At 46.2% G+C, this 71,663-nt stretch overlaps 3 protein-coding genes and 1 long non-coding RNA gene across 4 annotated transcripts in view; 3 read left to right on the top strand and 1 right to left on the bottom strand.

Annotated features, from left to right (window-relative positions):
* LOC130108467 (uncharacterized) overlaps positions 1-1,499 on the top strand; it is a 6,509-nt gene extending 5,010 nt beyond the window's left edge. The window contains exon 3 of the long non-coding RNA XR_008809882.1: positions 695-1,499. This is a non-coding gene — a long non-coding RNA (uncharacterized LOC130108467). The remainder of the gene's footprint in view (positions 1-694) is intronic.
* A 1,551-nt stretch (positions 1,500-3,050) lies between these two features.
* Positions 3,051-11,315, top strand: gpr157 (G protein-coupled receptor 157). Its single transcript, XM_056274206.1, has 4 exons — positions 3,051-3,778; positions 8,748-8,961; positions 9,301-9,495; positions 9,902-11,315. The coding sequence occupies exons 1-4, from the start codon at positions 3,402-3,404 to the stop codon at positions 10,112-10,114; spliced, it is 999 nt and encodes a 332-aa protein (XP_056130181.1). The 5' UTR covers positions 3,051-3,401; the 3' UTR covers positions 10,115-11,315.
* A 22,065-nt stretch (positions 11,316-33,380) lies between these two features.
* LOC130106870 (solute carrier family 2, facilitated glucose transporter member 5-like) lies at positions 33,381-39,171 on the top strand. Its single transcript, XM_056273157.1, has 12 exons — positions 33,381-33,416; positions 34,635-34,733; positions 34,917-35,077; positions 35,177-35,301; positions 35,409-35,561; positions 35,804-35,929; positions 36,408-36,595; positions 36,987-37,097; positions 37,239-37,340; positions 37,783-37,858; positions 38,069-38,196; positions 38,952-39,171. The coding sequence occupies exons 1-12, from the start codon at positions 33,381-33,383 to the stop codon at positions 39,165-39,167; spliced, it is 1,521 nt and encodes a 506-aa protein (XP_056129132.1). The 3' UTR covers positions 39,168-39,171.
* A 2-nt stretch (positions 39,172-39,173) lies between these two features.
* LOC130106871 (carbonic anhydrase 6-like) lies at positions 39,174-55,518 on the bottom strand. Its single transcript, XM_056273158.1, has 10 exons — positions 55,384-55,518; positions 44,827-45,006; positions 44,550-44,698; positions 43,203-43,298; positions 41,965-42,031; positions 41,501-41,658; positions 40,429-40,555; positions 40,185-40,268; positions 39,910-39,942; positions 39,174-39,775 (listed from the first exon to the last, which is right to left on the bottom strand). The coding sequence occupies exons 1-10, from the start codon at positions 55,496-55,498 to the stop codon at positions 39,696-39,698; spliced, it is 1,089 nt and encodes a 362-aa protein (XP_056129133.1). The 5' UTR covers positions 55,499-55,518; the 3' UTR covers positions 39,174-39,695.
* Positions 55,519-71,663: the final 16,145 nt, after the last annotated feature.

Here is a 71,663-nt window from a genome sequence, read left to right on the forward strand (position 1 = left end):
TGTGTGTGTGTGTGTGTGTGTGTGTGTGTGTGTGTGTGTGTGTGTGTGTGTGTGTGTGTGTGTGTGTGTGTGTGTGTGTGTGTGTGTGTGTGTGTGTGTGTTGGCTCTGTGATGGCCTGGTAGCCTGTCCAGGGTGTCTCCCCGCCTGCTGCCCAATAACTGCTGGGATAGGCTCCAGCATCCCTGCAACCCTGAGCAGGATAAGTGGTTAATGGATGGATGGAAGAAAAATGCCTTTACGTAGGATAAGGGAGTGTGTGGACTTCCAAATACAAATCCTGGTCAAGGTAAAGGCCAGGTTTATGTACATACAAGTGTAGGTAATGGGCTGATGGGCTCAGTACCCAGGTAGTTGGGTAAAGGGGTGAGGGGGTGAGGGTTTGGGGGCAATACCAGCCCTGGTTCAGGCAAAGGACGAGTGTATCTCTGTGTGTAAGGGTTGACAGTCAATGGTGGTGTAGGGAAGGAGCCCGTGTGTGTGTGTGTGTGTGTGTGTGTGTGTGTGTGTGTGTGTGTGTGTGTGTGTGTGTGTGTGTGTGTGTGTGTGTGTGTGTGTGTGTGTGTGTGTGTGTGTGTGTAATGCAGGAGAGAATCATTACAGCCGGCAGTGAAATCAAACAGATTTTTAAAAAAGAAAATGAAAAGGACGGAGATGAGAAAAAAGATCAACCCAAAACTTCTGCTTCTCTTTCAGAAAATCCCTGGCGTGGGACTTCACCAACCATCCCACTCTAAGTGAGAGAGGTCTTGGGCCGGGATAAAAACAACCACCAAATCCAGGCATGAAAGGGTGAACAGCCATACTCGCATGACTCACAGGTGGGGAAACTCAGATCAAACGCTCCAGCATGTTGCTCCCGCTCTGGAGAGAGGGAATGGGAGAAGAAAGAGAGAGCCCGCTGTAGTGTGTGTGCCTGCTGTGGGTGTTTCTCTGGCAGTGTCTTAGCTGGTTGTTGTGAGGAGTGAGAACGAAGCAATCAGCAAGTATACTGCCGCAGAAACTCTTCGCACTGAGAGGCCCCGGGGTCCAACCCATCAGAGGAAGTCCAGACAAGAGAAGCGTGGAAAAGAGGAAGCCCAAGGATGGGAGGGAAAAGGTGCGCACACGTGTATGAGCAATATATCACGTACGCGCATGTGCATACGTGAGATACATGTGGGAAAGGTCATTCACGGTGGAAGACGTTATTGTGAATAAAGTGGTTGGAGCTCTGAGAGAGTGGCCTCTTGTTTACAGTTCATACAATCATATAAAACAAGATCAAACTTTTGTGACATGACTTGTGTCGTTACAGTCGTCTGCTGCCATCTTGTGGCCAAAAGGCAGTTGTACGTGTGTCAAACACTGCAGCAATTTTAGGTTCGTTCATAAAGCCTACTTAGGCCTTCAGTCAGACGACTTGGTCTGCCAGATCCCCACCCCCCTCCGCCATGTGACTCGTAATCATTGATTCATCAATAATCACACTAATTGATTACGACAAATAATTGTGTCTACACATTCTGTCGTCTAATTCTCGACACAGAGATCTCTCCTAATTACTTTCTAATTTCCAGGGCTAATATAGTACCTTGAAGTAGACGACGATGTTGTGTCTCAAAATGTATAATTATCTGTGACAAAACATGAGGAAATAAAAGTCATTAGTGGATTCTTTAAAGTCTTGTTTTTTTTCCTCCCATATTGCACACATTTGTCTACAGTTTCATAACTAGTGTGTTCTGTTGAAATATGAAACGTGGAATCCTTTCAAGAAATGTCCTTAGAGCTGGCGGGGTCCGCATGCGTCTGATTGTCTGCACACATGAATTAAGACTGAAAGGTTTACGAGAAACGCATGAATAAAATATATTTTCATATAGCTGACCTGCTAGACGCAAGACGGGCTTAGTGATGAGAGGCTCCAGCTGCATCTCTTGCCCGCATACTAACAGTCTGAGGGTGATTTGTGACGGACACCGGATGGACATTTCAGTCTAGTGCAACATTGATTTTGGGCGATAATGCCGATGATAATGATGCAGATGTGCTACTGCGGACTAGGGGGAAACGAAACACTGCGGTTCATGGTGAAGCACTACAATACTGCATTGCTGCAAATGGGGGGGGGGGTGCAGTTTTCCCAGAGTGCAGCAGCACAGCAGCAATAAAGTCTGGCTCTCATGCAAGGTCAGTGACTTAAAATACCGTTTGACATCTTGCTAGTCAGATAGTCAGAAGGCAGGCTTTGGCAATCTATAATTACAACAAAAACAACAACAACAACAACAACAAAGAAATAAAGAAGGATAAGCAGCTCATGCTAGGGCACTCAATGTTATTGACTCGTTGGAAATGTCACAAAATAATTTTGGTCAAGAGAGAGCAGATGACTCCCTGACAACACTAACGGCATACTGTGGTTTTTCGGGAATGAAATGTAATGAATTTTAATATATTTATCATCTTATCATTATTAATTCACATATGAGCTCTCTTTATGCTACACACACATTAAACTGGTTGCAGAGGGCAGAGGGGGCAGGAAGCCTTCGTGCAGAAGTGGCAACACAATTTATTCCTGTCAAATGCGTTTTGACTCACTATACCAAATGAGCTGCCTGAGAGAAGTCTACTGTGCGTATTCTTAATTCATTTCCAAATTAAAGTGGCCTTGTTGGCTCAATTCTTGGAGACGTCGCCTGAAAAGACTTTTAATATTAATTCAGTAATTTGTGTTTCTGTACATTGCTGTGTTATGATGATTAGGGATAGACACTTGGTGGTTCTGTTCCGAGTAGATCGAAGCTGTATAAACGTTGTGTCCCGTGTGTTGCGCAATCCTGCGAAGGAAGAGTGGCGCGACCAGGTCGTAATTACACAATCCTGTTTTGACTGGAGAAATGATATCATCCTGAACTCTCTTGTGGGTTTCTCTTTTGGGGGGGGGGGGTTAAATGACATGCCCTCAGAGGTCATAAACATCTTGGGGACTCGCTACAGAGACCAGTAGAACATAGACCACGTGGCTTGCCTACTGTACCAGCTGACTGCGACTTCTGCTTCGGGTTCCGGGTAAACGTCTCAAAACAAGTCTGCGAGACAGGGAGGGGTTAAACACCGGGAGAAAGTTCCGTCTGGCAGGCCAACTCCGCGGAACAAAACAGTAGACAAAAAGTTTGTAAAAGCTCTTTTTATTATTATTATTATTATTATTAACCGAAGCGACATCCTGCTTCCGATCTTACCCGGCTTGAAAAGAAAATAATGAATTTGAAGGATCTGAGTACAACCAGAAAACTTCTACTATGGAATTCATACACAGGTGCGGAAGACTGGGAATTTTCTCCCATCTGTCAAAGTAGACTGATAATATTATAATAAGAAGAACAATAACACGCGCGCCGGATCAAATCAGAGTATGGCGAGTGGAAACCAGACGACTGTGTACGTCTCGGAGCAGGTGGTGGTCTTGTTGTCGTGTGCCCTGTCGTTGGCGGGGTCTTCCCTGATCATCGTGACCCACGTCGCCTGGTCAGATCTGAGGACAACTCCGCGCAAACTGCTGCTGTACCTGTCGGTAGCCGACCTGTTGTCCGCGGTCTCTTACTCGTACGGCGCGCTGAGGGCGTTTGGAGCGGACTCGGCGGACTGCGTGGCCCAGGGAGGGCTGTCCACCTTCGCCAACACCAGCTCCTTCTTCTGGACGGTGGCCGTCGCCGCGTACCTTTACGTCTGCATCGTGAGGTCGGACCACGCACTCGCCGACAGCTTGGTGCCGTTTTTCCACATCGTCAGGTAAATAACGCGTCCGCTTCCAGGTGTTCTTTGTCGTTACCCCCCCCCCCCCAGTGATTTTCCAACGTGACGTGTGTCTGCTTAAAGGGTAATTTCGGTACTTTTAGACCCGTCGTCTTGGGGTCTAAATGACTAACGGGGACAATTTGTTGTGTAATTTGTCCAGTACTGAGCGAGAACGCTTGAGCCGGCAGCCGCGAAACGGACTACAATGTGGTCACAGGGGGCAATCGCGCCCGTCAAACTACGACCACTATAGCCGCTGTTTCTGCCACTGGCCGGCCCGGAGCGTTGTCATTACTGTCTGACCACATTACGGAAAGGATTGCTGCTGCGAGCGGGGGCGTGGCTTCGGATGTTGACAAAACAAGTCATGCGGAATCTTATCAGAACTGACCGTTCATTCGAGGTAGCGTCCAGATTTAAAAATACCGGAATTACCCTTCAGTGTTTCTGCGTGATTAAAGAGTGGAATTCTGGACTAATGAATAAGACATCAATGAAGTATTAGTATATATATTAGTTTGGTTTAGTTTATTGTTTATTTGACAGGGACAACGCACAATTCTACAATTGCACCAGAGTTAGCCGGCAGTATATTTGCATCTGCAGTTCCCTGTGCAGGCAAACAAACAACAATTATTACAGAAGTAAAAACATAACAATACATAAGAAAACTATTGAACAGGCAGAAAAAGAACAATCAAGACAAAATAAAAACATGACAATACATCAGAAAACCAATCTCAAAAGTTATAAGTACAATCTGATCTATTTAAAACAGTGGATATAAATAGCAATCTGGCCTATATGATAACAACATATTGTAGCATGTCTGTGAATGTTCTCATTCATCCAGGTCATGGTTATCCAAAGGAATTGAATCAAGTGCAACTGGACTTGGTATATATCCGTGAAGACGTTTCGCCTCTCATACCAAGTCCAGTTGCACTTGATTCAATTCCTTTGGATAACCATGACCTGGATGAATGAGAACATTCACAGACATGTTGCGGAACAATTTGGGTCTGACACCCTTAAAATGGTGAGGGAATATGAAAGGATGGCTCGGAAGATTGCAGACTACAGAAACCACTTGTGATTCAATCTGAGATGCATACAACACAGGCTCTTACCCACTAGCCTGTGCCTGTGTACCACAATGACAGGACATAGAGCAGACAGAATCATAGAGAAGGCACAGAATCAACTCCTGAATGAAAGAGTGAGACAGGTCCATTTCACTATTGAAGGGCTGAAGGAGAAATCTGACCAACTACTCCAGCAACTAACATCCCACTTGCCTGGTGCAGTCTTGGAGAGGATCACTGATTTCACCAAGAAAGCCCAACTATCTCAACACCACAAAACCAAAGAAAGGCAGATAAGGAAGTTTCAAAACTTACAGCGACAAACCAACAACACTAGCCAAGCAGATATCCTTACCTGGAGACAAAAGACAGAACATCCCACACAAAACGGAACGCAGAACAGATGGATCAAGAGTCTGTCGGACAAGGTACTTACCCAATCAGAGAAGGAGGTCTTAGCCAAAGGACTGAACTTCACCATGACACCCAAACAACTACCTATATTTGACCTCATCACATCCACAGAATCAGCTATAGCGAAAAACAATATAACGGAAACTGAGGTGGAACAGCTTAAGTTAAAGGTATCAGCAGCTCTGTCCAATGCGAAACTCCCTCCTCCCAACCTAATCATGGAGGAAAGGAAAGCCGTGACAGCCCTGAGCATGGATGAAAACATCACTATCCTTCCAGCAGATAAGGGGAGATGCACAGTTATCTTCAACACAACAGACTACCACGCCAAGATCAAGTCATTACTCAGTGACACCAACACCTATGAACCTCTGAGATGCGATCAAACTAGTGGTTACAAGAGGAGAATAATAGAATTCCTACAGAAACAACAGAAAGGCGAAACCATTGATCGGATACTATACCATTGTCTCTACCCACAAGATAACATTCCATGCATATATGGACTCCCTAAGATCCATAAAGATGGAACCCCCCTCAGGCCCATCGTCATCAGCATAAACTCGGTCACGTACAACATTGCCAAACATATAGCCAATATCTTGACCCCTTTAGTGGGCGAAACACCTCACCATATCCAAAACTCCATTGACTTTGTGAACAAGGTCCAAGGCGTAAAACTGGAACCGAATGAAACCATGGTATCATAAGAAGTGACCTCGTTATTCACCTGCATCCCAACCATGGAGGCTTTGGAAACTGTGAGGCAACGTTTGCTAGGGGACGACACCCTCCACGATAGGACCAACCTCAGCCCAGACCAGATTTGCCAACTACTGGACCTTTGCCTGAACACTACATATTTCCAATTCAGGGGCCAGTTTTACAGACAGAAACACGGCTGTGCAATGGGCTCACCAGTATGTCCCATTGTGGCCAATTTATATATGGAAGAGTTAGAACACGGCCCTGAACTCCTTCAGAGGAACACCTCCGAGCCACTGGTTCAGATATGTGGACGACACATGGGTCAAAATCCAAACACAAGAGGTGTAAGTGTTTACCAAACACATCAGCTCAGTGGACAAGAACATTAAGTTCACAAGGGAAGACGTAAAGAACAACAGTTTGCACTTCTTGGACTGTGACGTCCACATTGGGGAAGACAGGAGCCTCCACATTGGGGTTTACAGGAAACCTACACACACAGACCAATATCTACTTTTCAACTCACACCACCCTCTGGAACACAAACTGGGCATCATCAGAGCTCTGCAACACAGAGCTGACAATGTGCCCAGCAGCGCTCAGGCCCAACGAGAAGAACACAAACACCTGAGGGGAGCTTTAAAAACCTGCGGCTACCCCAGTTGGACCTTTGTGAAAACTGCAACACGTTCCAAAAAGGCCAACCGGGTGAGTGATGAGGAGAAAAGGAGCAGAAGGAATAACATACTCATCCCATATGTTTCTGGGGTCTCCGAGAGACTCAGGAGAATTTTCAACAAACACTGCATATATAGATATAAACTACTTGATCAGAGACACATTAATCGCCTCCCTTACAATGTGTAGTTCCATAGTTTTGTCAAAACCCTTAACTGGGAATATCCCTAATAACTTGAACATTTTTTACTTTGTGCCATTTTGCGTGGGCTGCTGAACACAAATGTGCTGTCGCTACTGATAAAAAAGGCTATGCTGTAGTTGTCCTATTGTACTATTGTTCTTTCTTCTTTTTTTGGGGGGGTGCAGTTTGTTCTTCCCCTTTGGCAGAATGTTTGTTGCCATTCCTACTAATTTTGTTCTGTCAATTCTAAGTGGCCTATTGAACTGAAAGCACACAAGAGAGCCATTCATTGAGGATTGTCTACATAACACCCAACTTGGATTTGAACCCCGTGTTGTCATGAACGATCCAGTGGTAAATTATGCCCGTGAAATTGCAATTGACTCAACAGTTTAGATGAGAGGGGGGCTAATGGTTGAATTGACAATGTAAATAAATGTTACTCCCCATAGCGCTAAAGTGATTTTGTGTGGCCCACCCTATGCAGACCCCCAAGGCCCGTAGAAACTTCATATGTACACACAAATAGGGGTGAGACTTCTTTAACATGTTAGTGTGTTAGATATATATTATTTATATTGAAGCGAATTCGGGGGGCAGTCCGGGAACCGTCGCCACAGCCGGGACGCGAACCTGTGGTTTCCACACCGCGAGCGACAACGTTAACCAGTCGACTAAAGGGTCTAACTCGTTAGTCAAGGACCAACGTGTCTACTTATCCATGCACGTTACACTACCCCCCCCTCCTCCTTCGGGAAGCGCGTCCCCACGCTTAAGCATATCAGCTCCTTCACGCCTCTGGGCGCACGCGCCTCCGATGACCTCACGGTCTCACCACCCCACTTCTGACACCAATGTAGTGAATTCGGGGGGCAGTCCGGGAACCGTCGCCACAGCCGGGACGCGAACCCGTGGCTCCCACACCACAAGCGACAATGTTAACCAGTCGACTAAAGGGTCCGACCCGTTAGTCAAGGGCTACCGAGCCTATTCACCTGTGATCGTTACAATATATTATGTTTTTGTTGGAGAATTATTAGCGTCAGTGATGTAATATCTAGTGAACGCTTAAAGACCAAAGCGCTGAGAATCAGTGTTTCATACATAGTGTGACAAAACTAAATAGGAGACCAAAGAAAGGTGAATCAGTTCATCTGGATATAACGTTTATTGACAGATACGTTTCATCACTCATCTAAGTGACCTCTTCAGTCTCAACTGGCTGCAGGTATCCCCACCCCTTATAAATAATACAGTTGCATAACAACCGAAACCAACGATCAGTTTCATATGCAAATATGGGCATGACCATTAACTAGAGTCTCAATGGCCATGTGTACTATTCAGAGGATTTAGGAATGGTTGCAATCCCAGCATTGTATGATGATGACAGATGTACTCTCAGCCCCCCCCCCCAGTGAAAGAGTGGCCACTGGCCTGTAGATGGGTGTAGACTGTGAAGTCCTGGCCTGACACGTTAGCTCTCCTGTGTTGTGCCATCCTCTTGGCCAGTGTCAGTTTAGTTCCCCCAACGTACATGGCAATCCTCCTGGCAAATATCTATGAAAGGTCCAATATTTTTTTTTGTTCTACAAGGTAAGGGACCTCCACACCCCAAAATATCCAACCTCCCTCTCCCCATCAATGTGGTTGTGTAATTCATTTAAGCACAAAAACAGTTAAAACATACAGAAGACAGAAGTGTGTATGTAATGATAAACCACATACACTCAGCACTTGTGTAACGATTGTGTCTATTCAGCTTATCATATATATTTAGAGCCAGTTTTGGTGAGTTGTTAGGAAATGAGAATTTTACTTTTGAAGGAGTCATAAGTCAAGGTTGGGAGGCATTTGTTGATAATTAACCCTTAACCTGATTTGTATGGTCCAGCTGGGGTATTCCTTTTGCCATTACTGTGACAGCCCTGTGCCTGGACAAGATTGGCTATGATGCCTCAGAGGTGTCAGTAGGCTGGTGCTGGGTCAGGATCCAGGCTCCTGACCACATTCTGTGGATGCTGCTGACGGGCAAAATTTGGGAAATCCTGGCATATTTCATCCTCCCTGTCCTCTACATCCTGATCAAGAGGCACATCCACAGGGCGGTAAGAATCACTTCCCATGTTTTGTTCAATGTCATTTTATTTCATTTTTTATGCGCTGAATGATTTTGATAACACTATGAGACAAAGAAATATTATGGTTTGATTACATGGACATCAGTTGTGAATTGACAATGATTTTGATTGCAAATCAAATTTTCTACTTTGTGAAAGATACAAACTTTAGTGGCTGAGTATGTTAGCATGTTATCGCCTGTAATTGCTTTGCAGGGTTTTGCTTTTGCAAGTTTTATTTTTTTAATTTTACCCCGTGTGTGTGTGTGTGTGTGTGTGTGTGTGTGTGTGTGTGTGTGTGTGTGTGTGTGTGTGTGTGTGATGCAGCATGCTGCCCTGTCTGAGTATCGACCCATCTTGGCAAGCAGGTCTTCATCTCAGTCTTTCTCCACCATGGCTGACAGGAAGCTTACCCTCATCCCCATCATCTTCATCACCTTGCGCATTTGGAGCACAGTCCGCTTCCTGCTGCTGCTAGCTGGCTCCCCAGCTAGGCAGAACCCAGTGCTAGTCACTTTGCATGTGAGTTCAGCTAAGGTTGGCTGTACACAGGAGGTCGAGTGTACAGGATACACAATTATCTTCCATAATCCTCAATTCCCTTAGAAGTTGAATACTGCATCACCTGATGGTTTGTTTTGCTGTGTGTGTGTTTTTGTGTGTGCTTGCTAGTGCAACTGTGTGTGGAGTTATGAATGTGGCCCTGTGCATGCATGTGTGTATATGTATTTGTGAACCTGTATCAATTTGTGTGTGAGCCTGTTTTTCCATGTGTGCATGCCATAACCTCCGTCTTTGCAGATGTGATTCTGATTCTGCTTTTGCATTGTATAATCACACAAATTAAAATTGCAATGTCCCGATTGGTAACTGTTACACACACATGCCGCAACAAACACAATACGTTTTTCTCATCCTAATCCACCAGGGTATTGGCAACACGTTCCAGGGAGCAGCCAACTGCATCATGTTTGTCCTGTTCACCGAGCCCATTCGAGCTCGCCTCTCCTCTGTATTCTGCTGCTGCTGTTGTTCCAAGCCCCAAGCTGGAGCCACCCATTCAAGCGACCCCTCCCACAAGCCACTGCTTGGTTGGGGTAATCCTGCCCAGGGAGAGGCTGGGCAGATTGATGATTCTTAATGCCAGGGATGAGAGGATGATAAAGGAAAAAGATGGAGAAGTAGGTGAGGGGGGATAAGACTCCATTTTGCACAGTATTCATTATGGCATGTGCCTGCAAAGAGATAAGAGAATTCTGCAGGTGTTCATTACATATCAGACACACATGCACTTTGGCTGATGAGAATCGCTTATTGAAGCCGGACCCCTCTGCTTAATCGTCCACCAACGTTTGGCGACACATTTCTGAGCGTTTCACATTGAAATGGATTGCACATGCATGTTATGTGCTTGTTTTTTTTTCCTCAGATACATCAGAGATCTGGAAACTTACAGTGAAATGCTATTGAACATGCACTTTTTCCTCTTTCTTCTTCTCTATTAAAAAGAAACACCTTTTGAAAGTGATGACTTTATTTATCATATACTGTATGTATTCATGTATATTCTGGGCTGAACTTTGTGAACTGGGTTTGACTAATGACTCTTAGTGCTTACATCCATGGTCAGTGCGTATTTATAAAAATACTCTTATTTTATCATAGTTTTCTATTGTATGGCTATTCCAAAGATTAAATAAACATGGGTGTCCAGGTAGCGTAGTGGTCTATTCCATTGCCTACCAGCACGGGGATTGCCGGTTCAAATCCCCATGTTACCTCCAGCTTGGTCAGGCGTCCTTACAGACACAATTGTCCGTGTCTGCGGGTAGGAAGTCGGATGTGGGTATGTGTCCTGGTCGCTGCACTAGCGCCTCCTCTGGTCGCTTGGGACGCCTGTTTGGGGGGAAGGGGGAACTGGGGGGAATAGCGTGATCCTCCCATGTGCTACGCCCCCGTGGTGAAACTCCTCGCTGTCAGGTGAAAAGAAGCGGCTGGCGACTCCACATGTCTCAGAGGAGGCATGTGGTAGTCTGCAGCCCTCCCCGGATTGGCAGAGGGGGTGGAGCAGCGACAGGGACCGCTCGGAAGAGTGGGGTAATTGGCCAGATACAATTGGGGAGAAAAAGGGGGAAAATTAAAAGAAAAAAATATGATGAAAATAATATATTCGGTGTTCATTATGTGAAAGAGCCCAGTCTCTCAACCCCTAAAACCTAATTTTGCCCTGCTAGCATACACATGCAGTGGTATATGCAATGATATATGTACAGATTGTGGACAGTGGAAAGATTGTATAAAAAAAGATTTGTTTTTTCTTAAAAGAAATAAAACAAATGAGCACACCAAAATTCAGTATTTTGTCGCCATTCTGATTTTGGCTGAGAATCAACAATTTACAAGTTTTTCTTATCCAAGTTTTTTTTCCCCTTTGGCCCTGATTACTCCGGCATAGATTTATTCACCCCCTTACTCCTGCATGACTCCACAAACCATGACTAAATATATTTGTTCCCTTTTCTTTCCACACATCAGGATGTCGGAGAAAATAAGTGCTGTGTCTTCTGCCGTGAAAATAATTTTGTATTTCATGTTTGGCTTGGTTGCAGCCTTAAGCACAAAACCTTTATGAAGAAGGCCGCCCGTCTCATTTAAAACAGTGAATGGAGTGATGCTGTAGGTGTTATTGTGCATGGTTTTCCGGCTGCACTGTATGTGCACAGATGTTCAAATCACTTAATCAAATACAAGGGGTTACATTAATACGCAGAATTCAAGCATCCTTGTGTCAGATATTGATTTTCATAATGTTTTTTTTTACCACTCCACATTTTACACAAGGAACCATTTTTTGAATAGCTGCAGAATTGCAAGCTTTATTCCCTGCAGAGCAGATACCCATCAGCTTCCACCTTAACATCAAAAGGAATATTTACACCATCTACTGATGTTGTGGTTGGGACTTGGGATGTGTACATGTTGCCACAAAGATTGGTGTCCTACCTCATTCTACCTCACCCTCGCAGCTCCCTCGACCCCTTCAAAACTTGTGTAAGATGAAAAAAAAATTGTAATAAGCTCGCCTTTATGCTGAAGAGCCACAGTCGGTAAGATTCATTACTGTGTCGGTAAGAAGTTCACCGTGCTGCATTGCAGGGTCAACTTTCATTCATCGCTCAGTGATTATTGTTTACTTGACCCTCTCAGAGGTTGACTGTTCATTTTGCAAGTACCTTATGGCAGCTACTTTAAGTGGATTTATAGATTTTCTATGGCCTCTGTTTTTGATTAATTAAACCATGCATGAATGTATGACGTTGAGAAAACCCAGGCTACTAAAATGCTTTGCTTGCAGAAAATGCAGGGGGGGGATCATCTCAGACTTTATTATAGTGCATCAACATTGTATTGTGTACGGCATGAAAATAACTGGTCATATGTAAACACTGTCATATTTCCAGGACTTGACGGTAACCAGTGAACTCCCTTGCATGTTTGTACAGTTTAAAAACAGGGAAACCTATACTCGGTACTTGTTTATTTATGTAACAATTTAAAATAGTTTCTTTTTCTTATTTCAGTAAATATAATTTTGTTGGAAGTCCAATTTTTTTATCTGGTAGTAGTGCTTACTCCAGATACTCTGTTCCTATGAAGACTTGTAAGAGCGAGGTAACACTGAATACCATGTCTCATATTATGCCGTTGATGTCAAAACACCAGTAAGAAAAATGTTTTTTTCGTCCTTGAGACACCAGAGATCATTCAGTGCAATGACATGCTGCAGCCCTAACTCAACGACTTAATCCATTGAATTGGTTTGGATGCTTGGCTGACATTGCAGCAACTTCATCCTATGGAAAAACGCATAGGATGGTGACTGTGCTCTCTGCCCTTCCCGTTGGCTCTCTGCCTGCTTAATTCATTAACTCCTAAATTCAAGAGGAGCTACGCGGCATGGGGCTGAACATTCACTATCCACGTTAATGGAAATCTATTCACAACAGATACTGTCTATTCAGCTTTTTGTTGGAAAACACTTAAACCATACAACGTGAAGGGGAATTGTTCAGAGCTTGGGACATGAAACCTTATAATTGGCAATCGGGTGCAGCGATAGCACAATGCTTATGTAACGGGGGCAGTCCTATGCTGTTCTATGCTGGTCAGCCTGCTGCACGCCCGTCACTCTCATCATTAGCTCTGCGTTGTGTTCTATTTTGGGTGGGGCCCCAGGTGTTGTGGGGGGCACTCAGTCTCTCATCATCATCATCATCATCATGATCAAGGAAGGAGGGGGGACACACAGGACTCTATTTGGCCCACCTTGCCATTTATTTTGGTTTCAAACCCTTCGACAAACGTCCAGTCCTCCAGCTGGAGCGGTGTTTCTTACGGACGTGGGGGTCAAAGCTCAACCACTGCCCGGACTTCACTCGTGTGCGTTAGAAGGAGAAACCGTCCACGGGACTCCGATGTAAGAAAGGATAGACAAGTATTTTATCCCACAGCTTGCAGTATCTTCTTACAGGGATACTCAAGGTTACGTTCTCCTCAACCAGCAAAACTGTGCTACGGTAAGAAACACGCGTGGCTCGGCTCGATTGCTGCTTGAGACTCCTCCCACAAAACAAAAATGGCCTCTCCAGCGTTCCCTCTTCCGTGTACCCACAAGACCTCTCTCTTAAAGCGACAGTACATGTATATGACGGTCGTTGGAAAACATACATAAAAGTAAATAATGACATAAAATAAAATGTAGTAAACACAAATAACAGCACACAGACAGGATTTGGTGATATTTCATACTCAAACAAAATAAAATAAAAACATTAATTTTAACCTGGTTACATTCACCCCCCCTGAAATTCACCAACATCCTGACAGCAGGATAAAAAGAGAAAGAGGAAAGGAAAAGCCCATCACTGACTACTGGCACAAGTGAAAAGAAGGACCTAGTCCTCTAGTCAACTTAGGAGCTACCTCGGTTACGAGGTCCAGAAAATAATGAGGTTGATCAAGTCTCAGAATTCCCTTAGATCAATGTGACGCCTGATACGCCACACCATGCACTTGGCCCAAAACAACCCTGTCTGATAGACACCTAATAACTCACATTAAACTAGTTTGAATGACTCCAACCTCCATCAAAGTTCAAACCCTCACACTCCGTAGAAATGGCATCTGAGCCATATATTCTATTAACCTGTTCACTGACCTTACCACCCTCCCTGTAAGTTTCCTAACCCGACCATCGCTCTCTACTTGTGTGCGTGAGACAGTGCGAGCTGCAACATCTGTATCGAGTGAGGGTGGTGCCCCTGTGTGCGAATCAGTGTGAGATATGACACCTACATCGAGTGAGTGTGATGCCTCTATGTGTGGTGCATGTGTGTTGTGTGGTGTGTGTGTGTTGGGTGGAGACTGAGCAGTGGCCCAAGTGATGAGACTGCTAGCCCCACTGCATCCCCTGAGACCGTCAGGCCATCTGCACTGTCCTCCTCATCGGACTCAGCGCAGTCAAGCAACTGACTGGTTGTACTGGACTCCTCACCCTGATCTAATTCAGGAAGGGGCAAGAAGTTGACCTCCAACAAACGGTTCCTGTGCACCACCCTGGTGTGCCCCTCTGCATCCTGAATCTTGTAGATGTGGATATTGGGGTTGACACCGACAACCGTGTACACTCCGTTCTCCCATTTGTCAGCCAACTTTCTCTTCCCTCGCTCACTCTGGTTCGCAACCAAAACACGATCCCCGACAGACAGGACAGTGCCCTTGGCGTGTCTGTTGTACTGTCGCGCCTGATGCTGCTGCTCAGCCGTGGAGTGCTTCTGAGCAATCTCCATTGCACTCCTTAGACAGGAAAGCAGAGACTGAGCATAAGAGTCATAGTCAACAACGTGAGGGTCATGCAAAACCTGTCTGAACATAACATCCACCAGCAGTCTTGGGACACGCCCATACATCAGGAAGAAAGGCGCGTAACCCGTGGTCTCGTGAACAGTGGCATTGTACGCGAGCGTGAGAGAATGGATCTGCTGAGGCCACTGTTGCTTCTGCTGAAGCGGAAGGGAACGGAGCATATTCCCCATCGTGCGATTAAACCGCTCTGTCCCGCCATTACCCATAGGATGGTAGGCCGTCGTGTGGGACTTCGCTACACCCGCCAACCTGAGAAGCTCTGCAATCAGGTTGCTCTCAAAGTTTGTGCCCTGGTCAGAATGTATTCTCTCCGGAAACCCGTAAACACAGAATACATGATCCCAGAGTTTCTTGGCGACCTGCTTCGCTGTCTGATTGGCGCAGGGGAACGCGTGAGTAAGCTTAGTGAAGTGGTCAGTAACCACTAGGACATCGACCGACCGCTGCTTACTGTCCTCAGCGGACCAGAAATCCATACACACAAGCTGCATCGGTGCGGAGGTTTTAATGCTCTCCAGGGGCGCGCAAGCAGCTGGCTCTGGGGTCTTCCCAAACACACATCTCCGACAGCATCTGACATATGCTCTGATATCCCTCTCCATGTCAGGCCAATAAAAACGCTGCCTTGCAAGAGAGAGAGTACGGTCCTGGCCCTGATGACCAGCGTGATCATGGATGCCAGACAGTGCCTTGTCTTTCAGACTCAGAGGTAAAACATACTGAGACCTCCTCTGCTTGGACACTGGGTCCTTTGTCACCCTGTACAAGACACCATCATTGACTTCCAACTTCTCCCACTGTTTCAACAGCCTGAGGACCTTCTGGTCAGCACCATGCCTCTCACGTCTCGATGGCCGCTTCCGAACAGCGACAAAGGGCAACACCTTGGAGATGCAGGGGTCCTGCTCCTGACTCAACCTGAGCTCCTCGGTGGATAACATTGGCAGTGTATCCTGACCAACCGACAGATGCCGAACGTGCTGGACCAAACTGAGTGCTGTGAATACTGATGCATCAGGCCAGTCACATTTGGCTTGACAAAAAGCCCTGACCTCAGCTGCATCACAAGCAAACCCAGATCGCACACTACTCACTGTTTGGGATTGGCAACTGAGTCTGAAAACATCCTGCACAGAGTCCCCCTCAACCCCGTCGGCTTCCTGAACAAGGGCCGGGTAGGGTTCCCTAAGTAGCCTCTGACTGACGGGCTTGGAAAAAGGGTCGCGACTCAAGGCATCCGCCACCACGTTTTTCTTCCCTTGCAGGTGTTTGAGATCGAAGGTGTAAGACGCCAACTTAGACACCCAGCGGATCTCACACGCGTCAAGCTTCGGCTTCGTTAGGAGATAAGTCAGCGGATTATTATCTGTCCAAACGGTGAAGCTTTGGCCCTTCAGCCAGTGGCTGAACTTTTCACAAACACTCCACTTCAGCGCCATGAACTCCAGTCTATGAGCTGGATACTTCCGCTGTGAGGCACTGAGGGACTTGCTTGCAAAACCAACAGGTCTGGCCTTGGACTCTCCTCGGGGCACTTGAGACAGCACCGCGCCGAGTCCGTCCAAAGACGCATCGACCGACAAAATGAAAGGCACCTCAAAGTCTGGATGGGCAAGCACCACACACTCCAGTAACATCGTCTTCAACAGATCAAATGCTTCCCCACATTCCACCGTCCAGTCTGCGGAGGTAAGCTTACGGAAGCTGCCATGGGGCTTCTTATCCTTAGCTGACCTCCCCCTCCTCTTTTGTCCAGCTGTAAGGGCGAACAGGGGCTTAGCCACGGAGGAGCAGTTCGGGAGGAAAGCTGGTAGTAAAATACCATACCAAGGAAAGATTTGATCCTACGAACAGAAGGCGTGCACCCATCACCTTCCATGAGATCCTGCACTGTCATGCTGGAGATGACCTCTACTTTGGAGGGATCGACAGACACACCTCCGCCATCAACCACGTGGCCCAAAAACCGCACCCGCTTCTGCAGCAGATGACACTTTTTTGGAGCCAGTTTCAAGTTGTTCTCCCTCAACCTCTGAAACACAGTGCGGAGCCTCGACAGAGCCTCAACCTCTGACGGCGCGAAGACGAGAAGATCATCAAGATAGCACAAAAGCTTCGTGAAGTTCAGATCCCCAAAGATCCCAATCATCATTCTCATGAAGGCTGCAGGGCTATTACAAAGGCCCTGTGGCATGCGATTGTATTCATGCAACCCAAGGGGAGTCGAGAAAGCAGTGTACTTCTTGTCATCTTCATGCATTGGGATGTTGAAGAAGCCAGAGGTGAGGCCCATCGTACTAAAGAGGCAGTTACCACCCAGTGCGGCAAGACAGTCCGACTGGTGTGGCAAGGGATGAGCGTCTTTCAAGGTCCGAGCATTCAGCCATCTGAAATCAGTGCAGATCCGAAGCCCGCCATCCTTCTTCCATACCATAACCTGCGGTGAAGCGTATGCGCTTGAGGACTTCCGGATAATCTTTTTCTCCTCCATATCAGTGAGAACCTGTCTCAACTTCTGATAGTGGGCTGGGGGAACCCTCCTGTAGGGCAAGCGAAAGGGGCGCTCATCCACCAGATGGATGCGATGTGTGTATCCTGTGACCTCGCCACAGTCCAGAGAGTCCCTGGAGAAGATGTCATGGTACTCGGTGAGCAGCTGAGTGAGCTGGGACTTGCATGCCTCACTAACCTGACAGGAGCTGAGGTCAATGTCACTGAGTCCGAGCTCTGACAAACTCCTAGCCGGCTGGACAGGGGGACAGGCACTATCTGTGGCGTTGGACTCATGCCTCCCTGCAACTGATTGCAGTCCCTGGAAAACATTAAAGTCCTCAATCGCCAAGCATGGAAACACATCAGCCAACTTGCAGTTCCTTTTCAGCGTGATGGCTTTGTCAGATGGATTGACAACAGTCATGGGTACCCACCTATCACCCCAGAGCGGTGTGACAAGTCGACCTACGAGGACACTGCGTGGCATGGCCTTGGAGTCTGTCGGCTCCACAACAACAGTGCTTCCAGCTGACATAGGCACCTTAGCAGGAAGTCTGCCCCAGACTAAGTGCTCGTGCCTCGGTAAGAGTGTCACGGCCTGGGTGTGCTTAACAGTACCTATCTTCTCAGGAACTGCACCACCCTTCCAGCGCTCTACATTCGTGAACATGGACAAGAACTGTTCAACGTCAGGACTAGACGGATGTTCCTGTCTGGACGCGATGTCCCAGTACTCAGTACCACTCTTGAGTACATGGGCCACATGTTTAATGACGTTTGTGCCGACTATCAGATCATCATGCTGACCGGGCACGACCAGAGTGGGTATGACAAAGGAAACACCATAAAGCTGCATGTTGAGGTCATAAAAACCATCAGGCCTAGTCTCCAGACCACCGCAGCCAATCAAGACAATGTTCTCTTCAGGCTGCTGCTTCTCAGGTAAAACACCCCCAGAGCGGAGCTTCTCTACTGCATTTTCACTGATACTGCATGACATAGAGCCAGTATCCAACATGCCATTAAGCTGCACACTCTGGTTGACAAGAACAGGAGCATAGAATAAGTAACTGAAAGCCTGAATCCTCTGTGTCGCCTGAATGACCATACGCGAACCCTGAGGTGCTTTGGCACACTTGTCTTCATACAAGTGAGCCAGGTCGGAGACATCAGTGAGGGATACATCTACTTTACCCACACCATCCCTCTCTAGGTGTGGGTTTAGTAGTTTAACGGACGAGACTGATGACCAGCTCTTCCACCAGGCTGAGAACGGAGCTGGTTGGGCGGCTGAAGGTGAGGACAGTCCCTCTTCCAATGACCAGGAGACAAACAGTTTATACATCGGTTCTCCCGGCTGCAGTGGGAAAATGTGGAGTGATCCAGAGACTTACAAACCCTGCACAACCGCTGCGGTGCATCTGGCACCTGCCCTGCGGTGCTAGCTGGCGGTTGAGTGTGCGTCGGTGTCCGGACTGCAGCGCTAACTGGAACCTGAGTCTGCATTGTGACCAAACGGTCTAGCAAGCTTACCAAACTCCTCATATAGTCATCACCGCCAGAGACAGGTGAGGAGACGGTGTAGGAGACCTTGCACAAAATGGTGTAGGAGATGACGCATGAGCCGGGACGGGAGATGGCACCACCGGCATGGTCGTGTTCAAGTCGGGAGCCATGTCGACTACAGGGACATGAACCTGTGAATGGAACCTACGCTCTACCGCGCCTGCTTCACGTTGTCCACCTGCAGCAACACGGGACTTCCTCTCCAGCATGCGCTCATCAAGCCTCTCCTGGATCTCGCTAGCAGACCATTTCCCTGAGGACTTGAACTTAAAAACATTGGCAAGAGACTGATCTGGACAGTGTTTGATAAACATCATGCTTACCTCGTGGCTTGGCTCTTCAATACTACGGCCCTGCCACTTCAAGCATTCGTCAGCCACCTCCAATCTTATTAAGCCTAATCCAATACTCCATAGCGTCCTCACCTGGCTTGGGCAGCGTACTGTAAAAGTCCGCCAGGGGCATGCTCGAGTATGTGAGGTCACTAAAGTGTTGCTTCAGTACATCAAAAATAATGTGGGGGTTCGCTATGTGGTCGACAGATGTGTTGCGCAGCTTTATCCTCACCACGTCCCCTGCTTTCCCCATAAGCTTAGCTAGAATCTCATGTGACTGCTCACTAACTGGAATGGCTCGCTTCCTCAAATACAAAGTCATAAGGCTCTCCCACTCATGAACTGTAAACTTATCAGAGCTATCGCCCCTGAAAATAGGAGGCTCCCTAGCGTCTGTCTGCATTACTACTCTAACACTAGGCACTGTCTCCGAACACTGTTCAGCAGACCTAGCACTGTCTGTGTGTGTGTTTCTAAGCATTTGTGTTTCCTGCAGCTTAGCAGTGATTGACTCTCCTATCTTCTCTGCTAACTGAGTAATGAGCATGGCTAACTCACCCACTGGCTGCTCGCTGTTACCTAGCACAGCCCCTTCGCTGATACCTGGCCTGGCCCGTTCTACGTAGTGTGTGGAGGTGAACTGAGGAGTGCCAAATGTGGTCGGGTCTCTAGGTCCTGGTGCTCTGGTGTCTGGTTCCCCGCCCTCTATGAGCTGCCCGAAACTCCTACCTACACCTAGCCGTAAACCCCCACCCACATCTAACTGGTACCCCCTCTCCATAGCACACTGGCGATCCAAAAGATCCTGATCAGCAATGTTACCCCCACCTACGTACGAACCACCCTCTGCCATGTTCCCACCTCTAACACTCAGATAAAATAAAAAATAAAATAAAAAGTGAAAAGCTCAATTCATTTAAATAATTGAATCTAGAAAGCACTAAGAGATTGAAACAATCACACACCATCAACAAATTCACCAATAGATTAATCACATATTCACATATCTAGTAGTTTATATCAATAGATTATTTACACGAGTCCTTCAATCACATCAACATTCACTTTTTTCCCTTTTTTTTCGTGTGTTTTTCTTCCTTCAATATATACAAATGTCCTGTTCACAAGCCCAGTCCATGGTAACCACAGCTATGACTGTCCAGTGTCCACACAGCTCAACTCCAGTCCACTGTAACATGAGTGTACAGTCTAGAAATACCTGAGGAAGTCTGGGGCTTGATGACGACAGCAGCCTCCCGCAGCGAGCAACTGATGTCGCTCTCAGGATCCAGGAGGGTCACGGCACCAATGTAACGGGGGCAGTCCTATGCTGGTCAGCCTGCTGCACGCCCATCACTCTCATCATTAGCTCTGCGTTGTGTTCTATTTTGGGTGGGGCCCCAGGTGTTGTGGGGGGCCCTCAGTCTCTCATCATCATCATCATCATCATCATCATGATCAAGGAAGGAGGGGGGACACACAGGACTCTATTTTGCCCACCTTGCCATTTATTTTGGTTTCAAACCCTTCGACAAACGTCCAGTCCTCCAGCTGGAGCGGTGTTTCTTATGGACGTGGGGGTCGAAGCTCAACCACTACCCGGACTTCACTCGTGTGCGTTAGAAGGAGAAACCGTCCACGGGACTCCGATGTAAGAAAGGATAAACAAGTATTTTATCCCACAGCTTGCAGTATTCTTACAGGGATACTCACGGTTACGTTCTCCTCAACCAGCAAAACTGTGCTACGGTAAGAAACACGCGTGGCTCGGCTCGATCGCTGCTTGAGACTCCTCCCACAAAACAAAAATGGCCTCTCCCGCGTTCCCTCTTCCGTGTACCCACAAGACCTCTCTCTTAAAGCGACAGTACAAGTATATGACGGTCGTTATAAAACATACATAAAAGTAAATAATGACATAAAATAAAATGTAGTAAACACAAATAACAGCACACAGACAGGATTTGGTAATATTTCATACTCAAACAAAATAAAATAAAAACATTAATTTTAACCTGGTTACACACACACACACACACACACACACACACACACACACACACACACACACACACACACACACACACACACACACTGAATCTGACCTGACTGTAAAAGACTATATCCATCCAGAGGATGGTTACTTTTTATCACTTTGTGAAGGGATACATGTAGCCATTCTGTGGAGCATGACGGTCTGTGCTAAAGTAGGACTATACAGGAAGGAAACTGGTCGGGAAGGTTTTGTAATTATGGACTAAGAAGGCAACAGTAAAGGCTGTGATCAACCTCTTCCAGTGAACCTACAAGTAGAGGTAGGCCTACATTGGGTTGAAGTGGGTTTACAGAGGCTCTTATAGATGCTTGGCTCCATCTTCTGGACTAAACTGGAATAAACTGTTGCTCCATCTCCAGTTGGAATTCCCACAGACCTGCTGTTTGTTTTTGTTTTTAATTAATTAATTGATTATTTTTTGCTCTGTCCCAATTGAGTCGATAGAAGAATCGTAAGGCCCAGTCAGCACCGGACTTCATCAGTCTCTCCAATGCTGGACCTGTTTATGTTTAGTTCACTTTCCACTTATTCCATTTCATTTGGGAATAATCGTAATAAGACTTCTGAGAATATGAAAGAATGTGAACCTCAGACTGTTATGTACCTTGGACTTGTTAGCAATTTTTTTTAACAGTTGAGATCATTTATAATCATAGGCAAGCATCCGGTTTGGCTGCTAAACTTTTTGGAATATCGAAGAACTACCAGTGTTTGGAATAATCAAAACAAGCATGCGGAAAACCGTTGAATGCTCGGTTCCGCAAGATGGGTTCAAATATTCTATATCACATTTTCTCAACGTAGCCTGGTTTTTCTTAGCCTGCTATTCATAGGAATGGCTTGCCACATACACTTTATAGCACAACAGCTAATATTAATCTTTTAGCATTTTCATGTGATGTTTTTGCTCTGAGCCTTGGTCTCAAGCCCACCCCCCCTTCCCCATCTCCCCAGGAGCATCATATTACCACACAGATAAAACATAAAAGATAAGAACCAGAGCAAAATATAAATCAAGAAAGAACAAGAAGAGAGGGGGAGTTTATTGCTGTTTTTCATCTTTTGCTCAAGAGCTTGTCCCCCCAGAGCATTAGCCTGCATCCTTCAGTATGAGGAGCAACGGATTGAAAATAAGTTCCACGGGGATCAACACTCAAATCCACCGTGTTTGATTCTGGTGTTTGCACCTTCTCTGTCGACATTTTGGTAAGCAAATCTCTCTCATGTAGATAAGCATAATGAAAAAGTCCATATATCCATAACTCAGCCCCCCCACCCCCACCCCCCCCGTGCCTGTAGATCTTATGCATCCATCTGAGTTAGTTATAGTCACGTGGCTTGCATTGAAGTCATTAGCAGTTACAAGAAAGCATGTATTATCTGGAGTATATTGCAAATAAGAGCTCATAAAACCTCTTGAAGTTTATTTCAAGAGTAAAGTCAACAGCATAAAAGTAATGAATATCACCAAGCAAGTCAATTATTTTTCATGCTCTGTGGACCCGTGTTCAAAGGCCATTTGGGATCGGAGGGGGGGGGGTGTTAAGACACATGTTGACGTTTTTTAAACAGAAACAAACACAACCATGGAAGAAGACGTGGCGAAACCAGTGGAGAGGCAAGGGGTGAGTTTGAACCCCCCCCATCTCAAATCCTAATCAGTTATCCCAGAATGTCGTTATGCATGCTAAATAACCCAGATAAGAAAATCAAAGAAAGTTGAATCAGTTCATCTGGATACAACATTTATTGACAGAGTGATGAAGAGTTTCTGTCAGTAAACGTTGTATGTTCTCCAACGTTTAATGTGTGTGTAATTATGTCTGGTGTTGTTGTTTAATCAAAAGACACTCCTACGTGTGCGTTAAAGGATTTTTACGGATGTACCAACACTTCGGAGTGGATTATCCCGTTTATACCCTGGTCACCTACCAAATAATTAAAATATAAGCGTTCACTCGTTGTATTTGTGTTTGTATCTGCAGAGACCCTGTCCTCTGCCTTTACTTTCTTGTTTTTCTGTGTATGGGACGTTTTTAGGGCGTGAACCTTTGGGCAGTGGCATAGGCGGAGTTTGACACATTGTTACGATTTTGGCATCTAATTATTAGAAAATGCTGCAGTAAAACAACATGAAAATAATCACAGAGGTACTTTGGGCCACGTTGACAAGAATGTGATGGCGTTTTCTGATAAAACTTTGATTAGATTTTCTATGCACATATTTTTAATATATTGTAACAGAGTCCGGTAGATATAAATATAATAGTGCTGCAAGGCCAAATAGCGCCAATGGGATAATACACCATGAAGTCCCTGTTGGTGCCCACACGCTTTACCGTACAATGCAACGTAAGAGGTGTGCGATGTCTTGAGTTGATGCAGTTGGAGGACAGTAGGGGGAGCTAGAGGACAAGATAGGATGTAAGCGACTGTAAGAGGGGAGTGTGACGTGATTGTTCAAGTAAAGAAGCGTATGCTAACAGACGCGTGTCTTCGAGTGGTCCTTTAGCAACACAACAAGGTGCAATCGATTTTTAAGTGTAGATGGCGTGACCGCGGTTCGAGAAGGTGGTGGTGCATGGTCGTTCTTAGTTGGTGGGGCGATTTGTCTGGTTAATTTCGATAACGAATGAGACTCCAACATGCTAACTAGTGACATGACCCGTGAAGTCGGCGTCCAACAAGTGTTATTAAACCACGCGAGATTGAGCAATAACAACTTTATTTCGTATAGGCTTCGCCCTCTAAGGCTATCGCTAGTGGGTTTATCCCTTGCGTCCCCGCGCAGCACTGAAAAAAAATTCCATGCCCACCTAAGGGGCAGCGTCCATTACCTATTTTTAGCCCTTCCCGAGCGGAAGCGGAAGCTTCGCACCAAACGGAAGTCAGACATCGGATGCACTAGACTACATTAGAAGTAAGCAGTTTGTTGTAATTTTCTTCGTTTTTTGCTTCTTTTTTTGCCGTTTTCACCTATTTTTTCTCGTGTGCCATGGTGTACATAAAACATTGCTGCTATGGGGAATGCAATAGTTCACTCCAGATACGCGGGTAGTCCGCATATGGCGGGTGTACGGTTCCTTAATTTTCCGAAACCCAAGCAGCAGCTGGAGAAGTGTTTACTTTGGATCAGAGCTTGCGGCCGTCCACACGAGCAATTCAACGTTAACAATGAATAAAATGACATTCATCTTTACCAAGCATTTTGTTGGAAGAGAAGGACCGACGGATGCTCACCCTAATCAAATTCCAGCACGTAATTGAAAATCTGTTTTCAAGACCTACATGCATCAAATCAAATGTATTATGGAAGTCACACATAATCTAAACCAATATACAGTGTCTTCCTTAATGTCTGGTACAAAGGAGAATTTTCTCTTCATTTGGCTATATACTACAAAAGTTACGATTTTAAATCAAACAATTTCATATGTGGTTAAAGTACAGATTTTCAGCTTTTATTAGAGGGTGTTTGTATAAATATCGGCTTCTCATCCATGGATGAATTACATGGAATCTGTTTAATTTCTTAATTTACTAATGATTCTACATATTTTCTTTTTTATCTTATCATCATTCTCTATCTCTGTATACATATTTCGGGGTGTGGGAGTCATGCTAAAAATCCTATCTCTATGTGAGAGGGTGTAGTGATGTGTGTATGTGTGTGTGTGTGTGTGTGTGTGTGTGTGTGTGAACAGTGAATGATAAATATAAGATGTATATCTTATTGTGGCACTGGGTGTGAGTTATGTTTGTCTCTCATGTTATACTGTAAACATGGAAAATGAATGAACAGAATTTTCAAAAATAAATAAATAAACATCGGATTCACCATTTAGAAATAACACTTTAAAAAAATATATATATATAGTCCCAGCATTTCAGACCACTTAAATGATTGGGACAAGTTAACATTATAAAATAAAACATTAAAAAGTTAATAAATGCTAATAAAACAAGTCCACTAATTTAACTGTAATCAAGTGTTCATAAAACCATGAGTGGGGGTGGGGTGCAATCGGTACTTTGTCCCGGTGCTCCCTGGCTAGTCCGCTACTGACAGAGTCAATAATAGAAGCTAAACGCTGAAAAGCTGTACGCTAACCTCATATGAAATTGTTTGATTTCAAATCTGAATGTGTGTAGTAGCCTACATAGCCACACGAAGAGAAAATTGGAAACCTTATGTAATGTTCTGTGCCCTCTGGCTATGTTAACTTATAACATTAATAAAGCAAGGACGACTTCTCTCGTGCTGGGTGTTTATTCACCGACCGGATTCCGACTGACGTTGTTACGTACATCACGTGACTTTGTTGTGGCGCTACGGAAAGCCGTAAGGGACATTAGCAAATCAAATATTACTAGCAAATATTACATCTCCCTTTTTCTGAAAAGTGCTGCTTTCTCTGCAGAGATACAGACCACGTTGAGCACGTTTATAAGCGAATACAATCTTAATAAGAAAGAATATGAAAGTGGAACTCTTATATAACTGGACTGCAACAAAGTAGTGTAAAACATTTCCTTCACTGTCTAAATGTGACACCGTAATAACATTTCATCTTTTTTTTTCATTTCATTACTGGTAACTGCAAACAGCAGGTAGGTACACAAGGTAAGTGAACGCTGTAAATATTTCTTTTCAAAACATAGCAGGTATAGTACAGGTTGGTGTAAAATTCTCTTTTTTTAACATTCATAAGTCAAGGATTTGTCTTGGTTTGATCGTGCGACCTGACCTCGTGGTGTAACCAGGCTGTGTGTCTGGTTGTCGCTGATTGTTCGTGTCTGGAGGTTCAGCATGCTCTTGCTGATGGGCTTGTGTGTTGTTGTTAGCGCTGGTAACAGTCTGCTGTGAAGTGTGTGTGTGCGTAGTGTGAGTGTTCACTCTGCTTTGTCGCAGGTGTTGACGGTTGCGTTGGTAGATCTGACCTTCTTTGGTTTGGATGTGGTAGCTCCTGTCTGTGTTCGCTGGTCTTTCCACAGTTGCAGGTCTCCAGGATCCATCCTCCTGCCGGAAGCGGATTGGTGTGCCTGCGGGCAGGTGGGGCAGAGGTTTGGCTGTTCGGTTGTAGTATGCCTGCTGGCGCTGTTGACATACCTCTCTCCTTTTGTGAACATCCTCCTGACTGGCGATCTGTGGCTGCAGGTGTTTTGCTGTTGATGGGAGAATGGACCGCAGCCTCCGACTCATCAGTAGCTGTGCCGGTGATTTCAGGTTGTCCACCGGTGTGTTGCGATACTCCAGTAAGCTCATGTAGGGGTCTTTGTTCTCAGCTTTGGCTTTGTCCAGGATGCGTTTGGCCGTCTGGACAGTCTTCTCGGAGAGGCCGTTGCTCTGTGGGTAGTGGGGGCTTGTGGTGGTGTGTGAGAAACCCCATGTCTGTGAGAAGTTGCGGAACTCACCAGAGCTGTAGCACGGACCGTTGTCGCTGATGATAGTCTCGGGGATTCCGTGTCGAGCCATTGCTGCTTTCAGCTTCATGATGACGGCAGATGAGGTGCAGCTGTAAAGTCTTTCTAGCTCGAAGAATCTGGAGTAGTAGTCCACAGTGACTATGAAGTCCTGTGAGTTCCATGTGAATAGGTCTGTGCCTATCACTTGCCACGGCCGCTCGGGTATGGCGTGTGACATCATTGGTTCCTTTGCATTTGCGCTGCGCCGTTCTTGGCATATGCTGCAGTCTGCTACCGCATCCTCGATCTGTTTCCCCATGCCAGGCCAGAACAGTAAGTCTCTTGCTCGGCATTTGCTTTTTTCCACGCCAAGGTGGCTGGCATGGATGCGCTGTATCATGTCCTTGCGAAGCTTTTGGGGGACAATGATTCTCTCACCTTTGAACAGGATACCGTCCATTTCTGAGATTTCTGCTCTGTGGTTCCAGTATTCCTGGATGCTGGGCGGGCACTTTTTCTTTGTGTCTGGCCAGCCAGTGAGTGTGGCTCGTCTGAGTGCGGTGAGCTGTGGATCTTGCGCTGTTTCCTGCTTGATTTCTGTGAGTCTTGTGTCGCTCACAGGGATGTTGCTGAGGACTGTGTGCACTTGGGCCTCCATCCCTTCCTGTAGGTCACTGTCGTGGTGTTCTATTGACTTGCGTGACAGTGTGTCGGCCACCGGTATGTCCTTACCGGGGCGGTGGATGATTTGGATGTCGTATTTTTGGAGGTTCAGCATGCTCTTGCTGATGGGCTTGTGTGTTGTTGTTAGCGCTGGTAACAGTCTGCTGTGAAGTGTGTGTGTGCGTAGTGTGAGTGTTCACTCTGCTTTGTCGCAGGTGTTGACGGTTGCGTTGGTAGATCTGACCTTCTTTGGTTTGGATGTGGTAGCTCCTGTCTGTGTTCGCTGGTCTTTCCACAGTTGCAGGTCTCCACTGTAATGTTGTCGAAGTACAGTTCTTCCTGCTCTCTGTCAGTGGTGTACTCTTCTGGGTTCTCTCCGACGGCATGTACTGTGCCGCGGTAGTACTTTGTCTGTCCCTGGGAGCTAGACTTGCATACTTTAGCAAAATGATTGAGCTTCTTGCATTTAATGCATTGTTTACCCTTAGCTGGGCAAGTGGCTTTAGCGCCGTGTAGCCCTCCACAATAGCTACACGCCCTAGCGGCGGTGCTAACGTTACCCTCCCTTTGTCTGAAGTTAGCGTTAGCTGCTTTGGGTGCGTTCGGTTTGTAAGTCTTTCTGCCTATTGCGTGCACCGTTTCATGTGTGCTGCCCTGGCCCATAGACTTTAGCTGTTGCTTTGCTAGCTCGTGTGAGCGGGCTATGTCTATGGCTTTTTCTAGCGTTAGCTCAGCTCCCTGGCTAAGTAGCTTTTCTCTCACTCTGGGTGAGTTGGTGGCAAACACGATGCGGTCCCTGACCATCTCGTCGGCATTTGGGTAGCCACAGTCTTTGACTAGGAGCTTTAGCTCAGTTACAAATCGTTCGAAGGATTCACTCTCTCCCTGCATCTTTTCATGAAATTTATATCTGGCATAAATCGGGTTTGCTTTGGGGGTGATGTACTCAGTGTACTTATCGTAGTACGTTTCTAGCTTCTTGGCTTGTTCTCCGCTGAGTGTCCAAGTGTTGTGCACATCGCGCCCTTTTTCCCCTATCCAGAGCAGGAGGTAGCTGCATTTCTCCTCTTCATTCTTCCCGCGCAGGGGAGCGAGGGGTGCGGCTCAACCCCGACAAGTGTCACATATGCGTGTCCGAGGTAAGCTACTTCGGCCACACGCTCTCACACGAAGGCATCAAACCAGACCCACACAAGGTGAAGGCGGTCAAGGACATGCAACCCCCACAGAACAAAGCAGAGCTGGAGACAGTCCTCGGCATGATCAACTACCTCGCCAGATTCGCTCCACACCTCTCACAGATAAACTCACCCCTCAGACAGCTTCTGAAACAGGACAGTGAGTTTGTGTGGGATGCAGTCCACGACAAGGCGTTCCAAGAGATGAAGAATCTCATTACACAGCACCCAGGTCCAGTACTCTCATATTTCGGATCCCGCTTCTGACACCATGTAATGTTCTGTGCCCTCTGGCTATGTTAACTTATAACATTAATAAAGCAAGGACGACTTCTCTCGTGCTGGGTGTTTATTCACCGACCGGATTCCGACTGACGTTGTTACGTACATCACGTGACTTTGTTGTGGCGCTACGGAAAGCCGTAAGGGACATTAGCAAATCAAATATTACTAGCAAATATTACACCTTATGCCGCTTTCAAGTTTGTGTCGGATTGATTGGATGATAGGTCTCTCCGAGTGCGGAAGTCGTTCACGCGACTTGCATGCATTCAGTTCGTGTTTGGTCGGAACCCGGGAAGAAGAAAACGCGCGCTCTGTTTGTGGCTTCTGCTTGCGTACAGCAAATACACCCAAAGCTGTTACCTTTTTGATGATGAAGAGGACAGGAAAGGCATACGGTGATTATTAAACATTTTATCTGGCCATTTATTCCGTTTCTTGATTCTACCTGAATTGTTTGTTAGCAAACTAACGAAGCTAACTTTTTGACACTGTTGTCACTTTCAGTGGGTTCGGTTCGGTTAACAACGTTCGTGGTTGAGCGCAGCCATGTTGAAATAGACAATGACGTCAGAACCCGGCCAGTTCGTGTTGCATCTAGAATACCGATGTACCCGACTTGATTATCCGACTTTGTAGGGTGTTCATGTGCTCTTCCAAGTGGGAAGCTCGTAAAGCCGATAAACCCGACTGTTATGTATGCACACATCGACAGTGCTGCATTTGATTTGGTGCTGTTCTATTGTGCTGGGATCGATTGGTGATGCCTGCGGGCTCTGGGTTGTTTGATCGGGTCTGCCTTTGATGCTGTGTCAGTCTAAATAAAGAATGCCACGGAGAGGTTGTGTCGAGCGACAGCGCTGTGTCCTGACGTGATTTCTAAACTTAATATTGGCGACGAGGATGGCTGATATCTCCCTCCCACCACCTGCCCCCTTCCTGGCATTACCTGGCGAGCCTCCGGTACCATGGACTCGCTGGCTACATAGTTTTGAAAATTACATCATCGCCTCAGGGCTCGACGACGTGAGCCAGGCTAGGAAGACGGCTCTGTTGCTACACTGCTTGGGAGCAGAGGGTCATCGTGTGCTCGGGTCTCTGGGGAACGTCACAAGCTTTGCCGAAGCTGTGGGACTTATGAGCCCCCATTTCGCTGCTCCACAGAGTGCCCTCCTTCGGCGATTTATATTCCGTCAGCGACACCAACTGCCTGGTGAGTCTGTGCGGCAGTACCTAGCTAATTTGCGAGGGCTAGCTAGCTCATGCAAGTTTGGCGCGCTTCAGGACGAGATGGTTCGCGACCAGCTAATCGAACACACCAACAACGCAAAGGTGCGTGAGACTCTCCTGCTGGAAAAAGACGGTCTGCTGCTGTCCACAGCAATTACCATCGCACTACAGGTTGAGGTAGCAGCTGAGTGTGCTGCTATGCTAAATACACAGCAAGTGGCCACCTCCAGTCAAGCTGCCAACGACTCCTCCCTCTACTCACGGCTGCCCCTCGGGACGCAACCCAGCCAGAGCGAGGCGGGCGCCGACTCCACTGGGGACGTCTTGCAACTGCAACGACGGCGTTCTCGGCCCCGCCCTCAACAGTCCTGTGGTAACTGTGGATCTCGGTCTCATGTTTCAAGGGCTCAGAACTGCCTTGCCCGTGGCCAGACATGCCGTAGCTGCGGTAAGCACAATCACTTTGCCAACGTCTGTCGATCTTCCCCGGCTGGGTCAGAGGGCCACACCCCCCAGTCTTCAACCGCCGTCATTCACAAGGTGAGCTCTGCGCCAGTGTCATTCAAATCATGCACAGTCAACATTAATGATGTGTGCATTCCCCTGCTGTTGGACACCGGTGCAAGTGTGTCTCTCCTGAATGTTGATACCTACAGTCAATTTTTCGGTTCACTGCCACTGTCCGCACCCTCAGCTGTCCTCTGTGGGTATGGTGACTCCAAAATCGATCTGGTTGGCTCTCTCCAACTGACTGTCCGCTATGGAACCAAGCTGGTGCCTAATGCAGTTTTTCATGTGGCACGCCGTGGGGCCAACCTGATGGGCCTGGACCTGTTCTCCGCTCTGGGGTTCTCCCTCTTAGACACAAGGGGGGCAGCAATCCTGACTGTCGCCACACCTTGGCAGCAGAAGTGGCCATCGCTGTTTATGGGGCTGGGCTGCCTCTCCGCCTTCACCCATCAACCTCTCCTCAACCCTGCTGTGAAATCTGTCATCCAACCACTGCGCCGCATCCCGTTGGCTCTCCGTGATGGGGTCTCCGCCGAGCTGCAACAACTGCTGGAAGCTGGCATCATTGAGCCGGTGGACGCATCACCTTGGGTCTCAAACCTCGTGGTGGCTAAGAAGAAGTCGGGGGGCCTGCGTGTCTGCGTCGATCTACGTGCAGTAAATAAGGCAGTGGTCCCTGATAAGTATCCACTGCCCACCTCAGAAGAACTCACTGCTCAGTTCTATGGCTCTGAGGTGTTCTCCAAGCTCGACCTCAGACAGGGGTACTTACAGGTGCCCCTCCACCCCAGCAGCCGAAACCTCACAGCCTTTGTGACACATGCAGGAGTGTTTCGCTACACCAGGATGCCTTTCGGTCTCAGCTCCGCCCCTAGCTGCTTCCAGAAAATCATGGTCTCCGTGCTGGCTGGCATACTGGGCGTGGCCATTTATCTGGACGATATAGTGGTACACGGGCCCACCAGTGAAATCCACGACAAGCGCCTTAACATGGTCTTCGCAGCCCTGTCCAAGCACAAGCTAACTCTCAATGCTGAGAAATGTGTCCTCTCTGTGCCAGCCATCGACTTCGTGGGGTTCCGGCTGTCAGCGAGCGGTGTAACTCCACTACAATCCAACGTGGACGCCATTCAGGCCATCCCTGAGCCCAGCTCGGCCGCCCAGGTCGCCTCCTTCCTGGGTATGACAAGTTACTACCTGAGGTTTCTTCCCCAGTACTCTGCGACCACAGCCCCCCTGCACCAGCTGCTGCGTAAGGACGAGCCATGGGTGTGGTCAAAGGCATGCAGTGATGCTGTGCGTGATCTCAAGACTCAACTGACTTCACCACCAGTGTTGGCTCACTTCAACATCTCCAGCTCCACCTTTGTGACCTGTGACGCATCAGCCACAGCGATAGGGGCCGTGCTGTCTCAAACCCAGAACGGTGTGGAGAAGCCCATTGCCTTCGCCTCCCGTGCCCTCAACCTGACCGAGCAGCGGTACTCTGTGGGTGAGCGTGAGGCGTTAGCCTGTATCTGGGCTTGTGAAAGGTGGCACCTCTACCTCTATGGCCGCTCATTCACCCTCAGGACAGATCACCAGGCCCTGACAGCGCTGCTGTCCACATCTGGGACAGGCCACAAACCCCTGAGGCTGCACCGCTGGTCTGACCGCCTCCGCCAGTACAACTTCAGCCTGCAGTTCACCCCAGGCAGAGACAATGTTGTCGCCGACCTGCTCTCTCGCTCTGTCTCCACCCCAGCTCCACAGACGGACACTGACTGTGTGGAAAAGGACATTGTCCAAATGCTACACACACCCCTCCAGGCCACTGTCTCTCTGCAGGAGCTGAGGGCAGCCTCCGAACAGGACCCTGTCCTCTCCCAGCTCCGCACCTACATCCAGAACGGCTGGCCTCACAAGGTCCCAGAGGAGCCGGCTGCGTTCGCCCGAGTCAGACAGGAGCTCTCCTGCTGGAACGACACCTGCGTGGCACGTGGGTTTTGCACAGTGGTCCCAGCTGCTCTCCGTGCACGTGTTTTGAATACGGCGCATGAAGGCCACCTGGGCATTGTGAAACTGAAACAGCGCTGCCGAGACCTGGTGTGGTGGCCGGGGATAGACAGAGATATTGAGGCTCTGGTAAAGGACTGTTCTGCCTGCCTTGTGAGTGGCAAGACTGGCCACCAGGCTCCCCCACCCCTGCAACCTCTCGCCTGGCCCTCTCAGCCCTGGGAATACCTGCAGTTGGACATTTGTGGTGAGATCCATGGAGTTCCCCACCACCAACGCTTCATGGTGGTCGCCTACGATCTACACTCAAAATGGCCTGAACTCACCACTTCCGGCACTGTGACCTCACAGATCATCATCGACTTCCTGGACTCTCTTTTCTCTCGCTGGGGCCTCCCAAAGGCCATCACCACTGACAACGGCCCTCAGCTGGTCTCTGCTGAGTTCACTGCTTATATCGAAAGCAAGGGCATCCGTCATATACGCACTGCGTACTACCACCCCCAGGCCAATGGCGGCGTTGAACGTTTTCACCAGTCACTGAAGAACGGCCTCAGAGCACACATGGCCCAAGGGTGCTCTTTCACGCAGGCCATCCGTCACACTCTGCTACACTATCGGGCCACACAGCCCTCGACCACAGGCATCTCCCCAGCCTCTCTCATGCTAGGCCGGGAACTGTGCATGCCCCTTGACAGGCTCCGCCCCTCCACACCTCAGGCACCTCCCTCTGGGGTCAGAGCCTCAGTCACTCGTCAGCAGATGCGGATGAAGCAACGGTTTGACCAGTCAAAACGAACCAGGGTGCCAGACATCAATGTATCAGACTGGGTCAGGGTCCGCAGGCCCCACAGGGACAATAAAATGGCTTCATACTGGTCCTCTCCTCTCCAAGTCACCCGTCAGCTGGGCCCAGCCACTTACCTCCTCAGCGATGGCACTCGGTGGCACTCCAGTCGTCTACGGAAGGTGTCAGCTCCGCCACACACAGCTGGTGACACAACCATAGCCATTCCCTCAGCATGGCGAGATGCCCCGGGGCTTCATGCAGCTCCTACACGGGCCCCAGACATTTCTGGGCCTCAGCTCCCCCTGCCATCTCCCTCCCCACCTCGGCCTGCCCAGCCTCAGGCCGCCCCGCGACCTGTTCGCACACGTTTACGCCCTGGCCACCTAGAGGACTTTGTGTCAACCTTTCATGTTTGAAATCCTGCCGGGGGGGGGGGGGGGAAATGTTATGTATGCACACATCGACAGTGCTGCATTTGATTTGGTGCTGTTCTATTGTGCTGGGATCGATTGGTGATGCCTGCGGGCTCTGGGTTGTTTGATCGGGTCTGCCTTTGATGCTGTGTCAGTCTAAATAAAGAATGCCACGGAGAGGTTGTGTCGAGCGACAGCGCTGTGTCCTGACGTGATTTCTAAACTTAATACCGACACCACCTGAAAGCACCTTTATGCCGTGTGACAGCTGACACCCCACCCCCTCAACTAACAGGTCAATCAACTCCTGTTTTTGTTTTTGTTTTTTTCCTGTCCACGACACTGCAACCATCTTTTTAGTTGCAGGTAACTGTGCACCTCAATCTCCGATGTAAACTTTGCACCGGGAACATCATTCGGGGTTAATATTCTCGGATTTATGACAGCATATACGTGAGTTGGTGTTGTAAACACAGCCATGCTGTACTGTCTAACGTGCTCCGCATGTCTGACTTCCTGTGACGCATCCATAGCGACGGCGATGCTGTGACATCACTCGGACGCTGCCCCATTGTGGGCCCCACTTGCATAAATTTGCGTTGACTAAGTGCCTGCCATTTGTACATACCGCCCGTTGCTTCTACCGATTGGATGGTTTTAGTGGGGTCCTCGGATCACCAACTGTGGTCCGGGGCATGCGTTTCTAGTGTCGTTGACCACGGTATAAACGGTTTTAACGCACACCTTCCAGCCAATCAGAAACAAATTCAGGAAATGCTGATTAAAGAATCACTACTGACTTTCTGATGTGCCTTCCAGAGATTAACAGCTGTCCTTGGTTTGGCAACACTCATATCTGCCTTTGGCTCATCCTTCCAGTACGGATACAATGTCGCAGCGGTCAACTCACCATCACCTGTAACGGAAGTTTTATCCTCCAGTTATTATGATGACAGTAACAATCGCTGTCATGTGTTACGTAATTATACTGGCCCATGCAACATGGCTCCAAAGTGCAGAATTTCCAGTACTGTACACCATATTGTGTATCTATTAAGTTTTTTGTTGTTGTTTTTTTTTCTTCCTTCCACATCATTTCAGTTCATACAACTGTTTTACAACGCCACCTACTTGGAACGTTATGGCAGACCGATGGAGGAGAACTTCCTAACTCTGCTGTGGTCTCTGTCTGTATCCATGTATCCCCTGGGTGGCTTTTTGGGCTCTCTGATGGTGGCTCCTCTTGTCAACAAACTGGGGAGGTAAAAACACATAGGGTGTCAATGTGCTCAGTAGGAAATGTGACTAACATCGCACTGTTGTTTGTTATGAGTCTAACTGCTTAAATTACTGGGTGCCAGGAAGGGCACCCTCCTCTTCAACAACATCTTCTCTATCATTCCTGCTGTCATGATGGGAGTGAGTGAAATCGCCAAATCCTATGAGATCATCATTCTGGCTAGAATCCTAGTGGGTATCTGTGCAGGTGAGAAGCATTAATATATACTCAACAATTCAGTTAACCCACATGGACTGGGCACAAGCAGAAGCGTTGTTATTTGTGTGTCTGATGTTGTCACACTACTTCTGCAGGTCTGTCATCCAATGTGGTACCTATGTATTTGGGTGAACTTTCTCCAAAGAACTTGAGGGGAGCGACTGGCATCATACCTCAGCTCTTCATCACCATTGGCATCCTCAGTGCCCAGGTGCTAGGCATCAGGAAGATACTGGGCAACAGCACAGGTAATGACCATCATATTAATAAGCTCATAACCCTGTTTGTTTGTTTGTTTGTTTGTTTGTTTGTTTTTGTTAACGCCACTGATCAAAAGAGATCCTCAATCCCTGGGTTTGAGCCCAACAAGTCTACCACTCTCTCCCCGCCCAACATGTCCCATCTGTCCCCCATGTTCTGTCCAAAACTGAAAAAAAATTAACCCCAAAAGTCCATGTTAAAAAGCAGACTCTCTGTGCCCTCTGTCCAGGCTGGACCATCATGCTGGGTCTGACAGGTATCCCTGCCCTCATAGAGTTACTGCTGCTGCCTTTCTTCCCAGAGAGCCCCAGGTACATGCTGATCCAGAGAGGAGACGAGAAGAAGGCCAGGAAAGGTGAGGACACAAATCAGTGCTCTGTCTTTCTCTCTCTCTCTCTCTCTCTCTCTCTCTCTCTCTCTCTCTCTCTCTCTCTCTCTCTCTCTCTCTCTCTCTGGTGTGTGGGTGTGAGAGAGAGAGAGAGAGAGAGAGAGAGAGAGAGAGAGAGAGAGAGAGAGAGAGAGAGAGAGAGAGAGAGAGAGAGGGCAAACATGGGGGGGGTTCTTGGGACAGATTCTTGGCTGTAACTACAGACAGAGAAATTGGAAAAATGAAAAGTAATAAATAAATAAAGCAGTAAAGACCGAGTAATAAGCAATAGATTACAGAGGTGACAAAAGTTTTGTAATTGGACAGAGGCCTTTTTGCTTTGATTCTAGGTAATAAAAATCAAGACTTTCAAGTACTTGAATGATCAGTATCAGTGGTAAGAGACACAAGTTCACCTATAATATGGGATTCTGCACTGAAAAACTGTACATGCCCTGCTCCTCAGCACTGCAGCGGCTGCGTGGCTGGGAGGATGTCGACGAGGAGTTGTGGGAGATGCGTCTGGAGGACCAGTCAGAGCGGGCCGAGGGCCGCCTGTCTGTCCTCACCCTGCTCTCTCAGCACTCCCTGCGCTGGCAGCTGGTCTCCATCATCATCATGAACATGGGACAGCAGCTGTCTGGGGTCAACGCGGTGAGAAACGCCAGCACCACCGTTCTTGTCCATGTTCCTGGCCCTTAGAAGCTCACCACCTCTGATTCTGTCCGGCTAAAACTCTGCTGTTTTTGAGGATATCAACTTCCCCTCCCACTCCCCCTCCCAAATATCATGTAATTTTTTTATCTTATAGTGCTGGTTATAAAGCACCCAGATCTAAGAAGGGGATATTTTATCGTTTTTGGCTTATTTCTTTCTCTATTCTCAGGTACTATAGTTCAGGTACTATAATTCAATACCAATACCATGCTGATAAACACTGGCAGTAGTTAGGCCTAATAATACCCAATATCTTTAATGGTATCTATATTGTTTATTAACAAAGTTCACCTCTATTTATGTAACCAAGTTTCATGTTCTCTCTCAGATCTACTACTATGCAGATAGCATCTATGCCTCTGCAGGAGTCAATGAGAAAGACATTCAATACGTAACAGTGGGAACCGGATCGGTGAATGTCCTCATGACCATAGCCGCGGTAGGTACCCTGTTAAATACAATCATGTTTCGTCCCTTAAATGGATTTGAGAATGGGGGGGGGAAGCAGTTAAAATCTAATCTTAAATAATTTACTAAAGTAATTCCAAAGGAATTGAAGATTCTGCCTTTGTGCTTGCAGGTCTTCATAGTGGAGGCCCTGGGACGACGGCTGCTGCTCCTCATTGGTTTTGGGATCTGCTGTGGAGCATGTGTACTACTCACTATAGCCCTCAATTTACAGGTACTATGTGACAGCTACAGATATCTATATTCCCACAATGTTACTGCATCACCCTCTAGTGGCTCCAGTTTATCACACAGTGATAAAGATTGTGAGAGTCAACGTGACCATTACACAAGATCATACAACCAGTGGGGTATTCCTCCATCTGAGATTTGGGTCTGAAATCACTGGACTGGTGGTGTCAGAGCACATTCAGCAGAACAGGGGTTTTAAATCCATTCAAGTCGGTGGGCAGAATTAAATTTTTGAAGCAAAGAAAATAGAGCTTGTATGAGAAATGGCCATTGTTTATAATGGGACACACAGAGAAGATTTACTTGGACTGAAACCCTGAGCTACCACTGAGTAGTTTTGGTTTCATGTTTGTTACTGTTTGAAATGAGACTCACAAACATGGCTGTCTGATATTTACAGCATCTGCTTGCTATTGTGTTGATAGGAGAATGTGTCTTGGATGCCCTATATCAGCATAGCATGTGTCATCACCTATGTAATAGGACATGCCATTGGGCCAAGTAAGTCTCACAAACCAATCAGTTCTTTACACACAGCTATTAAAACTGGGCACTCCATTAGCAAAAGTGTTGTTTGGATGCAACGTGACATGCAATGATATATCTTCAAATCTTGTTTGAGATAAGAGCATCTTGAGTACATACTTCTAAAAGCTAGGGTGATTCATCATCAGTGTTTGGGTAACGGTTCACCACATCTGCCCCATCCAGGTCCCATTCCTTATGTGATGACCACTGAAATGTTCAGGCAGTCATCCAGACCAGCTGCCTTCATGGTGGCAGGGTCTGTTCACTGGTTGTCCAACTTCACTGTTGGCCTGGTCTTCCCCTTCCTTGAGGTCAGTCCCACATCGTGATCTCATAATCTTTTCAAGTAATAAAATTCACATATTTAGACTGATTGTTTTTGCTTAATTTTGAAGTTAAAGCCTAAATCTAATTTGCAATCAAATGTACAGCCCATGAATCTGTAAAAGATCAAATGGGTAGCAGATATAATTTAATTTATAATTTAATATATAATTTAATTATAATAATTATTATTATTATTATTATTAATAATAATTTAATTTATAATTTAAGTCCCTGTTTAAATGCAGCTGCTCTGCCATTTGGGTCTTATTTAAATGACAGAATCCAAAAATGTGGTCATCTTACCAAGAGATAAACATGTTAAAATGTTTGCTTGTGTCATGTCCAAAATATAATCCGTTATCATTCTCCTTCTCAGTTTGGCCTGTGTCAGTGTCTCCAAATGGGTTTTTTTGCTGAATTCATAGTAGATTTCTGCCTAATAACATGTTAACATGTTATTTTTTTACATCCTTAATCACTGTTGCAGAGTTTTGTCTTTTTCCCTGTAGTTGCCCTGTGGGTGGGTTAATACTGAATTTTTCTTGCTCTTTCACTTTTCCTTTTCTGTCTCTAAATATATCCATTTGTTATCTTAAATCCATTGCCTGCACCGTGTGTTTTTCGTCTGTAGTTGGTCTCCAAAACTCAGTAATATTCAGATGTGAAAGCACCATGCCACACAGAGTGCATTTTATCTTGAGAACGTACTGATCTCATTTTCTCCTCCCTGTCTCTCCAGAGAGGCCTTGGCCCCTACAGCTTCATCATTTTTTCCATTGTCTGCCTCGCCACACTGGTCTACATTTGGCTGGTGGTCCCTGAAACCAAGAGCAAGACCTTCCTGGAGGTCAGCCAGATGTTCACAAAGAGGAACAACGTGGCGATCAAGCTGGGCGATGGGGATTGGCCACTGAAAGAGGGTAAAGAGGATGCAATAAGGGTCAGTGCCTTCTGAAGAAAAATGAGAGCATTCAGAGGAGCAGAAGCTTCCCCTTTTGGAGGGTGTTGCTGAGTAACAGAACGGATATGTTGTAATTTAGATTCTATTTATTGCATCAAATCATTTCTCCAACTCTTTTTTTTTACTATTTTGTTGACAAAGATTGTATATAGCCTTATGCACATCTGTGTATAGACTAACAATGTACACTTAACGCCACTAGAGTAAGTAAGTAAACCTTAAACACGTGTGGGTTAAGACCTCAAGTCAATAACTGAACCAACACAACGCTGATAGCTATTTATTGATGACACAAAGCTATGAATGAAATACAGGCCTGATGCTGTGATGGATAGTGTTGATTTGTTGTTGTGCATTAAATACTTACAGACTTAAAGACGTACTGCTGTGTCAAAGATATTTGTTATCAATAACTTCATTAACATTTTTTGTGACCACTGTTAGCGCTGACATTTTGGTAATGATACCATTTTAACTTTAACTTTATTTTCACAACACTTTTCTCACATGAGCAAAAGCGCTTCAAACATTAAAAGAAAATACAAAAAATGAATAAACACAGCAGATGAAGTTGAGAACCAGGCTCGACAAAGCTCGAGATCCTAAGGGAGACAGGAAAGCTGAGGTTGAGACTGTACAGCCAGCGAACGTGACATTCCTTCTTGATACATACACATTTATAAATTAGAGCATGGTAGCTCTCAATCGGGAATATTAATGACAACCAACCACTCACCATTTCCGGAGGCCCTAGAGTCTTGAATTCCATCTAAAGTTAACAAAAGAACGTACAGTACCACATTCAGCCATCCAATGAAGTGAATTGTTGAATATTATTTATAGAGAGCAATAGATTTCCAAATATGAAATAAAACAGTACCCGTAGTTTCGTTTAACATTCAGCGATCTGTTGTAAAGTTTAGGGTGAGATATGACAGTGCACTGCTTTCTGACTAAAATGTGTGTTTCCCCCCATCAAACTTTATCAAACTCTTATTTCTTCATACTCACCGGAATTAATGTGTTTTCCAACAGATGCTATCAAACTCTCTATCGTTAGGAGCTTGGATTCAATTTCATCTTGCCGACAAAATGCTGCACAGATACAGAGGGTAAAAGAAAAAGGGTTTCTGAATTGCTGATTTGAAAATAATTTGTTATTGACAACAGGAATCACACTCATGCCTGTGTAGCAGGACTCTCATTCCTTTCCAAGGTGTATCAACTGCAGTTGCTTTGTGTAAGAGCTACATACTTCCTTTCACAAGGCGTGGTAGAAAGGAAGACTCCACAATGCGGTCATTGAGTGGCTGGGCCATCCGGTAGTCATTCCACAGGGTCTTGTTGTTGATGTCCATCAGGGTACTCTCCAACTTCCTGATCTAAACATGAGGAGATCAGATAAGATGCGAATCATTCAACACTGCAACATCATCAGCATAGGGCTGTTATTTTTCTGTAAGTCTCTGTTCTCTTAACTTTTCTATAAGTGGACAAAAGCAGTAACAGTTGACAGATTAGATAACAGGATGATGGACGGAACTCTTATCAGAAGGCCACATTTGTCAGGAAACATCTGACATTAGGATTTACAATAGATTTTCCGTATGAAAACACTAAACATATTCATTTTTTGAAAAATGCCAAATCAAAGTTGGCAAGTGATCTTTATTGAGAAAACATTTTTAAAAATTGGACCCCCCCCTCTTTTTCTCCCTAATTTTACTTGGCCAATTACCCCACTCTTCCGAGCCGTCCTGATCTCTGCTCCACCCCCTCTGCCAATCTGGGGAGGGTTGCAGACTACCATATGCCTCCTCCGGTACATGTGGAGTCCCCTGCTGCTTTACAGCTGACAATGAGGCATTTTGCCAGGGCGACGTAGCGCATAGGAGGATCGCGCTATTCCCCCCCCCCAAACAGGTGCCCCGACCGACCAGATGATGCACCAGTACAGCGACCACGACACATACCCACATCCGGCTTCCCACCCGCAGACACGGCCAATTGTAGGGACGCCCGACCAAGCCGGAGTTAACACGGGGATTCGAACCACTTATCCCGGTGTTTGTAGGCAACGGAATAGACTGCCATTACACCCAGATGCCGCATCTTTATAACATTTTAATGATTTTGTGTTCTAAGTGCTACGAGTTTATGAGCAAATAACTTAAGAAAGATACAACAGTTACCCATAAAATGTTTTGTGCTCCTGCCAACAATAATTTTGAAAGCAGTTGCCACTTTCCTCAAATAGTGAATAATATATTGTTAAACAAGACTCTTCTTACAATGACACATATTGATGCAATAATAGTCTTCTGTACCTGGTTATGGGAGAGAGTGATGGGTGTATCGAATACAGTCCAGAGGATGCTCTCATAGCAAGGAGGAGTGGTGAGGGAGCCCTGATATCTGAAGAAATGGTTGAGGTTCTCAGGAAACATTGAGCGCACATTGATGTTGGATATATTTATTGCCTGACCTGTAAGGATAATATAAATGAATAAATAAATAAATACTAGACTTTTTGGACCATGGACACCTGTTGTATCTGCTGGCTCCAGAGCCACATGCACACCCTGGCCTAGGACTGAATTCTGATGGAAATTTTCCTGACAGGAAAGACTCCAGCTTTCCAGTTTTCTAAATAAATAAAGTACATATTAATAAATATTCAGGTAAGCAGCCTGCCCACGGTCCTTCAGAAGACTTGTTAGACTGAAAAAGCAACTGAAAGTACTACTTCCATAACTTCAGCAGTCAATTCCAGCCCAGCAGCGTAACTCACCTGCATACTTGACTCTGGCCAAGTTGGAGATGAAATCACTGTAATAGGTGTTTTCAAAATGCCCGTCCTGGAAATATGATGAAATTATGTCAAAAACATCAAGTTGAACTGCTCTCTCACATCAGGAAGTTATTTGAGGCAAGAACATTGAATTACTCTGTTTCACTGCCATTGTTGTGGATGTGTTGATCAGTATAACGAACAGACATTAAAGAGTTACTAAACACCAGACCATTTTTGTGAGTTTGCTGACATTTACAGGTTGAAAACCCTGTAAATGTTAAACCATGTCAATCTAGGCTGGTCTTGGTACTGTGTGATATAAGCATAGCAGGATAAACACAACTGCAGCTAGTAACATTGACTAGTAACATTGATAATGGGTCTGTTTTAGGTGTACCAAAGAACCAGCATTGACAGTACTATTGACAATTGTTAGAGCTGTCTGTCAGTCTGATACGTTTGCTGGTACACCTGCATACTTTAAACAGTACACTCATCACATTCTTAAAACATTTTGTATAAATTATTGTGTAGTGTACGTGTATATTCTATTCTATGTATATTTTTATGTATTTATCTGCTCTAGTGTAAAGCACACTGAGTTGTATTTTTATGTACAAAATGTGCTATGTAAGTAAATTTTGGTTTATTGAAAAAGTTGATCGATCCCTTGATTGATCGATAACCTTTAACTCCACTGTAGAGCTTCAACTGACATCCCAGTAAACCAGAAACCCTCATTGGACTATCATTTTGGCAGAAGCATATCAGTACCTCTGAGCCACATTACACTGTTATCAGGGTGGATGCCTATTGCAATAAGCCACAACAATGACCTCTCACAGTAGAGTGCCACAAGCTGCCCATGACCATAGACATTCCTCTGGGACCAAATACTTGCTCAATACGAAACAATACTGTAACAATAGAGCCTGCTACTGGCATGGGTAACTGATACTGCTATGGCACCATACACTGGACAGGGGACCAGATCATTTAGCAACTGGTCCGCTTTTACCACAAAGGTTTTGTGTTAATTGTGAGGTTATGTTGTTAATATTTTGAACAATGATAGTCATAATGGTCAGATATCCAAAATAGATCTACTTTCCCTAGACGTTAAACTATTGATTGGTAAAAAAAACAAAACAAAACAAAACAAAAACAAAAAACATGTTAGAGCATGCAAATGGGCACAACACGAAATAAAACAACGTTCAAGTGGCATACTCTACCTCATAGAAAAAGGCAAGTACTGCCAGCCCATCGGGCTTATCTCTGGCTTCAATAAAGCTCTTGTACTTGTCAGAATTGTAATGGACAACATGGAGCTGAAACGCAGAGAGGAAATTAGAATCAAGTTAAGTTTCAGGCAAATTTATAATTTGTCATATTTGGCTGCACAAATTAAACTGACTTGACTTCGAAGCTTTATGCACTGAACTGCTATTTATTGAACTTAAACCCAAGTCTTTGGAGAGAGGCAGAACTTCTACCAGCAGTACAAAAGGAGGTCAAATTTCACCTGCATTCAAACTTTTACTGAAGTTGGGATGGGATGGGTGGGAGCAAGAAGTGAGCTCATTTGTACTTAATAGTTATCTTTGTTTTGGGCAGGAAAACAACTGTACAATACTGTAGCGAATTCGGGGGACAACGCAACCACAGGAACTGCCGCGGCCGGGAAGCGATCGTGTATCACCCGCATCGCAGGAGACATCGCTAAACGCTAGAATAAAGGGTCAGACCCGCCAGCCAGCGACCGGCGTGTCTTCTTATCCATACACGTTACACTATCCCCCTCCTTCGGGAAGCGCTTAAGCATATCAGCTCCTTCATTCACGCCTCAGGGCGCATACGCTTCCGATGGCCTTACGGTCGCTCCATCCCACTTCTGACACCAATGTAGCGAATTCGGGGGACAACGCAACCACAGGATCTGCTGCGGCCGGGAAGCGAACCCGTATCGCCCGCACCGCAGGAGACATCGCTAACCGCTAGACTAAAGGGTCAGATCCCCTAGCCAGCGGCCAGCGTGTCTTCTTATCCATGCACGTTACACTACCCCCCTCCTTCGGGAAGCGCGTCCCCGCGCTTAAGCATATCAGCTCCTTCACGCCTCAGGGCGATACGGGTTCGCTTCCCGGCCGCGGCAGTTCCTGTGGTTACGTTGTCCCCCGAATTCGCTACAATACAATACAGAGGTAACCCCGCGACCCTGAGAGCAGAATAAGCGGTTTGGATAATGGATGGATGGATGGATGGAATACAGAAGTAATACATTAAACATTAGAAAGGAAAATAGGTGCTAGATTATTGTATCATTTGATATGATGAATTTTGGTTCTTGGTTGGTGGAATGAATTAGGGGAATAGTGATTTCTATAAGAACTACATCATCTAAAGTTGCGAACAGTGGCCTATACTCAGAGGAAAACTAAAACATTTTAATGCAGGGGAAGATGTCTGCATCATAATTTGTCAGACTGTCACCTCTGTACTGTTGTACCAGCAATGATGTGTAGCAAAATGAGTTCATCCATATGTTGATAAAGGTCATGAGATGCTATTTTCTAGCCAACCTCTGCCATGTAACGGATGCCGTCTAATGTGTGCTCTGCCCCACTGGCCTCCAGGTCCCAGCCACCCCAATGGAGGTGCATCTGGACTGCAGTGTAACGACCAGGAAGCCCCTTGGTGATCACCATAGTGGGAGGCAGGTTAATTTGGACTGATAAAAAAAAAGAAGGTAATCAACGAGTAAGTAAAAGGTCTGCGCACTATTTGGATTTTTTTCACAAATTACACAACTTCAGAGTCAGGCACACTCATCACACTGATATCTGAGGTTTTTCATACCTGAGTGCCCATTGTTGAACATGAGGAAATTCCCTCTCTGGGCATTATATCCACTCAGCTCCAGCTGCAACACGAGAGGATTATGGCGGACGTTCCGCCGCTGGATGTCAATAGGTGACTGTTTCTTCCCACCACATGTGGGATACTTCATCGGCCAGTGGACTTCATCCAAGGCCCCCTCTATATCCAGTGTGGCGAAAAAATAAATTGAACAAATTATATGCATGAAAAGTAAACACTTCAAATCATTATTAAATATAAATCTTTCATTATTGTTCTTAAGTACAGTTTTGAAGTATCTGTACTTAAGCACATTAGATTTCTGAGACTTTTAACCTTTACTCCACTACAATTCAAAGAAAATATCTTTTCTTTTCTTTTTTCACTCAACTATATTTCTAGATATACCAAAAGCAAAAGGAACTGATCCACTGACCCAATCAGACAGTTCATTAAAATGTTCTAGAAGTAAAAGGTAAGATCAAACTTTAAATTAACATTGTTTACAAGTTTTGTTAGCAAAATTTTCTTTTGCCCAATTGCAAGTCAGTGTCAACTTGGAGAAAAACAACTCATTGTGATTCATAGAGTTGTCCATGTTCACCAGTGAAAATTTGGTTTGTGTTATTAGTTCTGGATCATATGGACTGGATTTATCGAGTATAAAAGGCCTCCTTATTTAGAAATGCTCATCAATGATCAGGTAATGCATTAGTGCTCATCTGCAGGTAAGAGGTACAGCTGGTATATTTTAAGCCATATTATAGGCTCTGTTACATCAGGACACTGAATATGACAAGTACTTTTACTTTTATAATACAATCAAGTACTTATATACTTTTACTTTAATAGAAATGTCTGACTACTTCTTTCATGACTGATACAAGGTATTAAAACATGTCATGCACAATTTCACTGTTGTGCAGCTACAAGTTGGATCATGAAGTGACATCTAACTATTTCTGTCATACATGCACCACCCTCTAACAGGCTTTGCTATTGGTTCACCCCATTGAGGCTCCACCTCAGCATCTGAGAAAGATCTTAGCACTCAACACCCAATTGGGTGGTAGGAGCCACACAACACCCTACTCACTATAAAACCCCTGCGTCTCTGCTGCTCATCTCCCCTTTTCTCTCAGCCACCTGAGCTACAGATCTTCTGCGAGTTTTTTCCTGTACCCTCCAATGTCTTAGCTTCAAAAATGTCTATTCTTTCCTCCAAGATCTGCTCCACAGGAGGAGTCCAAGACCTGCCCTGCCTGCCTTGCTCTCCCCAGGGTAGAGTGTGAGAGCCGGCAGAACTTTGTTGAGTTTGTCCAGCTCTCCCATGGCCGCCAGGTTCCAGTGTATGAAGAGGCGACAGCCCGCTCAAAACCTTGGGATGAGGATGATGATGAGGATGACCATCATGTCTATGAGGAGGGGAACCCAGTTTCACTCTTCCTCGATGTGGAGCCGCTGGTGGCACATTGCTATCCACTCAACATCCTGCCCAGCCCATTCGCCTCAGACGCTGAAAGAATGGAAACCCGGCTTCCACCTGCTCCACCCTCCTCTGCTCCCTGGGACCACGTCACTGTCGGCCTCTTCACTCAACCACGTGGTAGGCCTCATACATGTGTGGTGTGCCCCAAAATGGTACCTCTCTTTCACTACGCAGTGTGAGAGGGGTTCTCCATTCAAAACCAAACCTCAAGCCGTAGCTTACAGTCCCTACTGCTCTGTGGAGGGCTGGGAGTGGGACAAGGGAGTTTCACTGCTAGAGGATGCAGTCAGGGTCTGCCTCCTCCCCTCAGCCTCCCTCTGGCCAGGCGGTTGGCCGTCACTCCCCAATGAGTGGGACTGAGTGACAGACAACTTCTTTGACCATTCTTTGACCAGTACCTCCCAGGTGGTGGCACTGGCCAGCAACTTAACTTCCTTGCAGGGTCCCTTGATAAACTCACAGATGAGTGTACCAAGCTGTCGCCGAGGTCCAGATGACAGCCGCCACCATCCAACGCGTCCCTCTCATGGGAATCCCTCCTCACCCCGGACATCCAGGTGTTTGTTGAACATTTGGACAAGGCCCAAAAGGCGTCAGAGCAGCTGGGCTGCCATCTTTGCCCCCAGAAGCCCCCTCCATGGCAGCAGCAGGAGCAGCAACATCAGCAGCCGAGGCCCCACCGTTGCCGCTTCTCCTGGGATAGGCCCCGCAACAGTACCACTGGCAGCATGAGACACCTCAGGCCCACTCAAGCGTCCCTGCCCTCCCATCGTGGCCAGGCACGCAGCAGGGGTGTCAGCCCCATGCATTCTGCTGTCTCTGGATGGAGGCAGAGTATTTATTCCTGGCTCTGTTTACAATAAAGGGCGTCACTCCACCTTTTACATCCTTAAACAAAGAGCGTTTCCAAACACTACACACTGATACACAGGTTGTTTCAGATGCTAGCATTGGTAGTCTTGACAAGTGCCCACCTGGGCTGGAGGGGATGTCTCCCTTTCCTCCCCAGGTGAGGCGAATGAGGGGCAGGCAGTGCAAGTTGCCCACTCCTCCCCGGCCTCTACTCCTCATTCACTAGAAGCTAATGTGGCTAACTGTAGCCGATTGGTGCCATTAGCCACCAGAGACACTAATGTGATTAACCACAGCCTGCTAGCCCCAAGTGAGCAGGCGAATGTAGCAATCCATCCATTGGCATCTGGGAGGGCTAATGAAGCTAACAGCAGCCTTCTGTTTTCTTCTAACACTAATAGACTTTTCTTTTCACTTTGTTTGAGTTGTAGTCACTGTTCCTTGATGCGACACCCCGTGCGTGTCGCATGTGCGAGGCGCGTCACTCATGCATTTTCTACCGTGGGCAACTCTATCTCAGCCCAGTACAGTGGAGTGGTGCTCACACAGAAATGAAGCACCCAATCCCCTCCTCCCCCTACTCCCACAATTAGCAAACGGACCAAAGTTGATGCGTTATCATTAATCCCCCAGCACTTCTAGGCAAGACACGCCCCCGCGTAGCAAGATTGGGCCGTTAGCTCTCCCCAGGCCTGCGGATTGCTACTGGCATTACTTCCCCACCACTTCCATTTGTACCAGTGACGTCGATCATGAGGGCCGTATGCAGATAATCCCATCTAGTCTTGCAGTCCAGAAGCAACATGGCGACTAAAGCAAGACGGCTATCGTGCAGCTTCCCCAGACAAGCTAGCCCATTGCTGGCTAAGATGAGTCATTACTGTCCAACCACTTCTGTTTTTAACAGTGATGTCAGTCTTGAGGGCTGCATGCAGTTAATCCCATCTACCCTTGTTGTCCCAAACAAATATGGCAATCAAAACAAGATGGCTATCGGGCAGCTTCCCAGAGCCCACTGCCTGCATAGCTGAGTTTTTCTCTTGCCACCTCTGTGCACAGTGATACTGGCTTACACATTGTTTCTTCACCGGCCCTGGTGCTGATCTCTCTCCGTCATCCCCCATGACCAGGTCAATGGAGGACGACATGAGAAAAAGGGCTGAGTCATTGTTAGCAATAGCCCCTTGTCTGCCCTTTAAGCTGGGGTCCCCCGCACACTGCCTCCTGCGATGGGATGGATGGGGCAGGTGGTCCCGTTCTAGCTCTTCCTGCCAAACCTCTTGCTCTGCCTCTCATTGATTGTTACCCGACGTGGGTGCAGCTATGCGGCCCTCTCTCCACCTGGCTAGACAGAACACTGAGGAAGGACTATGCATTATAGTTTTGTCGGCAACCTCCTCCTTTCAGCATCATACTTTGGACTTCTCTCTCCACTCCTGCCGAGAGGGCAGCATTATAGGAGGAAATAACTGCACTCCTCTGCAACGGTCCATACAGTACACAGAAAAGCCCTCTGGTTCTATAAACCTATCAGGTATATTAAAGCCCAGTCAAGTCTCTGTAAAGCAGAACGCACAATAGTACATAACCCTTTGAGAGCTGATTCGGCAATGAAGTTCATTCAGCTGGTTGTAAATGGACTGGATGAAAGAAAGCAGTGTGCTGGGAATCGGGGACTGGGTAGCCTCACTGGGGCATCACCTCATTTACCTCGTCTCTGGTAGCACTGTCTGCAGCCAATACTTCATGGTGGTACCCGTTTGTTGTAAATAATCTCTTTCACCAAGTCCCATGGCTTCCAGCTAGTCCTGCAGCTTCCAGCTAGTCCCGCAGCTTCCAGCTAGTCCCGCAACTTCCAGCAAGTCCTGCGACTTCCAGCTAGTCCCGAGGCTTCCAGCTACCACAAGGCGAGAGCAGCTCGTAGTGAGTCGCCATAGTATGGCTCCATCTTCAGTGCTGTTTGGATACTCCCTGGCTCCACGCACATTCTTCAAATGTGTGGAGAAGGTGCTGGAGTTGCTCAGGGCAAAAGGGGTGAGAATCTTGACGTACATTGATGACTGGCTGATTCTCACCATGTCACAGCAAGAAGTGGAAGCCCACACAGCCTTAGTCATCCAGCATGTCATGCAGCTGGACTTCGTTCTCAACCCCACCAAGAGTGCACTTTCACCAAGCCAGCAGATGCCCAGTAAAGGTGTGTGTGGAAGCGTTGTTGCAGCTGACTCGACATGTGAGATCCTCGGTCTCGGTGCCGGCAGGGAGGGTTATGTCACTCCTCGGGAGATGTCAGCAGCACACCCAGTGGTGTGCCTGCTACACATGAGGAAGCTGCAAGGTTCACCCGGCTATGGCTGGACCCAAACTGAGAAAAACAGTGTGAGCTCCATGTCCCTTCACTGGCATGGAGAGATGTGAGATTTTGGGACTCACACCGCCATCACTGCATGGGGGTTCAGCTGGGATGCATCTCTCACTACATCTAGTTCTTCACAGATGCCTCCCTAGCCGGCTGGGGGGGGGGTGGTGGCTTGACCAGACCAGTGTGGGGGGCATGTGGTTGGGCTCCACTTGACACATAAACCCTCTAGAGCTCACGGTGGTTCAGAAGGTTCTTCACACCAATTCGCTCCTCAACTGAGAGGAAAGCATGTCATGGTGATGTCAGACACCACCAGTTTATACATAACTCAGACTTGTTATGATCCATTTTATGTCTAAGCTGGGGAGTTATCTGTAAGCGGTGTAATAATCTAAACTGAGATTATTTAGTTCTATTACAAACAGAAATGTCATTTGCTAATCCCCATATCTCTTTCCAAGTGACTTCATCAATATTAAGGGTCAGGTCATTATTCCATTCATGGAGTTTGGATATCGGCTTACTTCTATCATACTGATTAAGTACCCTGTATCCGCGTCCTAAAATACCTTTTTTGTTGTGGTCCAAAAGTATCTGTTCCATTGGGGAGGGCTGGCAATTAAAGCCAGTGTCCCTCTTGCTGTGCAAGAAACTACGTATCTGTCGATATCTAAAAAAATCACTTTGGGGTAAGTTATATTTCTGGCGTAATTGTGCAAATGAAAACATTATGTCTTTCTCATATAAATGACATAGTGATGATCCCTTTATGTTGACATAGCTCAAATCCAACATCTGTAACTCCAGGGGAAAAGTCAATATTACCCCATACTGGAGAAAGGGAGGATAACATTCTTTCTTGTCCTTCTAATTGCTACCCAAGCTTGTAATGTTGAGTTTATAATGATATTATTCCCAGAGATACTTTTAATTTTTTTTCTATTAAAGAGCAAGCAGAAGACCGACCAATGACGTATTGATCTGTGATGATTCTAGATCTAGCCATATAGATTCTGAATTATTCTTTATCCATTCAGCAATATAATGTAACTGGGAGGCCAGTTGGTAAAGCCTGATGATAGGGACAGACAAGCCCCCCCATCTCCTGTGGCCTCATCGGTCTAGCTGTCCTTATACGAGGCCTCTTCTTGTTCCAAAGGTACTAAATTGCCTATATATGTCTTTAATCACTTTAGTTTTAAATAGAATTGGGATCATCTGAAAGAAGTAGAGAAACCTCGGAAGAATGTTCATTTTAAGTAATGATATCCGTCCCAAAATCGAAAGCGGTAAGGAAGACCAACTCTCCAGGTCTTTATGTAGACATTTTAACAGGGGTCCAAAGTTAGCGCCATGCAGCTGTTGTAACACACTACACTGTTTAACCAAAATCCAACATTGCCCTCACTCCTCCCACAAGCACAATAAAAGTGTTTCCCTCCACAAATCCACTAATACACTCTCCTTCTCTAACATAACTATACAACATATTAACATATCTTTCCATTATAGTTTTAAAAATATTCCACACCTCAGCTTTCCGCTTTTGATAACGGGCTATATTCCTCCTCAGCTTGACAGCAAACCTTGCATGGCTTAAAACATAATTTAATAAATTAACATTGCATCTTTTCACTTTGACAGTCACCCCAAACTACCACAACTCTCTCCATTTCAGTCTCTCAACAAACCCACCTCTCTAACATGTACTTATTAATCCCTTCGTTTTCAATATGTATCCCTCCAGCTCACAACATCCCACAAACTCATGCACAAATGTTTCCACTCCCACACCACACACATCACATTCTTTCTTCACATTCACATCAAACTTAGAACTATACTAAAATAGTTACGGTTTTCTTTGCCTAAGATAAGACTAAAATGCCCAGACTTTTATTCGACTAAAACTTGACTTAACAAAAACGGAATGAGGTTGACTAAACATGATAAAAACTAACAAGTACATTTTACACTGGACCAAGACTAAATACATTTTTTTTTAAAATAGCTGATAAAATTAACACTAGCTCAAACAAAGGATGCATTAGCCATTTCTTTACTTCTACCATTCAATACTATAAACATTTCATAATAGTCACCAGTCGTCATTTCGGCTGCATTGAATTACAGGCCACTCTTTATGTTAGCTAGTGATTCAATCAATCAATCAATCAACCAAGTTGCATTTTATATAGCGCTTTTCTAGCTGCAACAGCCACTCAAGGCGCTTTACAATTAATTCACCAATGATATCACAGCATATCCACTTAAAAGATCAAGACTTCCAATGTAGGGATCCTTAGCTGGCTGGGTGAGTGTTCTTTAGCAGGGTTACAGCACTACTTTTGGTGCCCCCCTCAGTAATTGCTGTAGAGAAATTTTGATGTACAGGTAGTCCCGGGTTACGAACGAGTTCCGTTTTTGAGCCTGTTCTTATGTCGAATTTGTATAAGTTACATACAGTTCACATCTAGTGTCAATTAGTCAAAAGTTTGTCTTAGTATATATTTTATCTAAAACATCATAAATATAATATTGCAGTAATAATAATAAATCTAACTACAGTACAGTATTCATAATTGAGATAGAATGTGTGTATAGGTATTAAAAACTTTAAAGAAACATAATAATAATAATAATAATAATAATCATCATCATCATCACCATCATCATCATCATCATCATCATTACATTCTTAACATTTCGTACATTTCAGACTCGCCACCTGCCACTGTCCTGTGAGCGGGTTGTGACCGGCGGAGGCTGGCTGTCTGACGCCAGAAACGAGAGCCCGCTCGCCTCCCCGCCTCAACGTAAATGAAAAAAATATGTGTTTCTCCTCTGAGCGCTTTGTTATTTCCACTTTTGTTTCAATCGTGATCGTTTTCCTTTTCTTTGATGCATCACTATCATCTGCATCAGATTTACGCTTTGAAGCCGTGATTGTGAGGATAAACACACGAAAATCTTAAGTGACAGCACAACGCACACAATGTTCGTATGATCCGACTTGAATGGTGATGACGGCGTGGCGTTGTTCTCCCTCGGGCCGACGAACTGCCTAAAACGCGCAGTGTTTTAAGCGTCGCGCGTCGTGCAAAGTAGTCCATTCGTTCATTGGCACAAACCATTGTGTGTAACTCGATTTTTTTTAAAAATAATAGGCTTCATAGAGGTCGGGTCGTAAGTACGGGAGTTCGTGTGGCGGGTGTTCGTAACCCGGGGACTACCTGTAATTGTCCCCTCCAAAGTTGATATCAGATTGTCGCCCCTAGTTGCAAGTTGCAGTCCGGAACAAGAACCCCGGGGGGGGGGGGGGTTGGTTCTCAACCGATGGACTGCTAATATATGTTAACGTTTTGGCTGGTGTCGGACTAGTGCCAGTCCAGGCCCAGCTGGGAGTAGACTCATCCCTAACGGCCTTCGTCTCAGATGTGAACCAATATCGAAGCCCATTAGAGGACAGGGCACGTACGACGGAATAGTAGTTAGCTGGGCACGTACATAGGAATAGTAGTTAGCTGGATCTGTGAGTTCTGTGAGTATGTGCGTAGATCTCTATCCACTAGCCCAACTGACCTCAGTCTTTGTTGCTGAGTTGCAAAGGGAGAAGAGGAGCGGAGTCGCAGGAGATTTATAGCACTATAGTTCTCCTATCAACTAACTGTGTGGTGAGTGCAAATATGTTCTCAGGTGCCGAGATGGAGCCACGATGGGGTAAACAGAGAAGCCCGTTAGAGGGCTAACTGGAGTTACATCCAAGTAACTCTCACCACTCGCGTCCACGACACCCCAGGTGCAGGCTAATTAAAGACTGACCAGTTAAGCCAAGTATTTCCTCAATATAACACTTAAATACCACAGGAGACAAATGTCTCACAGGACATCACAATGTAAAGAAAGTAATATGGGTAGTTTGGTCAACGAAAATAATGTGCCACAATGAATCTGAATATATTGTTTGAATTATTTTCAAATTATTACAGAAAATTAAAATAGAAGAACAAAAACAACATTTATCACATTACACACATTTTTTTCTTCTTCTCCGAGATCATCATTCATTTATCGGGCAGAAGTTGACCTGATGTACACTACCGTTCAAAAGTTTGGGGTCACCCAAACAATTTTGTGTTTTCCATGAAAAGTCACACTTATTCACCACCATATGTTGTGAAATGAATAGAAAATAGAGTCAAGACATTGACAAGGTTAGAAATAATGATTTGTATTTGAAATAAGATTTTTTTTACATCAAACTTTGCTTTCGTCAAAGAATCCTCCATTTGCAGCAATTACAGCATTGCAGACCTTTGGCATTCTAGCTGTTAATTTGTTGAGGTAATCTGGAGAAATTGCACCCCACGCTTCCAGAAGCAGCTCCCACAAGTTGGATTGGTTGGATGGGCACTTCTTGCGTACCGTACGGTCAAGTTGCTCCCACAACAGCTCAATGGGGTTCAGATCTGGTGACTGCGCTGGCCACTCCATTACCGATAGAATACCAGCTGCCTGCTTCTGCTCTAAATAGTTCTTGCACAATTTGGAGGTGTGTTTAGGGTCATTGTCCTGTTGGAGGATGAAATTGGCTCCAATCAAGCACTGTCCACTGGGTATGGCATGGCGTTGCAAAATGGAGTGATAGCCTTCCTTATTCAGAATCCCTTTTACCCTGTACAAATCTCCCACCTTACCAGCACCAAAGCAACCCCAGACCATCACATTACCTCCACCACGCTTAACAGATGGCGTCAGGCATTCTTCCAGCATCTTTTCATTTGTTCTGCGTCTCACAAACGTTCTTCTTTGTGATCCAAACACCTCAAACTTGGATTCATCCGTCCACAACACTTTTTTCCAGTCTTCCTCTGTCCAATGTCTGTGTTCTTTTGCCCATCTTAATCTTTTTCTTTTATTGGTCAGTCTCAGATATGGCTTTTTTTTTGCCACTCTGCCCTGAAGCCCAGAATCCCGCAGCCGCCTCTTCACTGTAGATGTTGACACTGGTGTTTTGCGGGTACTATTTAATGAAGATGCCAGTTGGGGACCTGTGAGGCGTCTGTTTCTCAAACTAGAGACTCTAATGTACTTATCTTCTTGCTCAGTTGTGCAACGCGGCCTCCCACTTCTTTTTCTACTCTGGTTAGAGCCTGTTTGTGCTGTCCTCTGAAGGGAGTAGTACACACCGGTGTAGGAAATCTTCAATTTCTTAGCAATTTCTCGCATGGAATAGCCTTCATTTCTAAGAACAAGAATAGACTGTCGAGTTTCAGATGAAAGTTCTCTTTTTCTGGCCATTTTGAGCGTTTAATTGACCCCACAAATGTGATGCTCCAGAAACTCAATCTGCTCAAAGGAAGGTCAGTTTTGTAGCTTCTGTAACGAGCTAAACTGTTTTCAGATGTGTGAACATGATTGCACAAGGGTTTTCTAATCATCAATTAGCCTTCTGAGCCAATGAGCAAACACATTGTACCATTAGAACACTGGAGTGATAGTTGCTTGAAATGGGCCTCTATACACCTATGTAGATATTGCACCAAAAACCAGACATTTGCAGCTAGAATAGTCATTTACCACATTAGCAATGTATAGAGTGTATTTCTTTAAAGTTAAGACTAGTTTAAAGTTATCTTCATTGAAAAGTACAGTGCTTTTCCTTCAAAAATATGGACATTTCAATGTGACCCCAAACTTTTGAACGGTAGTGTATATCATTTCAATCGTTTTTGGGGATTTTTTTGGGGTTTTTTTTTTTGTCATCCTTATGCATTGGAGCGCATGCACTGCCATTGATGAATGAAAAAGAAGAAATACTGAGAATACATACAGACTTGTTAAAAAGCCCTACCTCTATATGTCCAGTGTATGCCATTGTGTGGCAGTTCTGCAATGGCAACGGCGATGAGAAGGAGGTGGAGAAAAGCAGAGAGGAGCTCCATTGTAACGGGCCTCCTTGTATGCATGGCTCGTAGAGAGACTTGTAGACTGCCTGCCTCTGTTTCAGTCCGGTTAGAACTATGCTGTTTTGATGACATCCAACTCCCCTCCCACTCTCCCTCCCACATATCATGTAATGTTTTTCATCTTATGGTGCTGTTGATAAAATTGATAAAGCATCCATCTCTGTGTCCTTGATCAAATGTATCATTATTTATGCTGTTGATTAATTTATTTATTCTGCTATTATTATCATTATTTATGCTGTTGATAAGGCACCCAGAAATACACATAGTACTGCTGTATATATTGGTTACAATTTCTGCTGTTATTGTTGTAGTTGTAACATAGTATGTAGTTGTGAGGAGGATGGTAGGTGTATACTTCTCTAGTGTATACTTCTGGTACATAATATAGTTTAATATTTTGGGAGTATATGTAGTGTTGTGTGCGGCACGGTGACGCAGTGGTTACCACAGTCGCCTCACAGTAAGAAGGTCCTGGGTTCGAGCCAAGGGGTAGTCCAACCTTGGGGGTCGTCCTGAGTTGTCCTGTGTGGAGTTTGCATGTTCTCCCCGTGTCTGCGTGGGTTTCCTCCGGGGGCTCCGGTTTCCTCCCACAGTCCTAAGACATGTAGGTCAGGTCAATCGGCCATACTAAATTGTCCCTAGGTATAAATGTGTGTGGGTCTGTGTGTGTATGTCGGACCTGTGTGACTGCTGTGACTGCTGGGATAGGCCCCGGCATCCCCGCGACCCTAGAGCAGGATAAGCGGTTCGGAAAATGGATGGATATAGCATTGCATATGGACATGATGGGTTGTGGAGGCGTGGTATATGGTATAGTGTTTGAGCAATATGGTTTATATGCAATGGTATGATATATGTGTATAGGTTGCTGATTATTCAACCATAACAAAACTCTGTATAGTAGTGACATACCTACCTGTTGTGCATACATGCTTGCTTCCAATATTCTGTTGTTATTCCATGTATTTCTTCTGTTTTTTTCTTTTTGTTTTTGTTTGCTTTGTTTGTTTTGTTTTTTCTTTTTTTGTGCAAGTGATGTCTGAAAGTGCTATAGAAGCTGCCGTGAACGGAATCAAATTCCTCATGTGCATAGGCACACATGGTCAATAAAGATGATTCTGATTCTAATTCTAATTCTGAAGGGGCTATATTAAATAAATATAAATAAATATATATATATATATAACTTTGTTGAAAGAAACACTAAACGATAGGGGAAGTGCTCAACAAATGAGCAAATTAATCCAGTGAGTCAAGTAAATTCTTTATAAGACAGTATAAGCCTGTTTCATGCCATAAGCTTATATATATGGATTATATATATATATAAAGGGGCTATATCTTCTTTTTTGGCTTATTTCTTTCTCCATTCTCCACGCTGAGCAATATTCAGGTACCATAATTCAATAGCAATACCATGCTGATAGCTCTGGCAGTAGTTAGGCCTAATAATATCCAATATCTTTAACGTTATCTATATTGTTTCTAAGTAAAGTTCCCCTCTATTTATATAACCGTGTCACGTGTCCTCTCTCAGATCTACTACTATGCATATAGCAACTATGCCTTTGCAGGAGTCAGTGAGAAAGACATTCAGTGCTTAACAGTGGGAATTGGATCGGTGAATGTCCTCATGACCATAGCCGCGGTAGGTACCCTGTTAAATAAATACAACCATGTTTCAATCCCTTAAACTGATTGAGAATAAGGGGAAATTTTTTTTAAAGGCAAGCAGATAAAGCTAATCTTAAATAATTTACTGAAGTCATTTAAAATGAACTGATAGATTGATAAATTGATAGATTTCCACCTAATAACATACTGATGTTATTTTTTACATCCTTAATCACTGCCACAGTTTTGCCTTTTTCCCTGTAGTTGACCTGTGCATTTGTCCTTGGCTCAAGCAAACCTAGTCTCTGACTAACACTATTAAAAACTTTTCTCGCTCTTTCAATTTTCCTTTTCTGTCTCTAAATATATCCATTTGTTATCTTAAATCCATTGCCTGCACCGTGTGTTTTTCATCTGTAGTTGGTCTCCAAAACTCAGTAATATTCAGATGTGAAAGCACCATGCCACACAGAGTTCATTTCATCTTGAGAACGTACTGATCTCATTTTCTCCCCCGTCTCCCCAGAGAGGCCTTGGGCCCTACAGCTTCATCATTTTTTCCGTTGTCTGCCTCGCCACACTGGTCTACATTTGGCTGGTGGCCCCCGAGACCAAGAGCAAAACCTTCCTGGAGGTCAGCCAGATGTTCACAAAGAGGAACAATGTGGAGATCAAGCTGGGCAATGGGGATTGGCCACTGAAAGAGGGTAAAGAGGATGCAATAAGGGTACCATTAAGAAAAATGAGAGCATTCAGAGGAGCAGAGGCTTCCCCTTTTGGAGGGTGTTGCTCCGTAACAGACCAGATATTTTGCAATTTAGATTTTATTTACTACATCAAATCATTTCTCCAACCCTTATTTTTTTTACTAGTTTGTTGACAAAGGTTGTATATAGCCTTATGCACATCTGTGTATAGACTAACAATGTACAGTTAACGTCACTAGAGTTAATAAGTAAACCTTAAACAGGTGTGGGTTTAGACCTCAAGTCAATAACTGAACCAACACAGCGCTTGTAGATATTTATTGATGACACAAAGATATGAATGCAATAGATGGGTTTCCTGTTTACAAACATTACTGGGTGCGTGCGCAGCCAGGGGGGCAAAAACCGCTTTGATAGCTCTCAAAAGATGAGATGCATAATCTTTTGAGAGCTACCAAAGCGGTTCAACATTTTCCACCCATCCTTTTGGCGGTTTGTGCAGTTTATTGTACAACAACTGCGTGTCATCTCTGCTGTGTCTGAGCTCTATCTTGGTTAAAATCTCTGTGCTGTAGCTACTTTCTACCCCTAGTTGCGCATGCATCACTGTGATGACGTTGCACGGAAACCCTCCTATACAGGCCTGATGCTGTGATGGATAGTGTTGATTTGCTGTTGTGCATTAAAAACTTACAGACTTAAAGACCTACTGCTGTGTCAAAGATGTTAGTTATCAATAACTTCATGAACAACTTTTTGTGACCACTGTCAGCACTGACAGTTTGGTAATGATACCATTTTAACTTTATTTTTATAACATTTTTCTCACACAAGCAAAAGCGCTTCAAACATCAAAAGAAAATTATATACACTACCGTTCAAAAGTTTGGGATCACCCAAACAATTTTGTGTTTTCCATGAAAAGTCACACTTATTCACCACCATATGTTGTGAAATGAATAGAAAATAGAGTCAAGACATTGACAAGGTTAGAAATAATGATTTGTATTTGAAATAAGATTTTTTTTACATCAAACTTTGCTTTCATCAAAGAATCCTCCATTTGCAGCAATTACAGCATTGCAGACCTTTGGCATTCTAGCTGTTAATTTGTTGAGTTAATCTGGAGAAATTGCAACCCACGCTTCCAGAAGCAGCTCCCACAAGTTGGATTGGTTGGATGGGCACTTCTTGCGTACCATACGGTCAAGCTGCTCCCACAACAGCTCAATGGGGTTCAGATCTGGTGACTGCGCTGGCCACTCCATTACCGATAGAATACCAGCTGCCTGCTTCTGCTCTAAATAGTTCTTGCACAATTTGGAGGTGTGTTTAGGGTCATTGTCCTGTTGGAGGATGAAATTGGCTCCAATCAAGCGCTGTCCACTGGGTATGGCATGGCGTTGCAAAATGGAGTGATAGCCTTCCTTATTCAGAATCCCTTTTACCCTGTACAAATCTCCCACCTTACCAGCACCAAAGCAACCCCAGACCATCACATTACCTCCACCATGCTTAACAGATGGCGTCAGGCATTCTTCCAGCATCTTTTCATTTGTTCTGCGTCTCACAAACGTTCTTCTTTGTGATCCAAACACCTCAAACTTGGATTCATCCGTCCACAACACTTTTTCCAGTCTTCCTCTGTCCAATGTCTGTGTCCTTTGCCCATCTTAATCTTTTTCTTTTATTGGTCAGTCTCAGATATGGCTTTTTCTATGCCACTCTGCCCTGAAGCCCAGAATCCCGCAGCCGCCTCTTCACTGTAGATGTTGACACTGGTGTTTTGCGGGTACTATTTAATGAAGATGCCAGTTGGGGACCTGTGAGGCGTCTGTTTCTCAAACTAGAGACTCTAATGTACTTATCTTCTTGCTCAGTTGTGCAACGCGGCCTCCCACTTCTTTTTCTACTCTGGTTAGAGCCTGTTTGTGCTGTCCTCTGAAGGGAGTAATACACACCGGTGTAGGAAATCTTCAATTTCTTAGCAATTTCTCGCATGGAATAGCCTTCATTTCTAAGAACAAGAATAGACTGTCGAGTTTCAGATGAAAGTTCTCTTTTTCTGGCCATTTTGAGCGTTTAATTGACCCCACAAATGTGATGCTCCAGAAACTCAATCTGCTCAAAGGAAGGTCAGTTTTGTAGCTTCTGTACCGAGCTAAACTGTTTTCAGATGTGTGAACATGATTGCACAAGGGTTTTCTAATCATCAATTAGCCTTCTGAGCCAATGAGCAAACACATTGTACCATTAGAACACTGGAGTGATAGTTGCTTGAAATGGGCCTCTATACACCTATGTAGATATTGCACCAAAAACCAGACATTTGCAGCTAGAATAGTCATTTACCACATTAGCAATGTATAGAGTGTATTTCTTTAAAGTTAAGACTAGTTTAAAGTTATCTTCATTGAAAAGTACAGTGCTTTTCCTTCAAAAATATGGACATTTCAATGTGATCCCAAACTTTTGAACGGTAGTGTATATAGTAGCGAATTCGGGGGACAACGCAACCACAGGAACTGCCGCGGCCGGGAAGCGAACCCGTCACCGCAGGAGACATCGCTAACCGCTCAACTAAAGGGTCAGACCCGCGAGTCAGGGCCAGCGTATCCATACTCGTTACACTACTCCCCTCCTTCGGGAAGCGCGTCCCCGCGCTTAAGCATATCAGCTCCTTCACGCCTCAGGTTGCATACGCTTCCGATGGCCTTACGGTCGCTCCATCCCACTTCTGACACCAATGTAGCGAATTCGGGGGACAACGCAACCACAGAAACTGCCGCGGCCGGGAAGCGAACCCGTATCGTCTGCACCGCAGGAGACATCGCTAACCGCTCGACTAAAAATTTAGACCCGCAAGCCAGCGGCCAGCGTGTCTTCTTATCCATACACGTTACAATATATACACGTTACAATATATACATATACAGCAGATGTAATTATAGCCAAGCCACGTGTCTTATTTTATGCTATTTCTTTATTTTCCCTGAAATCTTTTTTTAATTGTTGTGAACTTCCCCAGAATTATTTCCTACTTGAAAATAGTTTCCACCCTAGCGGTTTTTGGTTCCCCGGGGGTGCTGTTCTGGTGTGACACTTCTAAACCTAGCTTCATCGAGCCCGGAGCTGGTGAGTCATCTTTTCTAATGCTCTCTCCATTATCTTACTTTGTTTTATTTTGTTATATTGTAGCGAATTCGGGGAACAACGCAACCACAGGAACTGCCGCGGCCGGGAAGCGAACCCGTATCGCCGGCACCGCAGGAGACATCGTTAACCGCTCGACTAAAGGGTCAGACCCGCGAGCCGGCGGCCAACGTGTCTTCTTATCCATGCACGTTACAATATTATGGTGATACACAGTATTGTGAGGCGCTAGCAAACGTAGAGGTCTACCCTCCATTGATAAATGATTTGTAATTTTGAATTTTGACCGTATTATTCATGCGTGCTTGGCTAATTTAATTAGCCTCGTGCTAGTGTAAACTACTAATAAGACACGTTAGCCCCTAGCTAACGGGTCTGACCCTGTAGCCGAGCGGTTAGTGATGTCGCCTTGTGGTGCAGTACACCCCGTATCGAATCCCGCACCGGGTAAGAAAACAACTGGTTACACTAGCTAGCTTTAACGGCGCTTTGTACATGCTGGTCCCGTGGGTTAATAGGCAGCATGCAAGGCTTAGGTATTAATGGCGTCTCCTCATATGTGTAACCAGGTTAAAATTAATGTTTTTATTTTATTTTGTTTGAGTATGAAATATCACCAAATCCTGTCTGTGTGCTGTTATTTGTGTTTACTACATTTTATTTTATGTCATTATTTACTTTTATGTATGTTTTCCAACGACCGTCATATACATGTACTGTCGCTTTAAGAGAGAGGTCTTGTGGGTACACGGAAGAGGGAACGCGGGAGAGGCCATTTTTGTTTTGTGGGAGGAGTCTCAAGCAGCAATCGAGCCGAACCACACGTATTTCTTACCGTAGGACAGTTTTGCTGGTTGAGGAGAACGTAACCTTGAGTATCCCTGTAAGAAGATACTGCAAGCTGTGGGATAAAATACTTGTTTATCCTTTCTTACATCGGAGTCCCGTGGACGGTTTCTCCTTCTAACGCACACGAGTGAAGTCCGGGCAGTGGTTGAACTTCGACCCCCACGTCCGTAAGAAACACCGCTCCCGCTGGAGGACTGGGCGTTTGTCGAAGGGTTTGAAACCAAAATAAATGGCAAGGTGGGCCAAATAGAGTCCTGTGTGTCCCCCCTCCTTCCTTGATCATGATGATGATGATGATGAGAGACTGAGTGCCCCCCACAACACCTGGGGCCCCACCCAACTAGAACACAACGCAGAGCTAATGATGAGAGTGACGGGCATGCAGCAGGCTGACCAGCATAGAACAGCATAGGACTGCCCCCGTTACATTGGTGCCGTGACCCTCCTGGATTCTGAGAGTGACATCAGTTGCTCGCCGCGGGAGGCTGCTGTCGTCATCAAGCCCCAGACGAAGTCAGGTATTTCTACAGACTGTACACTCATGTTACAGTGGACTGGAGTTGAGCTGTGTGGACACTGGACAGTCATAGCTGTGGTTACCATGGACTGGGCTTGTGAACAGGACATTTGTATATACTGAAGGAAGAAAAACACACGAAAAAAAAAGGAAAAAAAGGTTAATGTTGATGTGATTGAAGGACTCGTGTGAATAATCTATTGATCTAAACTACTGGATATGTGCATATGTGATTAATCTATTGGTGAATTTGTTGATTGTGTGTGATTGTTTCAATCTCTTAGTGATTTCTAGATTCAATTATTTAAATGAATTGAGCTTTTCACTTTTTTATTTTATTTTTTATTTTATCTGAGTGTTAGAGGTAGGAACATGGCAGAGGGTGGTTCGTACGTAGGTGGGGGTAACATTGCTGATCAGGATCTTTTGGATCGCCAGTGTGCTATGGAGAGGGGGTACCAGTTAGATGTGGGTTGGGGTTTACGGCTAGGTGTAGGTAGGAGTTTCGGGCAGCTCTTAGAGGGCGGGGAACCAGACACCAGAGCACCAGGACCTAGAGACCCGACCACATTTGGCACTCCTCAGTTCACCTCCACACGCTACGTAGAACGGGCCAGGCCAGGTATCAGCGAAGGGGCTGTGCTAGGTAACAGCGAGCAGCCAGTGGGTGAGTTAGCCATGCTCATTACTCAGTTAGCAGAGAAGATAGGAGAGTCAATCACTGCTAAGCTGCAGGAAACACAAGTGCTTAGAAACACACACACAGACAGTGCTAGGTCTGCTGAACAGCGTTTGGAGACAGCTCCTAGTGTTAGAGTAGTAATGCAGACAGACGCTAGGGAGCCTCCTATTTTCAGGGGCGATAGCTCTGATAAGTTTACAGTTCATGAGTGGGAGAGCCTTATGACTTTGTATTTGAGGAAGCGAGCCCTTCCAGTTAGTGAGCAGTCACATGAGATTCTAGCTAAGCTTATGGGGAAAGCAGGGGACGTGGTGAGGATAAAGCTGCGCAACACATCTGTCGACCACATAGCGAACCCCCACATTATTTTTGATGTACTGAAGCAACACTTTAGTGACCTCACATACTCGAGCATGCCCCTGGCGGACTTTTACAGTACGCTGCCCAAGCCAGGTGAGGACGCTATGGAGTATTGGATTAGGCTTAATAAGACAGTGGAGGTGGCTGACGAATGCTTGAAGTGGCAGGTCCGTAGTATTGAAGAGCCAAGCCACGAGGTAAGCATGATGTTTATCAAACACTGTCCAGATCAGTCTCTTGCCAATGTTTTTAAGTTCAAGTCCTCAGGGAAATGGTCTGCTAGCGAGATCCAGGAGAGGCTTGATGAGCACATGCTGGAGAGGAAGTCCCGTGTTGCTGCAGGTGGACAACGTGAAGCAGGCGCGGTAGAGCGTAGGTTCCATTCACAGGTTCATGTCCCTGTAGTCGACATGGCTCACGACTTGAACACGACCATGCCGGTGGTGCCATCTCCCGTCCCGGCTCATGCGTCATCTCCTACACCATTTTGTGCAAGGTCTCCTACACCGTCTCCCGCACCGTCTCCCGCACCTGTCTCTGGCGGTGATGACTATATGAGGAGTTTGGTGAGCTTGCTAGACCGTTTGGTCACAATGCAGTCTCAGGTTCCAGTTAGCGCTGCAGTCCGGACACCGACGCTGACTCAACCGCCAGCTAACGCCGCAGGGCGGGTGCCAGACGCACCACAGAGGTTGTGCAGGGTTTGTAAGTCTCCGGATCACTCCACATTTTCCCACTGCAGCCGGGAGAACCGATGTATAAACTGTTTGTCTCCTGGTCATTGGAAGAGGGACTGTCCTCACCCTCAGCCGCCCAACCAGCTCCGTTCTCAGCCTGGTGGAAGAGCTGGTCGTCAGTCTCGTCCGTTAAACTACTAAACCCACACCTAGAGAGGGATGGTGTGGGTAATGTAGATGTATCCCTCACTGATGTCTCCGACCTGGCTCACTTGTATGAAGACAAGTGTGCCAAAGCACCTCAGGGTTCGCGTATGGTCATTCAGGCGACACAGAGGATTCAGGCTTTCAGTGACTTGTTCTATGCTCCTGTTCTTGTCAACCAGAGTGTGCAGCTTAATGGCATGTTGGATACTGGCTCTATGTCATGCAGTATCAGTGAAAATGCAGTAGAGAAGCTCCGCTCTGGGGGTGTTTTACCTGAGAAGCAGCAACCTGAAGAGAACATTGTCTTGATTGGCTGCGGTGGTCTGGAGACTAGGCCTGATGGTTTTTATGACCTCAACATGCAGCTTTATGGTGTTTCCTTTGTCATACCCACTCTGGTCATGCCCGGTCAGCATGATGATCTGATAGTCGGCACAAACATCATTAAACATGTGGCCCATGTACTCAAGAGTGGTACTGAGTACTGGGACATCGCGTCCAGACAGGAACATCCGTCTAGTCCTGACGTTGAACAGTTCTTGTCCATGTTCACGAATGTAGAGCGCTGGAGGGGTGGTGCAGTTCCTGAGAAGATAGGTACTGTTAAGCTCACCAAGGCCGTGACACTCTTACCGAGGCACGAGCACTTAGTCTGGGGCAGACTTCCTGCTAAGGTGCCTATGTCAGCTGGAAAGACTGTTGTTGTGGAGCCGACAGACTCCAAGGCCATGCCACGCAGTGTCCTCGTAGGTCGACTTGTCACACCGCTCTGGGGTGATAGGTGGGTACCCATGACTGTTGTCAATCCATCTGACAAAGCCATCACACTGAAAAGGAACTGCAAGTTGGCTGATGTGTTTCCATGCTTGGCGATTGAGGACTTTAATGTTTTCCAGGGACTGCAATCAGTTGCAGGGAGGCATGAGTCCAACGCCACAGATAGTGCCTGTCCCCCTGTCCAGCCGGCTAGGAGTTTGTCAGAGCTCGGACTCAGTGACATTGACCTCAGCTCCTGTCAGGTTAGTGAGGCATGCAAGTCCCAGCTCACTCAGCTGCTCACCGAGTACCATGACATCTTCTCCAGGGACTCTCTGGACTGTGGCGAGGTCACAGGATACACACATCGCATCCATCTGGTGGATGAGCGCCCCTTTCGCTTGCCCTACAGGAGGGTTCCCCCAGCCCACTATCAGAAGTTGAGACAGGTTCTCACTGATATGGAGGAGAAAGGGATTATCCGGAAGTCCTCGAGCGCATACGCTTCACCGCTGGTTATGGTATGGAAGAAGGATGGCGGGCTTCGGATCTGCACTGATTTCAGATGGCTGAATGCTCGGACCTTGAAAGACGCTCATCCCTTGCCACACCAGTCGGACTGTCTTGCCGCACTGGGTGGTAACTGCCTCTTTAGTACGATGGACCTCACCTCTGGCTTCTTCAACATCCCAATGCATGAAGATGACAAAAAGTACACTGCTTTCACGACTCCCCTTGGGTTGCATGAATACAATCGCATGCCACAGGGCCTTTGTAATAGTCCTGCAGCCTTCATGAGAATGATGATTGGGATCTTTGGGGATCTGAACTTCACGAAGCTTTTGTGCTATCTTGATGATCTTCTTGTCTTCGCGCCGTCAGAGGTTGAGGCTCTGTCGAGGCTCCGCACTGTGTTTCAGAGGTTGAGGGAGAACAACTTGAAACTGGCTCCGAAAAAGTGTCATCTGCTGCAGAAGCGGGTGCGATTTTTGGGCCACGTGGTTGATGGCGGAGGTGTGTCTGTCGATCCCTCCAAAGTAGAGGTCATCTCCAACATGACAGTGCAGGATCTCATGGAAGGTGATGGATGCACGCCTTCTGTTCGTAGGATCAAATCTTTCCTTGGTATGGTATTTTACTACCAGCATTTCCTCCCGAACTGCTCCTCCGTGGCTAAGCCCCTGTTCGCCCTTACAGCTGGACAAAAGAGGAGGGGGAGGTCAGCTAAGGATAAGAAGCCCCATGGCAGCTTCCGTAAGCTTACCTCCGCAGACTGGACGGTGGAATGTGGGGAAGCATTTGATCTGTTGAAGACGATGTTACTGGAGTGTGTGGTGCTTGTCCATCCAGACTTTGAGGTGCCTTTCATTTTGTCGGTCGATGCGTCTTTGGACGGACTCGGCGCGGTGCTGTCTCAAGTGCCCCGAGGAGAGTCCAAGGCCAGACCTGTTGGTTTTGCAAGCAAGTCCCTCAGTGCCTCACAGCGGAAGTATCCAGCTCATAGACTGGAGTTCATGGCGCTGAAGTGGAGTGTTTGTGAAAAGTTCAGCCACTGGCTGAAGGGTCAAAGCTTCACCGTTTGGACAGATAATAATCCGCTGACTTATCTCCTAACGAAGCCGAAGCTTGACGCGTGTGAGATCCGCTGGGTGTCTAAGTTGGCGTCTTACACTTTCGATCTCAAACACCTGCCAGGGAAGAAAAACGTGGTGGCGGATGCCTTGAGTCGCGACCCTTTTTCCAAGCCCGTCAGTCAGAGGCTACTTAGGGAGCCCTACCCGGCCCTTGTTCAGGAAGCCGACGGGGTTGAGGGGGACTCTGTGCAGGATGTTTTCAGACTCAGTTGCCAGTCCCAAACAGTGAGTAGTGCGCGATCTGGGTTTGCTTGTGATACAGCTGAGGTCAGGGCTTTTTGTCAAGCCAAATGTGACTGGCCTGATGCATCAGTTTTCACAGCACTCAGTTTGGTCCAGCACGTTCAGCATCTGTCGGGTGGTCAGGATACACTGCCAATGTTATCCACCGAGGAGCTCAGGTTGAGTCAGGAGCAGGACCCCTGCGTCTCCAAGGTGTTGCCCTTTGTCGCTGTTCGGAAGCGGCCATCGAGACGTGAGAGGCATGGTGCTGACCAGAAAGTCCTCAGGCTGCTGAAACAGTGGGAGAAGTTGGAAGTCAATGATGGTGTCTTGTACAGGGTGACAAAGGACCCAGTGTCCAAGCAGAGGAGGTCTCAGTATGTTTTACCTCTGAGTCTGAAAGACAAGGCACTGTCTGGCATCCACGATCACGCTGGTCATCAGGGCCAGGACCGTACTCTCTCTCTTGCAAGGCAGCGTTTTTATTGGCCTGACATGGAGAGGGATATCAGAGCATATGTCAGATGCTGTCGGAGATGTGTGTTTGGGAAGACCCCAGAGCCAGCTGCTTGCGCGCCCCTGGAGAGCATTAAAACTTCCGCACCGATGCAGCTTGTGTGTAAGGATTTCTGGTCCACTGAGGACAGTAAGCAGCGGTCAGTCGATGTCTTAGTGGTTACTGACCACTTCACTAAGCTTGCTCACGCGTTCCCCTGCACCAATCAGACAGCGAAGCAGGCCGCCAAGAAACTCTGGGATCATGTATTCTGTGTTTACGGGTTTCCAGAGAGAATACATTCTGACCAGGGCACAAACTTTGAGAGTAACCTGATTGCAGAGCTTCTCAAGTTGGCGGGTGTAGCGAAGTCCCACACGACGGCCTACCATCCTATGGGTAATGGCGGGACAGAGCGGTTTAATCGCACGATGGGGAATATGCTCCGTTCCCTTCCGCTTCAGCAGAAGCAACAGTGGCCTCAGCAGATCCATTCTCTCACGCTCGCGTACAATGCCACTGTTCACGAGACCACGGGTTATGCACCTTTCTTCCTGATGTATGGGCGTGTCCCAAGACTGCCGGTGGATGTTATGTTCAGGCAGGTTTTGCATGATCCTCACGTTGTTGACTATGACTCTTATGCTCAGTCTCTGCTTTCCTGTCTAAGGAGTGCAATGGAGATCGCTCAGAAGCACTCCACGGCTGAGCAGCAGCATCAGGCGCGACAGTACAACAGACACGCCAAGGGCACTGTCCTGTCTGTCGGGGATCGTGTTTTGGTTGCGAACCAGAGTGAGCGAGGGAAGAGAAAGTTGGCTGACAAATGGGAGAACGGAGTGTACACGGTTGTCGGTGTCAACCCCAATATCCACGTCTACAAGATTCAGGATGCAGAGGGGCACACCAGAGTGGTGCACAGGAACCGTTTGTTGGAGGTCCACTTCTTGCCCCTCCCTGAGTTAGATCAGGGTGAGGAGTCCAGTACAACCAGTCAGTTGCTTGACTGCGCAGAGTCCGATGAGGAGGACAGTGCAGATGGCCTGACGGTCTCAGCGGATGCAGTGGGGCTAGCAGTCTCATCACTTGGAGACTCGCCTAGATCTGAGTGGGCAGAAGCGGAAGAGTTCATTCCGTCTAGTCTGGTAGTCAGTCCTGTGGGGGCCACTGCTCAGTCTCCACCCAACACACACGCACCACACAACACACATGCACCACACATAGAGGCATCACACTCACTCGATGTAGGTGTTATATCTCACACTGATTCGCACACAGGGGCACCACCCTCACTCGATACAGATGTTGCAGCTCGCACTGTCTCACGCACACAAGTAGAGAGCGATGGTCGGGTTAGGACACGCACAGGGAAGGTGGTGAGGTCAGTGAACAGGTTAATAGAATCTATGGCTCAGATGCCATTTCTACAGAATGTGAGGGTTTGAACTTTGATGGAGGTTGGAGTCATTCAAACTAGTTTAATGTGAGTTATTAGGTGTCTATCAGACAGGGTTGTTTTGGGCCAAGTGCATGGTGTGGCGTATCAGGCGTCACATTGATCTAAGGGAATTCTGAGACTTGATCAACCTCATTATTTTCTGGACCTCGTAACCGAGGTAGCTCCTAAGTTGACTAGAAGACTAGGTCCTTCTTTTCACTTGTGCCAGTAGTCAGTGATGGACTTTTCCTTTCCTCTTTCTCTTTTTATCCTGCTGTCAGGATGTTGGTGAATTTCAGGAGGGGTGAATGTAACCAGGTTAAAATTAATGTTTTTATTTTATTTTGTTTGAGTATGAAATATCACCAAATCCTGTCTGTGTGCTGTTATTTGTGTTTGCTACATTTTATTTTATGTCATTATTTACTTTTATGTATGTTTTCCAACGACCGTCATATACATGTACTGTCGCTTTAAGAGAGAGGTCTTGTGGGTACACGGAAGAGGGAACGCGGGAGAGGCCATTTTTGTTTTGTGGGAGGAGTCTCAAGCAGCAATCGAGCCGAGCCACACGTATTTCTTACCGTAGGACAGTTTTGCTGGTTGAGGAGAACGTAACCTTGAGTATCCCTGTAAGAAGATACTGCAAGCTGTGGGATAAAATACTTGTTTATCCTTTCTTACATCGGAGTCCCGTGGACGGTTTCTCCTTCTAACGCACACGAGTGAAGTCCGGGCAGTGGTTGAACTTCGACCCCCACGTCCGTAAGAAACACCGCTCCCGCTGGAGGACTGGACGTTTGCAAGGTGGGCCAAATAGAGTCCTGTGTGTCCCCCCTCCTTCCTTGATCATGATGATGATGATGATGAGAGACTGAGGGCCCCCACAACACCTGGGGCCCCACCCAACTAGAACACAACGCAGAGCTAATGATGAGAGTGACGGGCATGCAGCAGGCTGACCAGCATAGAACAGCATAGGACTGCCCCCGTTACATATGGGATGCGATGTTTTGTAGTGTTTCATGTGAAGTTTTGTGTTTTTTGTAGTATGGAGATACAGGAGACAAGCTATGTGGCTGATGCCCGTGTTTTTTCTTTTTCTTTTGAAGGTGTGCTGGTTCGAAGTATTTATTTTCGCCTATGTTTCGTATATTTTACACTGTAAAAGAAAATGGGTGGACGTGGGTAAAATAATTTGATGATTTGTAATATGATAAACGTGTTTTATGCTGTTTTATGTTTAGTATATAGATTGATGTTTATATTTTTTATACTTCGAGTGCGCGCGTATGCTCGGAGCCGTATGGAGATATGCAGAGGACAAGCTATGTGACTGATGCCCGTGTTTTGTTTTAGTTTTAGTTTTTTGTTTTTTGTGAAGAAAAAATAAACCCCACAGATCTCCAACTCCGTTGTGTGTCTCACTCAACTACACAACGCAGAGACAGAAAACAGTTATTAGCCAGTTACATAATTCAGCTGAGGAGAAAAACAGTAAGAAAAAGTATGAAACCTCTCCCTAGCTGGGTCTGTGGTCCCCACCTGCTTCAAGAGATCCACCATTATCCCTTTGCCGAAGAGTGCTTCTCCAACATGCCTGAATGACTACCGACCAGTGGCCCTCACCTCGGTGGTCATGAAATGCTTCGAAAGGCTGATAAAAGACCACATCTGCACCTTCCTCCCCTGCTCCATGGACCCGCTGCAGTTTGCTTATAGTCCAAACATTTCCACAGATGACGCTGTCTCCCAGGTACTGCATACCACGCGCTCTCATCTTGACAGCCGGAAGGGGGGCTACGTGAGACTGCTGTTCATTGACTATAGTTCAACTTTCAATACCATAGTCCCCACCAGGCTGGCTGGCAAGCTGAGTGAACTGGGACTGAACCACCCCCCTGTGTGCCTGGATCTTGGACTTCCTAACCGCCAGGCCCCAGATGGTCAGAGTAGGTATAAACACCTCCAGCTAGCTCCCTTACTCTGAATACAGGATCCCCCCAAGGCTGCGTCCTCAGCCCCCTACTGTACTCCCTGTACACACACGACTGTGTGGCCAGGTTCATCTCCAACTCCATCATCAAGTTTGCGGACGACACAGTGGTGGTGGGTCAGATCTCCGACGATGACGGGAAAGTCTACCGGGAGGACGCTGTTGCTCTATCACTCTGGTGCAAGGACAACAGCCTCCTCTTGAATGTCTCCAAAACTAAGGGGATGATTGTGGACTTTAGGAGGGCACAGCAACAGAGGACATCCTCCCCTTGAGGATTAATGGGACTACTGTGGAGAGGGTGAGCAGGTATAAATACCTGGGAGTCCACATTACAGAGGATCTCACATGGCACTCACACACAGACACTCTGGTGAGCAAGGCAAGGCAGCGCCTCTCACCTCAGGCAGCTGAAGAAATTCAAAGTCTCCCGGAAGATCCTCCAGTCCTTCTACTCCGGGGCAGTGGAGAGCATCCTGACAGAATGCATATCTTCCTGGTTTGGCAACAGCTCCGCCCGGGATAGGAAGGCTCTGCATAGAGTAGTGCGTTCGGCTGAGTGCACTGTTGGTAACTCACTCCCCACCCTGCAGGACGGAAATAGGTTAATCGTTGTAAATCACATTTCGGTGGCCTTACGCATACGAAATAGGCAGCGATTGTACAGAAAATGGCTTATGTTCTATTGTAGCAGGTGTCTGAAATTCAGATTTGACCAGAAATGTAAAGCGCTTTGAGTGGCTGTTGCAGCTATAAAAGCGCTATATAAAATGCAACTTGATTGATTGATTGACTGATTGATTATACACCAAGAGGTGCCGAACCACAGCCTACAGGATTATAAAAGACCCTTA

This window comes from Lampris incognitus, chromosome 2 (assembly GCF_029633865.1).
Source record: "Lampris incognitus isolate fLamInc1 chromosome 2, fLamInc1.hap2, whole genome shotgun sequence".
Lineage (NCBI taxonomy): Eukaryota > Metazoa > Chordata > Actinopteri > Lampriformes > Lampridae > Lampris > Lampris incognitus.

Coding starts and splice junctions, on each gene's coding strand:
- LOC130106870 (XM_056273157.1), top strand. CDS start 33,381: ATGAAGCAACGGTTTGACCAGTCAAAACGAACCAGG. Junction 35,302..35,408: donor CCTAGTGGGTATCTGTGCAG/GTGAGAAGCATT, acceptor CTACTTCTGCAG/GTCTGTCATCCAATGTGGTA. Junction 35,930..36,407: donor CGAGAAGAAGGCCAGGAAAG/GTGAGGACACAA, acceptor CCTGCTCCTCAG/CACTGCAGCGGCTGCGTGGC.
- gpr157 (XM_056274206.1), top strand. CDS start 3,402: ATGGCGAGTGGAAACCAGACGACTGTGTACGTCTCGGAGCAGGTGGTG. Junction 3,779..8,747: donor CCGTTTTTCCACATCGTCAG/GTAAATAACGCG, acceptor TGTATGGTCCAG/CTGGGGTATTCCTTTTGCCA. Junction 9,496..9,901: donor CAGTGCTAGTCACTTTGCAT/GTGAGTTCAGCT, acceptor CTAATCCACCAG/GGTATTGGCAACACGTTCCA.
- LOC130106871 (XM_056273158.1), bottom strand. CDS start 55,498: ATGCATACAAGGAGGCCCGTTACAATGGAGCTCCTCTCTGCTTTTCTC. Junction 45,007..55,383: donor CATACACTGGACATATAGAG/GTAGGGCTTTTT, acceptor CACTGGATATAG/AGGGGGCCTTGGATGAAGTC. Junction 41,659..41,964: donor GGCCAGAGTCAAGTATGCAG/GTGAGTTACGCT, acceptor TTATCCTTACAG/GTCAGGCAATAAATATATCC.